Here is a 56,413-nt window from a genome sequence, read left to right as displayed (position 1 = left end):
TGTATATATTCAGATAATAATAATTTTATTATACGATAACAAATTTGTCGATCGAGGCAAATCATTATGTCCTCGACCCCAACGACATGTATCTGCAAACGAAGTGGCTCACAGTGTAACATGTAGTACTACATTTCAACCAATTGTTCAGTATTTCGCTTTCTACCTTGAAATTTTAAGAAATGAAATCAGATCGAAATTTGATATGTCATATATGATCTATACATCATATAACTTTATATCATGAATTACTTGTGCATTATTGTACATGTATTTTCAACGAGTGACCTATCGATTGTAGCCGCCATATGTTTTGCCGGTATCAACATCTTGAAGAGGTATAATGGGTTTACTGACGGAATTATTTTGTTAATTCCTAGAGTGACATCAGAAAAGACGCATTATTTGCCTTTTTTTTCTTCTTTTTAATCTGCAGTTCTGATCGACGAAACGTGAAAGATTCGTCATTATACTTTAGCACAAATATTAAACCGCTGCATCTGATATTGTATTTTCCCACGGGGTTATAAAACCACAACCAGAATTCGTAAGCAATCTGTTTAACTTCACTGTGTGAATGAAGTGCTACAACTTTATACTGCTGCTGACTTATTGTTTTATGTGCTTGTTTATTCATTTTCGACAGTCTCATGCACTGTAGTGAGAAAAGTAGGAGAATCTTTATATACAAGAGGAGTATCACCTTTCCAGCGTTTGCTCAGAGACAAAAATTATACAGATTTATCGTCGTCAGTAAAGCTTGGCATGATGTACGCAATTACATTGAAGCGTCAAAGAAGAGATAATGATAAGAAAAGAGGCGTATCTTGTTAATTCTTCAATATTGATGCTACGACATGTCAAAGTTGATTTATGTTAAATGCGAACACACAGATAGCTATACTGCACACCAACACCGAAAGAAGTACTCATTGCTTATCACTTGGCTTGTTTGCCATCTGTATCAGAATATGCATTCAAAGTGTGTGAATATTGATATTCAGTACCAACTTATCTTTGGACGTGACACGCAACACCGAGGTCACGATAAGAACTCAAGGGGAAAATGATTGCGTTCCTAATGCGAATGAGTTTTACTTAACCGATAAAGGAAGCAGACCAATCAAAGTTCTCTTTCTTAGTTTAAACTGTCCTGATACTGTATAACGGGGAAATAAGATTATGATTTAACAGACCTGCGTGTTTGTAAGAATAAAGATGTGTATGTTTGAATTTGCATCAGAAAGAACAGTATTTACACTGTTCTTCTGCACTACCGACAAAGGGCCATCATTATCTCATTATAGTTCTTATTATCATTTCATTTTCATTTCGTTTCATTTCATTTTATATCCAACAAAAGTATAAAGTACAAAAATACATTTGCATATTATACAATCGAAAAAATTGCAGCTTATTTTTTTTACAATAAAACAAACCATTCCTTTCGACGTATCATAAATCATAACAAGAATGAATAATGTCGCTCTTATTATATTTGCTGTTCCCATGAACGTAAAAATTGCGACTATACCAGTTACCATTAGGATGTGCTTCAAAACATTAGAATGGTGAAAATGATCACCATCATCTTCATCACATTCATCTTTTCTTTACAGAACTACGTCTTGTTTTCACCTTGGGGAACATCTAGATGTTTGAAAGCTGTTTCTTTGTTTGTTTATTTGTTTTTGGTTGCTCTACTGAATAATTCATATAATGTATGTTCTAAGCGCTTTGGGGGAAAAATGATCAGCGTGTTAATGTAAACAAGATATCTGACAGATATTGCTAATCAACTATCGAGTCAGGTAACGTAATGATCTATTTTTGTACCAAAAGGACAGACTTTGGGACTAATTTTACACGAGCTTGGGGGGGGGGGGGAGGCAGTACACTCCTTCGACGAACTGATGAACGCTTACAATTTCTATTAGCATGGAGACTATATACGAGATCAGCTACTGTCGTACAGAGAGTCGCTCCAAGATGTTGGTGTTTTTTTTTCTGTTATTTTTCATTTCATTTTTGTTTTTGCTTTTTTTTTCTGAATGAGGATATGGGCCAGCGTGGAACGTAAATCAAAGCCTAGTCGACGGCCATTTAGTGACCCTGGAAACCTTCGTTCCACGATTCCAGTTAACGAGGACGGAAACAATTCTGAACATTTTTCTCCCTCGTTTATGTGATACAACGGCCGGAAATGGTCAGTTGCCGCGTTTTATTCAGTCGGATCATCAAGGACAGAGCAGTCAAACCGATAGTCAGGGGGAATGAGGCAACGTTTTGCCAGGATTTCTTTTCTCTGTATACTTGTCGTATCACCTACTGTAGCTTTAAAGGGATGGGTATAGTACTGCAGCTTTAAAGGGATGGGTATAGTTTTGTCTGAGATAGGGATTGTGATGCAAACTTTTTAGGAGATAATTAGAAACGAATTATATGAATTATTAACGAGCATACAATTCTAATATGAAATCGAAGTTTTTTGATAAAAATTGGTTTTGAAATGGCTGAAATATCTACAAGCAATGAGGTCATAATAAAAGGTGGGACCCACCTTTTATTAGGACCATTTTGTTTTACTTTGTTTTTGGATATCTCAGCCATTTCAAAACGGGTTTTTTATCATGTAAAGTTTTAATTCCTCTCAGGATTTGTATGCTCATTAAAAGTGTTTTCTGATTTTTTTCTTTTTTATCTCGCAAGAAGTGAAAAACAGAATCCCCATCTCCAACAAAACTATAGGCCTACCATCCCTTTAAAGCTTCTACGATAAATTTGAAAACTACCTTTTTCTTTTACAGCGCCGCTGATGGGAAAGTGAAAGATCAAAATATTAAAGTAATTTAGAATTAATGCACGTCTAAAAACAAACGATATGCTTCTTCGATCGAGTCATTCTCTAGTTATCTATCATCTTTGAATTAATCTGGAATCAATTTTTTAAAAAAAAAATGGAATGGAATTACAAACTTTGTAAACACATTTTTGGGGTGGGGGTTGGAGATGGCAATGAAATAAATGTAACCTTAAATTTGTTTCAGCAATATACTGCACTGCCATTACTGACATTGCCAACGACGAGGTCGCTGCAAATTTTTGCTGAGCGCCTGACTGGTTTTGAAAATCGCCTAAATGGCTACATTTAGCAATACCTCAGGGGCTAGTAAAACATTATAGTTCCGAGTTTCTCACCAGAAGTCATGACCGTCTCAAATTTGATTATGCCAACTGAAGTTCTGTTGAACCAGCATTTTTGCGCTGAACCCTCAATATTTTGGATGCACACAACAGCGGTCTCTGGAGATGGTAAATGAAGGTTATCATCCTCGGGCATATTTCGCGATGTCGTGGATTTATATTACGTTATATGATTAATCTCTTGTTTTGTAATGGGTGCAATATGCTGAAGGGAATTTGGGGCTCAATCACCAAACAGAACAAATATGTGATACAAAATACGTGGAAGGTAAATACACTGAAATGCCCACGGTATGGTATTGTGACGCTGTCACAACATCCAGGACTTATTTTTTTTTTCCATCTTGAAGTTTTGACGTTTGCATTCATGCTGGTTTGAGCCCGTTTCAGACAAAAAAAAAAAAACGGCACTTACATTACTAGTATACAACATTGCAGGCCCTTCTCTGAGGAAGGAACTCTTTGGAAATGGGTGTATTGACAGCCACTGAGACATACCACAATTTTTTTCCACACTTAAATGATTGTATACCGGTGTACTTAAAGGGATAGTACAGTTTTGGTTGAGATGAGAAATAGGCTTTCGAATTTTTGCAAGATACCAAGAAAACACTTATGATATAGCACAGAGCATACCATTTTAAGAGGAATTCAAAGTTTATTTGATGAAAATCGGGTTTGGAATAACTGAAACATCCAAAAACAAAGTAAAACAAAGCGATGGTTACAAAGTGTGGGTCCCACACTTTACTAGAATCGTTCTTTTTTGGATATCTCAGCCATTTCAAAACCAATTTTTATCAAATAAACGTTGAATTCCTCATAAAATTGCATGCTCTTTCATATTTCATATGAGATTTCTCATTATCTCACCTAAAAATGTTAGAAACCTGAAATTAGGTCTCAACCAGAACTGTACGATCCCTTTAACGATAAACATGATACCAAATGTTGTTCCAAAAAGATGGGTTCCCATGAATAGCCACGTACAAGGTAGCTGTTTTGGCTGCGAGAATGTATTATAGTCGCTTCCGACATAACCGATTGTTTTGTTCACTAAAAATTCAAACATATAGGTGCCCATGTATATAATTATGGTATAGGCCCCCTATAAGATTAGGCCCTATAAATGCATATCTAAATGCATTTGTGTAGGCCTATGTATATTCAAACCGAGAATACCCTTCTTTTCTAAAATGTTATCGAGTGCTTCTTTATTTTACTAATTATCTTAAAAGTTGAGATTTTGGCAAATATTCATCTCCATACTGTATACAAACACTTTCATGAAATCAAAACAATTGCATGATTCACTGCTATCGTCTTATCCTCATCTATTGAGTATTGATAATTATGTTTGACACATGTCATGATCGTTTCCTGTCTGTTTGTCAGTCCGTCTGCTGCAACAAATTGAAGTATGTTCTCGTGGGATGATACAGTGATTAATTGTGTTCATAGATGACTACATTCAACTTTGTGAATCAGTTTAAACACTTTCGTTCATTTTCTGCGGATTTTATTCCAGATGAGCGAGGGGTAGGACAGACGGACTTCTGGAATCCCAAGTGTTTGTACACGCCGATGAGACTAGTCGCCCACTTGAATAGGTCTTCAAGAAAACTATTACTGACGGCAATACAGGTGATATGATTTGTTGGTATTGGGGCGAGGCCTTGTGATACACACAGAGAGGGTCGGCGGCGAAGTGATGTATCCCTACGGCGAGTTGTCTACAGATGGGTATTCGCTGTCATTAGGGGACTCTAATGGACACTCCTGCACTTACACTGCTCTGCAGTACCACAATCGCGGCGAGCACGACATTGAGCGATCCGACGCCATGATGCTGGCGACAAACAACGGCAACGCAGGTTTGGAGAACGGCTACCACCACCACCCCCACCACCATCATCACCGCCACCGTCACTCGCACGTCCTCGCGCCCGTGTCGGGAGCCGAGCACGGTGAGCGCCGCTGCCTGCTCTGGGCCTGCTCGGCGTGCAAAAAGAAAAAGAAGTCGAGCCTGGTCGACAAGCGGCGCGCTGCTACGCAGAGGGAGAGGCGGAGACTGTGCAAAGTCAATGCCGCTTTCGAGGTGCTGAAGCAACGAACGTGCTCGAACCCGGAGCAGCGGATGCCGAAAGTGACAATATTGAGGAACGCTATTCAGTACATCGAAAGACTCCAGCTCATGCTGCATGAGGCCGACGATCAGGAGGCTTATCTCAGCTCGTACGGCGGCCTCGATTGTCGGGATATCGACATGTGCGACGAGGTAAGACACGGGGAGAGGTTTTCACAACTTTCACACTGTCCCTGCCGTGTCCGTTATGAAACGTCAGTTACTGAATTTGTTCGCATATCTGTACAGCTGCTGTGATGCGAATCACAGACAGTGAGTGATTCCTTACATAAGAAGACAAGTATCTCATAACTTTGTTGACTTTTGAGAGTGAAGTTCAGTAAAGTGCTTGTCTACTTTCAATGGACGTCATTGTGTGAGGAGTTAGTGGAATACGCTGCATGTGTCAAAGGCAAGCCAGGTCTTTTTCTGTGCTCCTGCCTTTATAGTGAAGCTATACCAAAATCTCAGGTCTTATGTTCACAGGCTCTTCATCAAATAATGGTGATTGAAGATAATGTATCGTGTGTGTGTGTCAGCTGTGTGAAGAGAAGCAGAGAGATTGAGCATGTTGAGAGTTTCGGGGAGTGGGGGAATCGAGTAGAATGAACATAATATGATAATTGCTACAACACTATACTCATCTTTCAATGATGGCTAGTGGATATTGGACGAAAACGCAACAAGATGGCATTATGCTAATCACTGCAAGTGCAACCAATACCTTTCACTTACGACTCAAGTCAGTTCGATCGAGCACGTTATTATAACTAGATGCAACTTTTCATCAATGCCAGTATCATAACTTTACTGTCGTCATTACTGATGTTGTTATTATTGTTATCAACATTGATATACCAATTGTATGGCTGTCATTATCTTTATTTGTAATATATCACGTCCATCACCGGTGACAATAGCGACTATAGTACTGATAGTCATTTACTAAATCAACATTATCATTTTCGGTGGGGCTGGAGAGTTGTTTGGTTAATTTTCATTACCACAATCTTCTCAACTCAAATACATCTTATAGAACCATAACAATGCGAGAAATAGTCAAGTTCATGAAATAACGATCATTGATAATTTCTAACAGTACAACTGTAGTTAGCAAAGCCAACAAGTTGCGCAATAACAATTTTGTGAGTGCTACTAATAGGTGGAATATGGCGAAATTTCTCCTTGTTGGCAGTAACAACCATTCACTGCTACTTGTGCGGTAGTCCATCATATCTAAGCCGTGAACTAACTACTAGTATCCTGCCACTTGTATTTCACTGCAGGCCAGCAATGGAATGATTAGAATTGGCATTATAAGACTTATTGCACAAAGTTAATGATTATTCGCAGGAAAACGATGTAAGCTGGGATGTCAAATCATCAAGATAATTGTTTTGGTTGTCAATTTGGAACTTCCTGAAAATAATTGCAATCCCTTGCGACACAACCAAACGATAGGGCCTACATGTTGTTCTTTTAATGTCATACTTACCCCTCCCCCTCCTTTCCCCCCCCCCCCCCAAAAAAAAAAAACCAACAACAACAACAACAACAAGGAAACAAATGTAAAGATTAAGTTTTGGCAGTCTGAGAATTATGAGTCCATGACGTCACCATTCTCATCTAATTTGCATAGGCGTATATACTTGCTGCAGATATCCCTGTTGTTTCTTTTATTTGAAAATGTATGTGAAACTGAAAAAAAAAGACACCAACTTTGTATCCGATTCTGATATGAAGTCTTCGGTCTATTAGTTTGATTTTGCACTCCATTTCTTAAAGCCATATTGAATATGGTGATAAATTTCAATGAAAGGAAGTTGAACACTAATGTAACAATATAGACCTACCTTGATATAATCGCTAAAGGAGAACTCTAAATCTAACACTAAGTCATATTATGATTGTGATTGCTCGAAGAAACAGATGGTGTAAATTGTAATTGAAAAGGTGCCATCTTTTTTCTTTTGACTTGAACATTACGTATCAGTCAGTATCAGAAGTGTGCTTGTAACAGCCAATATAGGCAGAATGCAAACTGAGTTACTTGAATCAATGTGATTACAATGGATATATTTCCAACGCAGCAACGCAACAAGCAGGTGTGGATGATGACCACATAATAGGGATGGACAAGGTCAGTTACCATGGTTACTGGCAGCACTGATCAATACATAGTCTTCTCAGTGTCAGATTTGAGTAACGTGGTGGAGAGATGCGAGAGACAGAGATGGAGAACGAACGCTTGACTGTTGAGAAGAGTGACAGATGAGATCTTGGACCCCGAGTCAACTGGACAGACAGGTGTCAAAGTCACACACCCGATACCTGTGACCAGTTCGGATGATGTTTTCTTCGAATTGTTGGAATTTGTAGGGTGAGAGATATGTAATACCATAGCAAGCGATATCTCTCCATCCCCTCTCCAACCCCCCACACCCATAAACCCCGCATCCCCAAGGTCTGCAACCCTAGGTAGTGAACTTCTGTACCGCTCGCCCTCCACAGACTCACTACACAGACGATGAGATAACACTCCCCATTACTGAAATATGAATGATATTACCGCCATGCTTTCGTACGCGGCGGCATTTCCCGTCCGTCGCTCGAGAATCTGTCCCATAGTTCTTTTTAGTGAGTCTAGACCACCATGTGCATTAAAGATTGCATCACTTATATAGGCCTATATGTGGGAAGATGTAATTAATCACTTCTATTCATTTCATACGAAGCACGGGATGCTTGTTCGTGAATCTTGAAAGCAATAAAGATAACCACATCGAGCGTCAATGTTGAATGATGTGTATCTTACATTCCAGCGCAATGATTGCAAACATGTTACTAGACTACTGATTAGATTTAACATATTTGATCATCTGCGCCAAAACATTCAAGAACCTTGGATTAGAGGAATTGATTCATTTACATTTTTAATACCAAAGATTACCAAAGCCTAAAATTAGCAGACCTCTCATTTCCCTTCTTTTGAGTGTTACGGTTGAAACACTAGAGAATCATTTCCCGTGTCACCGCTGTAGGCAGTGTAGAAACTGCTCGTAAAATAATTGCTTACATAACTCTTCCCCTTGCAGCAAAGCAAAGAATTAGATCTTCATCAAATATACAAGCAATAGTGACCTTCATATTGAATTTCCTCTGTCGGACACTTTTTCGGCCCCGCCGACCAGCATTGCCGTTGACCGCTGTCGAGGATGCAACGCTATACCATCAAGGTGTTACCCGGGCGAGCTGTTTGTTTATCTCGACCCTACCCAGAGCACTTTCAAGTACTCAGATGAACCGGGGGATTATGATCTTCATGTTCGACTTCCAGAGAAAAGTACAGGTGATCCCCGACTCTTAAAGGGGATCATCAGAACTTGCAGGAACCGGCGACCCAGCGAGGGTAGGCTTTCGGGCATGGGAGTCCAAAACGTAGGTGGCTTCACAAGATGATGTAAGGAACCTTTAAGGTTCAACAAACTGCATCCAGACCCCACTGCTTTTCAAGGTCTAAAAACATGGAATATATTTTCAGAGCCCAACAGCTATCGTATAGCTACGTGGGAACACGACAGCTAAACCAATTTTCGATATGACTTAATTTCATAATGGTATTTTTTTTCTTGAAATGAAATTACGGATGGGTAGGTTGTCAAATCCGTATATCTGCAGATGTACAGACACTCCAGGTCGTCGTCGATCTCCGGTTTTTTTTCTTCTAAAGTCCTCCTTTTTGCTGAGATTGTTAGATTGCTAGATTGCCAGATTGCTGGATTGCGCCAAGAGATTACATCGTAGAAACGGATGAGTAGCAGATTGACATGCAACGGACGGGACACAGAGCCATGCATGATTGTTGTGTTTGGTGTGGTTGTTTCCATCTTTTGTCAGACAATTAAGGCAACGGGGCGTTTTGAAAATAATTTTACAAATCTTTATTCTCTATGAAAAGCACATTCGTCAGACCTGTACTTCATTTTATTTGATTTCCGACGAAAGTATACAATATGACATTTGCATATAAACAAAGTAAAGTACAATGTGACTTTTGCATATGCATTATTGATATTTATTACTAATTTGAATGTCATGAAAATCATAATTTTGGTAAAATTCTTCTATTCTTTTAAATTGTTCTACTTTTGTGACATCACATAATGTTGTAAAGTTCCCTGTTGCTCAGATGTAATGATTTGATTCTCGATGATGAATTATAATGGAATCTTGTATGATCATTCAACAACCATCAACGCTTTTATTGTGCACCTTTTCTTCTCAATTCAAAATCTTTATAGGGAGCCAGAGGATGTGGTACTATCTTTATGAATCTTATTTGATTCCTTAAGTATTGCAAATTATGATTTATGTTTTTGCATCATGTTCTCTAAAAACCAAACATGACATTGCTTACAAAGTATTGTCTAGGAAGTATTGCTAAGGAAGCATCTAAATGTGATAAGATATCATACCGTCAATTGGTGCGATAGTTCTTACAGATATCAATACCGTATACAATTTCCATTCATTTTTTTTTTGTTCTTGAAAATCAAATGTTTTGAAAAGGTTTAAAAAACTTTCATGAAATTAGATATGGTGGCAAAGTTTTGTATCTGTCGATTTTCACTTGCCAAATAATTATGATAATTCAATTCATGCCGACTTTCATTCTGAAAAAAAAAGTGTAGAAATCTTTTGGTAATACATCAAAATAGCCATGATATACATCTCCAGTGAAATTTAGTTAACATCGAGAGAATTTGAATGCAAACACAGACAAAAGCGGAAAGAGGACGGGATATTGGAAGACGTGGCTTTGTGATCAGTTTCACGAAAATCATTTGTAGCTCAGACTGCTTGTCACTGTTAGGGAAAGTAATGGACATTCTTATTCAAAATCAATAGTGGCACTATGAGATGCATGTCTTTTGCCACATCGCTCAGATTACATCGTATCTATTTATTGCAATGAGAGCGCTAGAACAAAAGAAAAACAAATAATTATCTCCAACTCTAAGTGAGTTTTCATCAGCTATATACTTTAATGACGTGTAATACAAAGACTTTGTCCAGATGTTCTAAAGTAAATGATTTTACTGTGTAATTACACGGACGTCATTGAACTGGTGAATTCCGTTTTGCCGAGAAAAGAGGAATTGATAGCAAAGTAAATAGGCCTAAATCATTCTGATTGGTCGAACCTCTCCATCAGTCATGATTGGTTCATTCCAGTGAATGCCTTTTACCTCTTTCTTCCACTCGTGTGGATGAATCCGGATGAGTACGTTGAGTGACTACTCGTAACCAATCAATCACTCGACATCCAAAACGTTAGTAGTGAAAAATATGTAACGACATGGATTATTGTAGGCCTACTTGAGTAATAAATTAAGATATAATAAGATGGATAGATAAAAGATAGGACAGACAATCATGTGGCAAAAATGAAAGAAAGAGAAACATAGGCCTAAGACACAAACACACACACACACACGCACACATGCACACACACACACACACACACACACACACACACACACACACACACACTCAGTGACAATTACTTTGTTCGAAAGTTTCCAAAATCCTGTCCTTTGCGTCATTGCGTCAAAAGAAAGATAAATTGACTTGCTTTGACTTTGTTTGTTTCTGACAAAGATGAGTCATATAATAATAAAGGCATACTAAGACAGGTGAAGTTGACATTATGAGAGCCCCCTCTCCCACCCACCCCACCCCACCCCCCTAAAATATAGAAAAAATAAACAACAACAAGAAACCCATCTATGGCATTGGCGTAGAGCCGAAAAAGTGATTGCAATATGTCGTTCCGTAACTTCAAAGTAGAAAATTCATACCTTAGCCCTCAGGTGCGCCCGTAAAGTCCTGGACTTACCGGAGTGGAGGGCCCGTTAGCTCCCCCTCGGTGTTAACTCCCCGCTGATCGGCTAGATCAAGGAACGGCTGGAATTTCACTGTTAATCTGCTATCGATAATCTGCGAGGAAATGGCGGGTATAAGCCGCCGGGAGCACTCAAACAGCGGACGACGAACGCCGCTTGCATGTTTGTCCCTTACCTCCAATTGCGATGTTGCAATTTTATCATACCTAATTAAAAGTGGGATGGGGGTTAGTAAATTTTAGCAGTTGGTCAATGGGCATCAAAGAACACCAGAGTCATTGCGGTGCGAGAAAAGTTTGAATAGATGAAGAACTGACGAATGACCGGAAAATCTTTAGGACTAGCTTTAGAAACAATAACATCTATTATGCTAACAGGAGACTATGTTTAGAAAAAAAAACATCCAAAACAGACACAATAGAAATACTCGGGGCATATTAACCCTTTGTATGCTGTGAGTGCCGATTGTCAAAGATAAGCTCTATGGCGTTGTACACACCGTCCCAAGTCCTTGGCACAGGAAGGGTTAACCGGTAGCACTGATTACGTTGTCATGATCTGCGTAGACAGAGGACAAAAAAAAAAAATCAAATGTTGATGTGATCATTACCTCACATTGCTCAATGAAAGCAAGCAAAAACCTACATTAACTGGTTTGTCATATTTTTTCATCTGCAAAAGAGTAAAATGGTCAAAACAGTCGGACAGCCAACAAGCAGGGACCAAAATTTCACCTGCACGCGTTCAAGGCCGCAGCATACCACCGCAGTGTTCAAGTCTTAGCGGCTTGAAGAGAGCCTACCGGAGGTGTGAAGGAAAAAGACCCGCTTTATCCTAGCGAAGACTGACACGAGAATTCTTCTCAACAACCGGCGTCATATTGTCAAAAGTATAGAAAGAGATAAACAAAAAAAAAGGGGGAGCGATACGGAAGACAAAAGAAGAGAAGGGTGTAGGAGAGACGAGATGTGAAGAAGAGGAAGAAGAAGAAGAAGAAGAAGAAGAAGAAAGAATAGAGAAAAGAAAAGAAGAGAAGAGAAGAAAGAAGGAGGGGGGAAAGGAGAGTGGGAAAGAAGAGAGAAGAATATGGAATACAAAGCGGGAGAGAGATGGAGGAAAATTGAAACGTTATCTCTTGAGTTGCATCCAAAGTTCCATTCTGGTTGACCTTCGTCAGTTCCCCATTCATTCTGACGAGAGGGTCCGACAGATGCTCTAACCACATCTGAGTCATGTGGTGCCTATGTTATGATGGATTTTTGAACTCTTTTAGCAGCACTTTGATGTTTTAAGAGGTTGTTATTCTTAAGATTCTGTTTCATTTTCCCGTCATTTGAAGTTACTGAGGTCATATCAAGAAAACATCCGAACAGCTTGATTTACAATGTACCAGTTTTATACAAGGAACCGGTTGTGCAACCAACTGACCATATACTTCCGCTTTCTCTCCCTACAGCATCGGTTAGATTGGTAAACAAGATGTTGTGGTAGAAAGAATGATAACGAATTCAGAAATAATAACAACAATGTCGATGGTAATATTGAGACAATTATATCAAACTGCATAATGATAATGGTGTCACTACAAGCGATAAAAACAATTACATTTTGTAGGACTATAATCATCACAATCGCGGTGAAGCATCTTATCAAATTTACACATTATGTTTTACCATCTCATTTACCTGTTGAATATAGATTCAAAATAGGCCTTTAATATGAATATGACGAAAGTAAACGATTGAATACTAACCTTGGTACATGTACATACCAATAATTATCAATTTCTGCATATGCCGAAAACATACGTCATACCGATACTAGTAAGGCGATAAGTTTAGTACAGTGTTCAATATACCAACATAGAGTACTTGTACATTAAAGTCAATAAACTAAACAACTGAAATTTGTGTTAGTAACATTCAATACAGTGACGACACCTTAAAGTCAGCACTCATTTCTCGATAATATTGTGATAAATTAAACTGACCAAAATACACTTAATTCTATAGCATTTACCCTTAAAGCTGAACTAGGAAGCACTGCAAATTGTCCTCGACAACTCCAAATGGTATAGGCCCCTATGTATTCGTATGATGTAACGGCCAATTATTGCACGGACTTATGCGATTCACTTTCAGCATTTTCTTATCAGGGCAACTAAAAGACAAATCTTGCACCAAATAGAAATAAAGATGCAAGACGTATGCCTATGTTTGTTGATATAGAGTCGACAAAAGGCTTATGTTAAGGGAAAAGAGACAAAGAGACGAACAAACAAATAAACTTAAACTTATAAATATATTATACCACCATCATACATCACAAATTGGCCTCGAAATCTCGTATCCGTATAATGGCAAATGGGCTGTTACCCTCAAGAAAGTATTGTTCAACACTTACTTTGTCGTTGTTATTTTCTTCTTTTTTTCATTCAGATGAGACTCAGCGGAACCATTCTAAATGGAGGAAACCATTCAGGCATCACTCACGACACTGCCTGTAGAAGAGGTAGGCATAATATTCGTCGTAGAGTAAACTAAGCCTATACTTTGATTGGATCTGCCAACCGACATTAGTTCATGAAAATAATGAGCAACTCGATTCACACCACGTCCAATTTGGCTTTAAAGGGGAAGGCTAGTAACTGATCAGTGGGAATCAGTGGAAATGCTGGGAGATGATTGTTCCCATCCTTATGGGATTTATTCAAGAGTACATTGTATATCTATTGTTGTGTGAAAATGATTTGCTTCAGAACGGTCTCATATTCAAGTAATGTGCAGATTAATGCTCCGTCACTGACCAGGGACGCTAACCTGGAAGCATTAAACTGCACATTACTTGAATATGAGACCATTCTGAAGCAAATCATTTTCACACAACAATAGATATACAATTAACTCTTGAATAAATCCCATAAGGATGGGAACAATCATCTCCCAGCATTTCCACTGATTCCCACTGATCAGTTACTAGCCTTCCCCTTTAAATGAATAATTTATAAAAGAAATATTTTTGGTCCAAATCAGGGATTTAATTTCTGTTTTGACCGTGTTGATTACATTCAATGGTAGGACATGTAGGGCCTATGCTTATTGCTCTATAAAAATCTGCATAGTAAATATGCAGTGTACGAGTACATCCGAGTAAGTAATGAGAATGATTGACATTACTATCCTACCGTAAATGTTTACTTGAAAACAAAACTACGCTTTCAATATAAGGCGAGAATCTTCAAAATATACAAACACACAGAACGAACCATGGTCAGAGCACACACACACACACACACACACACACACACACACACACACACACACACACACACACACACACATACCAACAAACAAGCAAGCCAACCAGTCTTTTGAATTCTCACAAAAATGTGGTTGACCTCGGGTATGCCGATAATATGATAAGCGGAACCCTGTTCGGGATGAAACATTGCGCAAAAAATTGCTCTGTTTAAAGGCCTGCACCATCTATTCTTTTACCGCAACAAGGAAAGACACAGAAGATATGGAATTCAGAGCTCGAAGAATTCCCCCTCAAAAAAAGAAAAGAAAAGAGAAAGTTCTATCAATTCATCATGAGTTTTATCTATAATAAGGGTGACGTACATCGAGGAAGCAGAGTCCCCAGAAGTTCTTCCATCATAGCCATCATCACTGTAATCGAACATGAGTTAGTGTTTTATCGAGTCTTCCAAATGCTTCCAAACGTCTCTTTGAAAAAACATTACAAAATGAAATACAATTTTGTTGAAATTTTGAAGGCCTGTCGGCCGAACGCCGTTCGTCTCTGGGGACGAGGTTGTTGTCATTTTCGTCCGCCACGGCTCGTGAATCAAGCTGGGCGGCGTGCGCGTGTAGAGCAAGGTTGATATACGACAACGTACCGGAGTAGACTCCGGGACGCCACGGATAGCTGGCGTGCTAGCGTGCCGCTGCGCTCCCCAAGGCTCGGTGTGCCGTTAATTTTGTCCTTAGAATTGCGTCGGTGACACTCATCGTCAGGCTCAGTGCGTTGACGGTTGCGTGAGAGAATCAAATTATTTCCGCACGGAAAGGCAAACTGGTAAACATGTTGCATGCGGTAGTCCTTCATATCGCTTTTGAAAGCTCGCAGAACCTTGATAAAAAATAGTAATAAACGTTTCATATCAGTATATTCTCAAAAAATATTCTCTGACGAAATTATTCAAAATGATAAGCTGTCTCTTTTACAATCGCATATCCCATACCTACAAATTCTACTGGCACACAGTTTAATATGAGTATGAAAACAGTAATGATATTCGGTCTCCTTTAAGATGTATCTACAGTATGTATGCCAATGAAAGCATCGACAAACACAAGAGTATTGTTTCCATTTTGACACTACGCGCACATTACGTATGGAAAAAGTGACTTTGATTCATTAATATGTTCCATAATTTTCTTAATACACATACACAGAATTAGGTCGAAAGTCGAAAAACATAATAGTTTAGTCGAAGTAAAATCACAACAATCATAAAATAAATATAATTTAAAGAAATACGTAGGGAAAAGTTTCAACTCATTAAGACTTAGTTGAAACTTTCGTACTATATTTGCCAACCTTCAGAAAAATTGAACCCTCTTTTTTTCCAAGGAAAATTCACCTTAAAAATGTTCATTTGATTTTACTATAAAAAAATGTATTTGTGCAAGATAAAATAGAACAAAAGCAATATGTCTCACCATGCACGACGGTGTACATGATCTTTGGTTGTCAATGGTACTTATATAGAAATAAAATGAAATATAAAGCTGAGAATGCTTGTCCACGTGTGAGCAGATGTGGAAGATATCAAAGAAGAAACTATAATTGTTTGTAGGAATATCTAAAGAAAAACAAAATATGTATTGAAAGCTTTCCTACTATCACTCAAGTGGTTAACTAAACTCCTATTTTTCAAACGTTATTAATTGAATTCTGTTTCTAATTATGATAGTCTTTTGGCAAATTCCTCTAACAAAGCACTTAGTGCACCTTGCGTTATAATGTGTTGAGTTTTTAGACGAGTATTTCTATAGTATCTTGAAATAAATAATCTCACACATTGTATATTGTGTCATTGAGGTTATGTCCTTTCGCATTTTTTAGATATGACCTTCCAGCACAACTGTTTTTAGAAGTGGAAACGATATTATATGAAAGAGAAACAGTGGTTAAATGGATGGTATAGTAATGGTGGAGATGAGGATTTTAAGCTTTTGCGAGATACCCAAAAATCACTTATGAAATGATAGAGAGTAGGCCCTACTCCATTCCAAGATGAGTGTTAATTCTATTAGATGAAATCGGTTTTGGAATGGCTGAGACATCAAAAAACAAAGTATAATAAAGCGATCCCAATTAAAGGGGGGTCCCACCTTTTATTGATAAGGATTGCTCTGTTTTGGATATCTCAGCCAGTTCAAAACCAATTTTTCATCAAATGGAAGTTGAATCTCTCTTGGATTACATGCTCTTTCATATTTCAAAAGAGGTTTCTCATTTTCTCAACGAAAAATGTTGGAAACATAAAATTAGATCTGAAACTATACCATCGCTTTGAAATAAGCGGCAGTGTGTTCTCTAATACGTGACGGATGATTATGGTTTGCAGTTTTCATGCAGCTGTCAAATATAAAGATCTCATCCAGCTGTCAAATATGAAGATCTCATCAGAATATGTCTCTGCTCTGCATAATACGTAATTATATGAATTGCAATTTACAGGGGAGGGGGCACCGGAGCTTATCTTCTAGTTGCGTGTGTGTCTGTGTGTTTGTGTATCTGTGTGCGTGTAAAGTATTTCCTGCCATCTATATATTCAGGAGCTTCTGTAAGTTTCAAGTCAAATAGTTGACTACACATATAACATGTTGAATCAAAACTTGCCAAGGTTTCTTTTGGAGGTGTAAACTATTTTGAGGTGTCTCAATAATGATTCGAACGACCAACGACGGCTTTCGTTTAGGTTCGACATGATAGATATTTAAGTTTGGAAAAGCTAAAAACTGTGTGCTCCCCCTCCCCAAACAAAGGGGGAAAAACCCAGATGTTCTTTTGTTTCCTTCAACTTGATCTGTTTTGTCTCGTTTTACCGTTGTTTGATTTGGTTTGATTTGAGATGATTTGTTTTGTTTTTTTTTGCCGTGCTGACCTTCCGTGTGAGCAGCAAAAGTGCAAAGAACGAAGTCTATGAATGTTTCCCTTGAGGACATGCCGCCGCAGACTGCCCTCAGCCGCACAGAGAGGCTGAGGGACGGAGGGGGGGGGGGGGTTAGGGTGGGTGTCTGCGAGGACAAGTTGCATGGGTATACAGTAGTACATGTCGTCAAAAATCTACATCCGAAGTGGGGCAAACGGACCTTAATCCCAGAGCGCGCTCGAATATGAACACATGGAATTAATGCCAAATACCAAAGATAGTTTTTTTAAGCATTCTTAAATGTATACCCCATGAAACGGAATGATATTCATAAATTGCTACATCATTCTCATCTTTGCCTTCTTTTTGAGTTCCTAAATTTCTTCCTCATTTTTACCTGTATCCCTCTACTTGTTTTTGTTTTTATTTTTTCTTTCCCGATAATCCTATCATATAGGCCTATACTATCCTTATTTTCCCTGTACTACTGCAGTCTGACAGTATTGATATATTCCACCATGTCCATTCCCCCGTGTTATTTTTTTTCTCTTTTTGTCCGTACTGCGATTTCGAATCAATTCATTCCATCCTGCCAATTATCATGTATCTTCTTTCTCTCTTTCTCTATCCTCTCTTGATTAGGTTCATCCTGATTTTGGAAGATACTAAACACACTAACTTCGTGAATTTCTGGTCCTATCCTTTCTATAATAGGCCTACATAGTTCTAAAAGTAGGAATATTCACTTATTAAACGTGATGTTGGGACTTAACCGTAATTTTCTCTAGTCACTATTACATAAACTACATGTCAAGTGGAGTGATAGGCCTAATTTTATGGGTGAATGGCAGTATATGTATCAGCGGCAATATCATGAGTGTTTGAGTGGGAATACGGCATACTATAGTTATACATTATTACAGGAAAAAGAATAGGCACAACAAGTTATATTGCAGCAGAGCAGTGGCAGTCACAGACAAATTGACAGTATATACTATGTTCACAAGGATGAGAGCAATAGCAGCAGAAGTCGAGATTTTTCGAAAGAGCATTCTATAGTTTCGGATGTAATTCAGAAAATTTCTGGTGTCACTGTGCTGTAACTGTATAGTTGGACTGGTGTGGAGAGCGTTGACGAATGACTGTTGCGGTTTCTATACCGCTTCACTGTTACCATGGGTCCATGCTGTTACCAAGGAGATTCTAGATACTAGTACCACCAATTCAAATTCAAATCCATCTATTGTAAAGAATGGTGTACGATTACTGATCAACAGGATGCATCTTTCAGACCGTTTACGTTAAAATGCATGTTTCGCGTTACAGGTAGGCCCTACATCAAATGAATTACCCGCACTAGGCACTGATGAGCTATTGATCTCGAGCCGAATTTTCTTCTTGGTAACCTTCGTCATCGAAGTTCTCAAACAATGACAACCCAATATAGCTTTCATAAATTGTCCAGAAAGGAAATTGACCTTTTCTTTCCTCCCAAGCATGGTCTATGAACATAATATTTCCACCGACGCTTGAGAGCGGAAACAGCATCCTTCTCAAGAGCTTATTACGGGGCGTGTGTCAAGAATTGTTTCGGTTTTTCTTTATAGCTCGCCAACAGCTGAGAACCATTCGGCACGAAGGTCGTGCTCGTGCACAAGTTCGCATAGTTGGCCATTTTCTGCCAGTGTTATACTGTTGTAAGCTGTCATCAGGTAGGTAGGAGACCAGTCTATGGAGATACCTCCTTGGTTTGTCCAGGAAGGGTGACGAGCTGGTTCGTCAACGCTGTGGTGCACGAAGACTTCTAATGCGTTTGATCTGAATAACTTCACGGAATGGTTGCATTTCATAGTTAGTGTACCTGACTGATTTATATCATGAGATACGCAGGGAAGAAAAATAAACACACATTCTTAATTACACGATTGTCTTAAGTCATTCTTATTGATTATTTCTGCTCCATCATTTATAGGGGTCCGTGATAGAGAATGATTCTGATCTGTACTGAAACGCATTTACTCATCAGTCTATTTTATGTTGCGCAATATTATGCTGTTGCTTTTGAGGAGCCAAGATATCAATGTTTATCATGTATCTTTGATTTTACGCGCACACACGCACACCCACACACGCACACACACATAAATGAATAAGCCCGTCTGAGATAATTAGGCCTATAAATCGTCAAGACTCCTAACAGCATGGCCGCGTGCTCGTGAACTTTCCTGATATCAAAATTACAAGTTCAAATTTTCTATGAAAGTCCCGATAACTTGAACAAGTGCAAGAGAGTAGGATAAACGGCGAAACAGAGAGAGAGAGGGAGAGAGAGAGAGAGGGAGAAAGAGGAGAGAGAGAGAGGGAGAGAAAAGGAGGGAGAGGAAGAGAGGCTAGCGTCTTGCCAACATTACGACTGGTCGTTAGAGCCGAGTTGGGATTTTACATTGGTAAGCGCGTTGGGGGAAGCTGTTTACCGTGTGCTACGCCTCAAGGGCGGCCCGACTCGCGGGGCAGAGGGTGAGCAGAGATCTGCGGCTAGGCTTGCCAGCGGCTGCTGCATTCGACCCCTGTGAAAGGGCGAAGCCGAAACGACTCTCCCGGGAAGGTGCGGGGGTAAATGTGTTTTGATGGTGCTGGCTGCACGAATTGGGCTCAATCGGAGTTTACCTCCCCATCTTTATTCTAACAAGTTGTGATCTAGTTTACAAATTTCAAATGGCTGACTTCTTTAGTAGACGATCTGATGATCAGAAAAGCATAATTCACGCTTACCAGCTTGATTGACTGTGCACTAGCTCAAAATGCATCACCAAAAAGGTTGTCCATGGCATTCAAATTGGACCTCTTGAAGAGAACTTAACAAGATACGAGGCTTGCAAAGCGAGTCTCAGTAAAAATTATGATGTTATCACGTAGAGTCGCAACCTTACATAAGTATATGTTTATAAAATACTATTTCTAAATCATTGTAATTCGTGAACGATTAATTTTAAATTACTAGCTGACTTCATGAGCAAAGCCTGGAGAGAATCACGGAGTTATAGAAAAAATAAGCTTTCTTTCTATTTCCATGAAAGAGTCGCATCAGCACTTTCCTACACCATGCCAGAAGCAAAGTAGGCCATATTAGTCAAGCCATTACAACCTTTTTAGCCCACATTGGCTTTTAATGTTTTTACACTCCTTAATATAAACACAACTGCATGAATTTAACCAATATAGGTCCTATATATATATATATATATATATATATATATATATATATATATATATCTTTGCAGTGTTCATTTTAAAACAACATTTACCCATTTCGGATTTGATTAGTTTTGACAAAGCTAGCTCAGAGAGAATATTTATTGGCTGGGTGATGATATGATATAGATTATATGTATTGATGTATCCGGTAACTCTGTTAATAAAGATAAACATTAAAAGGTTTTTCGTCATCCAACATTAGAAAGAGTCATGAGGGGACTTTGAGAAGCAAACTCATATCTAACAGACGACAGCCCATGCAACTTCTTCGTTGTCCTGCATTTGATCTAATTTTGGTATAATACCAGAAGCTGTAGGGAAGAACATAACAAGGCAATACAAAAAGAACCCAGCGAGACCCCAGAAAAAAATCCAGACAATATGATACCTCTCCAAATGGACAGCCATATGGGACGGCAAGAACAGGGCAAGATGAGGCATCATTTATGACTGACCTTCCCTTATCTCAACACCACGCATGAGCAGCGAAATGTTAGTGACTCTGGTGTCATCGAGATGGGAAAGGCTACCAGATGACTTCCACCATTAAACTCTTTTAGATTAATTCTTTACCTCCCTCGGGGTCTTCCCCACATCTTTTATGATCGTGTACTTGGATAGTATTGCGTCGTGAGAATCATAAATGCTAACTATAAGAGGACAAACATCGGAAAAGGAGCAGGCGGAAGGAAGGGGGAAAAGATGACGAGATTGGCGGCGGTTCTTCTCTTCCAGAAGACTGTGAGAGATGCAACCCATTTCCTCATATCTGCTTGGTAGTCAGGCATCAGTGGACAAAGAGATAAAACAGAGAAGGCAGATTGACAAACATTTGATTGTTTAGCCACATGAGGATCTAGCCATCTTAACTAAATGCATTGTGGTTCACAGTAAATGGTACAGTTATTGTGATGGATCACTGGGGGTCCATTTCCTCTGTATTGGTGATGAAAGAGGCGAGCTTTGGTTGCGTCATTAGAATTCATTTCATATTTATGTCATACAGATACTACAAAATTCATGTACTGTTGCGCTAAAAAAGTTTAAAGTGGGGTCAGATTTGAAACAGATTACTCATGTGTGAAACTGCTGCTGTAAGTGAATGATGTTATAGGCCTCTAAGGCTCACATTTTTGAGATATCAATGTTCACACATTTTATGTGTACTCAATATGGTATATAGTTGTATATTTATTTATTTATCTATTTTTGATATAATTTGGGTTCATATATCTATTTCATTCAAGCATGAAACCTATATTATATAGGGTCATGGATAATGACTGCATGGAACGCAGTATCAAACAGGACATCTGAAGTGTAAGTAAAAATTATGTAAATCGTAGTGGGTGCTGTTCGGAACGCATAGAATTGGTATTGGCGTGAAAAATTGTGAGTGAAGATGTATTTCCACAGACTTAAAAACTGATTTGTCTTTTAGGGACTAACAGCAAAGTTGACCATTTATACCACACAGGGCCCTAGAAAAAAAATACCATTGAAGTAAAGCATTGTCTTTTCGTCCGTTTATATATATATATATATATATGTACAAGAGGAGAGGAGGGGTATAATCATTCTCACATTTATTTGATGGTTTCGGTAGCGCAGGGATTTCACTTGAATGTTGTTTTCCAAATTATGCCACTGACGTTCACGTATTGTCGGCTTTGTTGTACATTGCATCCGTTTGACATTCCGCTAGTTTTGACGTCTCACCGTAAACACGTAGGCCTATACAAACTTTCTGCATTTCACCTGATGTAGTCCTACAATTTAGGAATGAGCCCCTCGCGACGATGGAGATTTCGGTCGACCTCTTTGAATGCGTTTTGAGGGAGCGATATCATAGGGGGACAAACCCGGGCCACGAACCGAGGTTCTCGTCTGTTCTCCTATGCGGGAAGACCAAATCCTTCCAATTTAGGCAAAGAAAACAAAGAGGTGTGAAGCTGAGCCTTGGGTAGGCTTCACTGCGCAGTCTCGTCTGGGAATCGATGTCCCTGTGTATGTCGTCCCCTAAAACTTCACTCGTCCTGTATACTTTCAAGGCTTCACGAAGATGTTAAATATTTAGTATTTAGTTGAATACTTAATAGTATCACCGTGATCTGATTTTACTATGAATCAATGCATCTACATATTATTTGATTGATTGAGCAAGTTGATAATGGTTCATTCGGCAGCAATACAGTGCCGCCTCGAATTGGAATTGAGAACTGTTTTACACCATGAACATTGAAAGTAAAGTTTAAAAATGCATAGTAAACAATAATAAACCTACCAATCTTAATTCCCCCGTTCAATAATCAATTCCTCTTTATTTTATGCATTATTAATCAATGTATATTCGTCATTAGCCTAAAATGCAAGCAGGAGTGGGGCCTAAAGGAAATTACCTCAAAATAAATCGGTGAAAGCTGCAATGTAGTAGAACAAACACAAACACAATTTCAAGTGTTTTCATCTCGTTAAAAAAAAAAAACCGGGCATTTCTCTTGTTCCTCACATCATACATCAATCATGACATTTGAACGTTTCGCACGTTGTTGGTAGAGAGACAAGTAAACTGCTAGGACAGTTTTTGCCAGCACTTCACATGAAGTCCCACTTAGCGACGGGGGCATACTGAAAATCCTTTCTTAACGGCATCCTTTAGAAAACCAATCTTGATTCGGAGGAAAGAGGGTGGAAGGTTGACTAAGCTATTCCCTGAACCGAGAAGAGTTTGTGTGTTTTGTGGTTTTGAGTTTAAAAATCTGAGTTTTGGGTCACATACCTGACACAACAGTAAGTTATACTGCAATGTTTGTACAGGAGTTACACAGAATCTATACAGTATCGTTGACTTCATAAGAATGCAATCAAATATAGCGAAAATTGTGCCTATAGGTTGAATAGATCTGATTCCACGTTTTGTAATTGCACAGTGAAATAAACAAGAAAAAAAAAACACGGCATATCATGGAAATAATGCGGAATTCACACTGTATCATCTTTAAATGGCAAATATAATGAAGTAGATAAAAGCATGATGACAAAAGTGGTTCAACCTAGAGAAGATAGTACAAGATTGAAAGTTCTTCAGAAAAGACCATTTTATTTATTGTTAGGATGAAATGATACAGAACTCAGGTGATTCGGTAAAACAAATAATACATCTCGGTAGGATGTCAAAATTTAGCGTTTTCACTAGACATTCAATTACTACACTCTTGGAAGAGTCTGCGCATCTGAATGCTTTATAAAACAGATGTATGGCGCCATACAAATGCTGTAAAGAACCATCATCATCATCATCGTCGTCATCATCATCATCATCATGTCAGGTTATCAGTTTCGTTTTTGACTTCATTCTCGAAAATGAAAAGCGCGAGTATTGTCTATACTCATGAGAATGCGGTGATCGTGCAGCAAACCCCTATGTCCACTTGCACAATAAAATTTGTGGGTAACTTAATTGCAATTAGTAGAGTTTCATGATATTATGTATTTTCATCAATCGAATCTCTGCAGCATTTTCATTTTGTCCCACTCAAATGTGTATTACGTTTCGTGGATGCAAGCATCAGTGAAACCCCTTGCATTATTTGAATTATTCACCATGTTTTTAAAACAGGTATCGGATTTCCTATACTCACACAAAATGTTACTATGACAACGAAAATTGTAGTTTCAACGTTTTTGTTTTTATTTCTTCTTCAAGCTGTTGAATTTTCAACTACAGTTTGTATAGTTTCGGATTATATTCCTACTCTCTTCCACTCCTCAGAACAGAGAAATTGAATTTAGATCAAATTGGAACTGAACCCCCCCCCCCCCCCAAAAAAAAGACCAAACCAACAAACGATTTGGAGGTATAAGTTTTCTTTTTTTTTTTTGATTTACAAAATTTTAGCAGTACTGGTTGCACCACATAATTCAAATCAAATAAGGCTATGAACAATCTAATCTTTCAATCCTCCTACAAGTTTGAACGCGCGCGCGCATACACAGCACACACATACACACACCACTTTACAAAATACAATGTAATGTTTGGAGTGTTGAGTCAGCAACTGCATGCCTCCTCGCTAGCATTCTATCATTTTAATGTTTTAGCAACTCTACGATGATTCTCTCTCTCTCTCTCTCTCTCTCTCTCTCTCTCTCTAAAGTGCACCATTTTCTTTATTGTTTTATCGGGTTATTAATTCATTTATGTTTATCCATCTTCAAAAGGCCGGTCTCTTTACAGCCATACTGACTTTCTTTTGTAAGGAAGCCCCGGGCCAGATGCATACTCGACTTAATTTCAAAAACAAATTCGCACAATACAGTGTATAGTAAAGTTTTATAGGGAGACAAGGGAAGTCTTTGAAGACATCATAATTTAATCAAATCTGCATATCATTATGTGGTTGCGGCCAGCATTATTGTTCGGTGAAAACAATGTGAAGTTTGAAATTCCAGAACTTTCTTACTTTCTATCCGATTTCAATTAAACTTTTAGGGATTCCTTTGCGTGTTTCTACTCTGTCTATAAGAGGCATCTTTGACATGGAGTGGAATCGCACTTACACAATTATGATTGACTTTATACGTACCTTTAAGGTTACGGGCTCGCCATTACATTTTGTTCCTGCTTCTACGGGTCGTCATACCTCCCTTGCTCGTGTGTGTTCTAGCTTGGGGCTAAGTACGGCGTTGGCGATGACATGCGCTATTTAGTCAATGTCGATGGACGGATAAGACGCCATGGTCTAGAAATATCAAAAGGGGGAAAGAAGACTATTGCCCTCTGAGAAAGTACTTTTCCAGAGAAACCTTCACTACTTTCGTCTTACCCCGCACTCGTCCTCCCTCTCTCTCTCATTGTTGTCCCAAGTATTTTGCTAAGGTCAGAGGGATCTGTGTATACGTTGTGATGGAATGAATCACGAATTAAGATATAAAACGTCTTCTTCTTCTTCTTCTTCTTCTTCTTCTTTTTTCATATCATTTTGCAAATACATGTATAGCAGTACAATGACTTTATGATAGACTAGAGGGCGTCCGAGGAAAATCTAGTGTAGATTCCTGCTCGCCATTTTGTCGCTCTTCCTCTCTTTATCTCTCTCCCTCTCTCTCCCCCTCTCTCTCTCTCTCTCCATTTCTTTGCCCGACTCACCTTTTCCCAATTTTATCTCTATTCCCTCTTGTGTGTTTCAGATAAACGGAAAAAAATAAGTTTATTTGTTAATGTCCAATTCTGCAACGGCTTTAATCCTGCGATGTTTTGCTTGGCCAACATTTACGCGTGGCAATGCATTTTCCATTTTAATTATGACTGTAACATTTCTCATTTTCTTCTTTTTCCCTACAGTTAAAATTGAGGAACGAGTGTCAAGCTTGGATCACCTTTCGCTGATGGTGGAAAATATCAACACGCCGTGCACTTTTCCAGGGGCGAGAGAGACCAGCGAAAAGTCCAAGGGCGAAACATAAAGGGACAACACCGTGTTTCTTTCTTTTTTTATGCCTCCGCCCGAAGGGTGCCGGAAGCATTATTTTTCATCTCTCTTTTGTTGATTTCGTGTTTATCAAATTGGCAACGCAGGCAAACTATCACAAATTTGAAGATTCAGAGAAAGTCCTATGAGTAGATTTGACATCATCGCTTATGTGTGCCTGTTGGAGATGGAGCGTTGCCAACAGCCCCACCGGGATAATAACATCCGGGACCTTCGTGCAGACAAGACCGAGTAGTGTGATGGGTATGATGGCGCTTTTTCTCTGCAAGCGGACACGGACATCTAACAATCGCGCATCCGTATTCTGAAACTGCTGTGTGCACTGTACATTGCGGTCGAAACAGATGAACTGAGATGAAACAGCAAAGCAAACAAGTTTTTTTTTTTAATCTATTCTTAAAAAGAAATCGGCACCAATGAGCAGTGTTTGATTTTTGTTTTGTGTATTTTTTTTTCTGTGCGTGTGTGTGCATGCTCTTCGAAACTACAACAATGTCCTGTTGACGGCGGAAACAAAACAGATGACCACAAAATAGGTCAAAGATGACAAGGTATAAAAAACCAGGTATAGGCCTAAGTCAAATCAACTGTGTGGCCCATAAAACAGCTTTTCGTCATCTAAACATCGTCGCTTAGCTGTAGTTTTCACGGCTTCACGGCTCATATCATCATCAATGGTAGCTACCGGCTATGTTTATTTTTTTTTCTCAATATTCTGCATTAACATGCACTGATAGGCAAACTAAAAGGTGTCGCTCGTTACTCGAACAAGAAGTGTATGATATGAATCTTATCACTCATGTGCACGACATGCACAGACCATGGAGCTACAACACGGTGACTAGGGGAAAACGGTGTGGATTTGTGTTTCATTCGTGCAGTGTCTTATTCGTATTCTCGTTCCTATTCGAAATGAAAATAAGTTGCAAGGCAAATTCTAAAGACTTGATAACCTTATACTCCACTAACTCCGCAAGGGAGGATTTGAAAATACATTGTAGATGGAAGCAGTCCAGAGGCTGATTTCACTTTCCTTCTCATACTTACCAAAAGTGTAAACAGTACTTTAAGATGGAATCGTAGTTTGGGCTTCCAAAAAATTGTCCTCGTGTGAAACGGTTTTTCTGTTCTGTTTTGTTTGTCTTTATTTTTATTGTCTGCTACACAGATTCGGGAATATAAAAATGTGAAAAAAATACCCACCTATGTGAGATTTGCTTTGATTCACATACAATCCGTTGACAGTCCGCTAATTTACGAAACTTGTGATATCAATTCATCCATGTCACGTAAAGTTGACCCAAACTTTCAATCCAGCGTCCTGATTAAATTTAACATGTCTATGAACTTCAGCAGATCAAAAGCAATTTTTTTACAATGATTTTTATTACAAGAGTCTATTCGAAAAAAAAAATTATGCGTGCTTGCTCAGAAAATCACAGATACAAAAAGAATGAATTCTTTTTTAAAAGATATGATGTGTTAGGATATCACATTTGATCTCAGTGGAACATTATGAATCGAAATGTGGAAATCCTACACAGTGAGTTTGCTTTTTTGTTTTGTTTTGTTATTTTGTCAGATCGGTTCTGTGAGGTTAGCTGTATTTAGGATTTTTTTTTTCCTCCATAAAAGATGGTTTCTCGTTTGGCATGCATCAATCTATGTAGGCCTACTTTCCTTCAATTTACATGTGTTAAACTTATTTGTTTGATAACAGAACGCATTCCCAAAATATGAATGCGTTCTTTAGATGTCTGTCACATTTAACACCTGAAAGTAATAGTTGTTATGGAAGCAACTATAACACAGTAAGAGGTTTGTCTTATGATGTGTTTTTGTTTTGCTTTTATTTGTTTGAGATATTTTAGTGTTCAGCTTTGTTGCATAAAAAACAATAACAAACGAACAAACAAATAAAAAAACAACCTCACGTGGACTCCACTATAACTGTTTCTGACAGGATGACATGGACATTGACGGAGTAAAGGACTGTGTCACCACGCCCTCACGCGGATGTTCCTTGTTTTTATTTTTTTTAACAAAATAAAAGTGTGTGTCATCCCTGAAAAAAAGGGGGCAAATGTTAGCGCGAGAACATTCAGAATGTGTCACTTTTTGTCCAGGCATGGAGCCAGATGACTTCTTATTTGTTTTGATTTTCTTCCATCTAACCATCATCTTTAATTGCATGTGACAGCAATGATGAAGTGCGACGTGCCAAGCGATTCGAAACAAACAGGAGTAACATTTTAATTTCTTCTTTTCACTTTCGTAGAAAAGGGAAATCTGGGGACAGGTTATCGAGACTGATGATCTCCTCGTGAAAATCTCGACTTTTGGGAGAAATATATCATGGCATTTCCTCTGAATTTTAAAAATATGTCAAATAATGACTGAAATGTCAATTATGAATATCATTTTACAATCATTACTAAAAGCAAGGCAGGTATTGAAAGCAATATTCACATTTGTACTCGTTGTCTTATGACACTCAATCCACGATTTGCAAAGTCTATGCCAAAAATAAACAACCCAATTGTGGATTGGTACATATGACAACGGTGTATTCCAATAGTATATGTAAATTTTGTTGTAGACACTTTAAGCAAAGTAAAAGTGTCAAACACAACCATGTGATATACTTCTTCTCTGTTGGAGAGCTGGGCGGTGTATCTTAAGCTCGTCCAAAGTTATTAGTTTATATATTAATTCTATATTTTCATTCAACGAACAAAAAAAGAGAAGCGTAATAGGAAGCACAATTTCTGGGACAATAAGATACAAATTACCTAAAGAAAATCATCACTGTGACATTCTGTAATTGACGATAATTGAGTTGATGTTTATGTAACAATTTTTTCGATTCGGACCAACATGTATTTGAATGACAGTACAATGTAATAAATATCTATTAATTGTTATACCTAATTTACGATGCAAGGAAATGCAATATGACGCCTTTACAAAGAACTATGCAATTAACTGGGAGTTATTTCGTGTGTTTAATTTGTCGTTTGTTTCTGTCTGTATGTTCACTGACGTGTGCGTGTATGTGTGTGTGTATATATGTGTGTGTGCGTGTGTGTATGTATGTGTGAGTGCGTGTGTGTATGTGTGTATTGGCTAGTTTGAAAATTAGTCTCTGAAGTCTTGACACATGCGTAATGACAAATTGGTAAAATGGGCACAAGTTGTAAAGTTATTTACGTATTTTAAGAAACCATTCATACAACCATTCAAGTTTTTGTTTTTTGTTTGGAAGTAACAATAATATGTTATATCATATCACGGATAATATTCGTAATACGTAATATGAATATGATACAGTTGTATATTGTATCATATTCATATTCGTAATACGAAAAACGGTTGATTGATTTCTTATGGTTCATCTCTTTATCCACTGCTTTCAATGAAAGAGAGAAAACATAAAATATTTACCATATTTTTTATTTAATTTAATTTGATTAGATTTAGTAATTGACATTTAAAATGGTCTTTCTTAACTCCTAAAATGTTCTAATGGCTGGTTCTTAGCATTCTCGTGATTTTTTTTTCACTGAAGATTATAATACTTAGTAGTCATATATTTAATCACAATACGAAATCGAAAGAATGGTTTATCATGAATTAAATGAACCGCCCTTAGAATCATGAAAAAAGGGGGGTTGTTTTATTCGTTTCATGTGATTTATGGCAGGTCTGAAGCTAGGTTTACATAGTCGTTCGCATTTTGGCTTTCCTAACCAGGATGGTGCCTGTGACACAATTTTTGTGTTGGGGTCAAACAAAGGAGGTCCATCGCATTTAACAGATGTAAAGTTTTTAATAGCATCATACTTTCGTTCTACCTTGTTGGCCGTGACCGTCGGCTGGGGTGTCACCGAACCACACTCACGAAAAAGTGCCGTGAACTTTTTTGCTCAGGGGGGAAAGCGTTCTCAGACCAATTTACGAAGCGGATCTCCTAAGATAAAAAGTGGTGAAAACCCTTCTTTAAAACTCTCTCGCTGGCCGCAGAAACAACAAAGAATCCTTCCGAATTTTAAGAGTGCTGCTCGGAAAGGGGGGACCCTGTTAGGGAAGAGCGGTGGAAAACAAGTTCTCGAAAGTGTTTGTGTAAAAGTCCAAAATAAACAGACGGGCGGAAAAGGGGATCAAGACTCGAAATGGAAAGGGGGCAAGAACCGTTCTGGTGTTGGACAGACGCTACCAATAGATGGCGTTGTGTAGGGTACCACTAATTTTTTTTTACAAGTGGAATCGTGAGATCAGTGTATTGAAAGCATTTATTATACCCTTCAGGACTCTTTTCATGTAGGAACTTCATCAGAGATGCTCCAATGTGATTGATAACACCGAAATGAAATTGAAATGGAAGTGGTGGTTTGAAAACAAGTTATGGTTGATGAGGGGTCCATTTCTAAAATTCATTCCTTTAGAATCGAAGGAACTAGCGTAGTCAGGTGTGTTTTTCTGTGGAATCACGTAGTGTGTACGAGATATAGAAATATCTTAAAGCAGACATGATTTCAGACTTCTACATATGAACAACAATAAATTGCCAACACTGGGTAAAGAGTTTCAGAATTTATAATGATTGGGGTGAGGAATAAGAATGTTTTCAAAATTCATAACAAATCACAATGAACAAGGATGATGACATGGCAGCCTCATTAAAAGAATGAATGAGTAGGGGCTCAAGGAAGAAGAAAAAAAGAAGAAAGCATGCACAGATTTCCCACAGGTGAACTTGTTTAGTATGTGGTATTGTAATGGAATTACATTGCTACATTTCTGAAATAATTATGTGAGACTCCTATATGTCATCATATTTTTTTCAAAGTAATTTGTTTTGGATTTTTCAAAGTATTGATTTCTCTGCTCAAGAACCACAATAAATTCCACAAATCTGCACATAAGCTGTTGATTTATGTACTCCATGATGTGAAATTATGAAAATCGTCTGGAATTCCCCTTTAAATTCAGGTCTAATTTGTTCGACCGGATTCACAGAGGGACACAATGTAAGATGTCATTAGATTCTTCAACCAATGCATATCATTGGTAACATAATTGCCTGAGATGTTATGAAATGATTAAGATTCCCTTGTTTCCGGGATTTGGGTCATTCTGCATACAGTCGCAACTACAAGCATGTCTGACGTTGTAAAAAAAAATAGTTTTGAAAAGATTAAAGTACGTACTGTTTGAATAGTTAAAGAGATAGACACATAATATGAGGACAACAGTGACACTATAGTTACGGGAGATCACGAGTTGTGAATGTATTCCACTGGACAGATCTCATTTTGTTTTGGGGGAAAAAACACTTGAAAGGGACCTTACATAATTACCAAACACGTATCGTGTGCAACGTGTGGCATACAGCCGCATTCAGAATCAGAGGTAATCTGAGGTAATGGGCAAATACACAGACAAGGAACAATTGTGTTCGGAAAGGTTCTTTTATTGTAAGAGAAGGCAAGCAGTGGTAAGCTAACTTCACACCACGTGTCTGATAACCACATACTACCCGCACAGTATTACTCAAGATATGTCAGCAAGTTAATCCCCAGATAATCTGTTGTACATAGAATTATGCTCTATTGCCCCGACCAGCCTCGATGTTTCTGGGGTGAGGTGAGCGACGGTTGTTTCTGACGAGACGTTCCGTGCGGGCTGCTTGCCTGGGCAACAGCTGTGTGGCCCTAACTATTGTGTTATACAAAACTCTGCGGCGTAAAGATTGCCCTCAACGTGATCTTTCACCTGTCCTTGCGAGACACGTGGCTAACTGACATGACGACTTCCACGCGAACCCCCGTGACAAGTGGGTGGGGTGGGACGGGGAGGGAGTGTACAAAGAGGTAGGGATTTCTCCGCCAACGATTATCACAGTTGTGAAAGGAACTCAACAATCTTATGATATCATAAACAGGTCGGGGTATTAGGGGGTTCTAACCAAGGGGAAAGGAAGTACATGTACATACTCCAAGTGTGAGATGGAGAGAACAATTTGGAAGTTTTTCTTCACCGTCGCTTCCTTAAAACAGAGACTTAAAGGGATGATAGTTTTGGTTGAGATGGGGCTTCAGCTAGATTTCCAACTTGTTTGTGAGATAATTAGAAAGCTTTTATGACATGTGAAAGAGCATGCAATTCTAAGATGAATTCAACGTTTATTTGATGAAATTTAAAATATTGGTTTTAAAAAGGTTGAGATATCCAAAAACAAAGAGATCCTAATAATAGGTAGGACTGGAGGTGGGACCCACTTTTAATTAGGACCACTTTCTTTTACTTTGTTTTTGGATATCTCAGCCATTTCAAAACCAATTCTCATCAAATAATCGTTTAATTCCTCTTAGAATAATATGCTATTTTATATTTTATAAGCGGTTTCTAATTGTCTCGCGAAAGTTGAAATCTGAATCCCATCTCAACCAAAATTATACACCCCTTAAAGACTGTACGATTGTCATACTGCTCTACTGCTCTATTTACCCTTCCGCTTGCCATCAGCGATAGCTGAAATCTTGGTACATGGCACAATGATCTTTTCTCATCAACACATCACTGTAGAAAATGAATAGTAGATGAAACTAGTTTTTTATCCAGTCACCAGAATACTTCGTTAAGAGGTGACAAACAGTCATGTCACAATCACAGGAAATGTGTGTTCGAATCCATTGCAGGTAACAGTTAGTACCCCCAGAGTTCCATCATTAAGGTAATCAAACATGCTTAGACTACCTGTATATTGTCATTTTGTCCCGCTCTGTTCGATGGGAGGGGTGGGGGTTAGGTCAATACTATTCTTTATCACAATCTTGTACGCAGACGCCTGATTTCTAACCATTCATCTTTTGTAGGATATTGTATCAATGCTTCTCAACTGTCTGCCTATTACGCAGAGATTGATTTGTTTTTTGTTTTTGTCCGTTTGCCAATATCGGGCAAGCTTGCGCAATCTGCATCCACTTGTACAGAGCTGCAATACAGTGGCAACAGTGAAATGTGACCGACAAGGCTCAAGAAGTAGCCGACATGTGCGACGAATTGTCATCAGATCCTGATAATGGTTTGTCGAAATCACTATTCTCTCAGTGGTCGTGACGAGCCCGGATCAACGAGGGCTCGCCAAAGATCAATAGCGCCATCTACGCCGCTTCCACGGTTTCGCTGGACGATGTGCCAAAGTACTCGTGGAACTCCCCGGTCTGACTCAACCTTTGATGATTCAACACGTGCAGGCCAAGGTTATCACATTGACTTTGCCCTCCTCGTCAAGATGCATAGAAATAAAGTGAGACAAACAGTCATAGAGACCACAAGAAAGACAACCGGATTGACAGACAGAACACAGAAAATACAGAGCATACTTAAACTTGTGTATGGCTTTTTATAATGTATACGCTTGTAAAAGTGTGTGTGTGTGTGTGTGTGTTTGGTTTTTTTTTTTAAGGCTAAGCGCCATTTTTTACAAACATTTTAAAGTAAGTCCATCATCACATTTAGAGATATTTGACCTTTCCAGTAGTACCTGATTTGTTACATTACAAAGTATATTCTTGGAGCTATGATTAAGACTATCTGGTATTTTCTTATTAGTTTCTTTGTTTTTTTTAGCAGCCTTAAACGCAAATAGCTCAATTCAACAAGAATGGATTTAGCTCTTTTTGCGATAAAACTCTTCACATGTATGTATAAATATGTGCGTGCGTGTGAGAGTGCTTGAATTATTCAAACAAAATATTAATTCGATAAAGATATGGTGAGGTGAATAGCATTTTTACACAACAAACAAACACTGGTTCCGTCTTTTAAAGAAATATCTGCCAAGAAGGAGGTTGAAATTTTAAGATTCTCGACACACGAGTTAAAAACTGTAAATTTGTGCTGTTTCCTCTGTCGCTGAATCTCCTTTTAATCAAAAATTGTAAGATTTATGCTATTTGATATTCTATCGTTATTCCATGTAACAATGTCCTGTCACTTTGTTTGGATCGAAGTGATTTTCGTTCCTTTTTTAAAGTTTTATGTGAATACTAAGGCTATATCAAATATTTTATTTGACTTGAAAATTGATTTGTCTATTTCTGTCCTGTGTTCCTTCCATCCATTGGTGCGAATAGAGTAAATTGTAACCAGATTCTATATCCTCACTTTCCACAATAAGATTAGCCAATCGCTCATGTGTGGCAATCTGATTTGGAACTACAAAAGAAGCAAACTTCACCGATATCTTCCAGCATGAGATTTCATGTGATATTCAGGGTCTATTTTGTCGATTGGGGAAAAAAGGTGGAAATCTAATTTAGCTTTGTCGGAAATCCCACTGGTTGTGACTCGATTTCTTTCGTATAGGGATTCATCATGATTTTGTACGTTGTCATCGCAGGCGCTTACTAGCTGATTTGTCGCGATTGGATAAATTTGTGAGGACACCGTTGCCAATTTGCTGCGCTGTCACCTTTCGTTTCGGCGGAGGCACGTCCGAAGGAACTCTTCACTTGATCGATGTGGCGGTAGGCGACTATCGTCTAAATCAAATTTCCGAGTGCAATACGGGGGTCCGGTGTGGACAGGGCCATTATTACGTCACTGACGCACCCCTCCCCTCTCTTACTTTCCTATCTTTACTGTTATGGTAATGTTTTTCAAACGATACTTTGAGATGACTCATACATGCGCCATGATCAGTAGTCTCTTCGTCAATCACAGGCTTGCAAACACGGAAAAAATACAAAATACAAAAAGCTAAAACAAAATCATTTTTGTGTCATCAAAGACTCAAACTGTGATGCAATCTTGTCGTCATCTCGTACAGAAAACGTTGTTAAGTATTGTTACAGTTTAACATGATGTGTGGTCAAACTTGTCATGATGAATACTCATTACAATAAAAAGGATTTTCTATCGGTGCATATAGGAGAACACCACACCCTTAGACACGCCCTTGGACACACCCTTAGACCATGTAGGTCCATGCTTAGACACACCCTCACCCCGTAACATTTCTTCTACATGTAATGGTAGCCAAAAACAACAACAACAACAGATTGGTTATGCTGCCAAAAGCAGAAAACGATAGACGTCATATTAAAAGTTATTAGCTATGTTTGATAGCTCTAACAAATTCTTCTTCTTTTTTTTTCATGAGCGCAAATGTGATATTGTCCTTTTGCGGCAGCCGCTGATAAGAATAGTTACTGTCTTACATATCAGTCAACTACTACTATTAGTTAGCTACCCGTTAAACTTTGTATCATTGTCAATGTATTATTGGTGTTCTTTCATTCTGTCAGTCGTTTTTTTTTTCATGAGCATGATATTACTATAATGAAACAACATAACCCTCCCCTCTCCCTAAACCTTTCTTTGTCAAATACTTGCTTGTTTGTTGTTCCAAAAGGAAGTAAAACATGATAACTGAAAACGTAAATCGAAACAAAAATGATTACGAAAAACTTTCAAATATAACATGAAGTCACATTTCTTCACATTAGCATATGGCTAGATGATGTATTTGTTTCTCTTTTTTATGTTTGTTTGTCTGTTGTTTGTTTTTGTAATTTTCGCTACACTGCACTGCGCTTATTTGAGCACCTAGAGTGTGTAAAATAGGTACAGTACTTTTCAAATATTCATGTCATTATTCATTAGTAGCATCAACCAACAAGGTTTGGGCGAGAAGTTGCATTTTGGATCGTTCTGTGTGCCGGGCCGTTAAAAACATTTTTTTTAAAACTTTTTGTTATGGACGAACAGATATTATGATGCGTAAAGAACACGTGCTCTGTGGTATTTGCAATGACACCCCCTTTTGTTCTCTTAATGGGACATATTCACTACCTCTTATCGGTATAGTTCCATCTTTTGATGTTTGTGTTGTTTGAGGAAAAAAAATTCGTCACATTATCCATCCACATGTTTATCTGATACATATTTTGTAGTCTTTCTTTCAGGTTATTCCTAAAATGGAAAAATCACGGAAAAAAAGCAGAGGCTGTATTTTGGGAATGTTGCGGTCGTTGCGGAGCCTGATATAAGGTACAATGTGCTGATGTCCATGAACCTCCAGTTTCTACTCGCACATACAAGCAATGTCATCTTCCTTTTGAAATACAGTGTATCGAGTAAACTTTGCAATATGACTGAAAGATCATCCATATTGCACACTATCACGTGACCATGCACCTGTTGGCATGTTTACGCTTGCAGTCTCTTTTTTGTTGTGTGCATGTTTTGTTTGTTTGTTAGTTAGTTAGTTAGTTAGTTAGTTTGTTTGTTTGTTTGTTTGTTTGTAAGCAAGCCACCAAACTGGTAGTCTTTCTGTTTTGTTGTTCACTTCTTTCTCAAGTATCCCCGTCAAGCTACTGCTTAAACACCGATGGCGGTTTTCGGTCTCTTCATTTTAGCTCTGAACACCTTTCTTAGTTAGATTACGACAAGAGAACAAAGTCAAAGTATTATAATGGTTTAGAATTAAAGAAAAATGTCCCCTACATATTTCATTTGATTTCAATAAAAAAAGTGAAATGAAACAATTGAATGGTGGAAATGTCATCAGAATCTCACTAAGAATATAAAAATTGTAATACTAAAAGTTTCACGTGTTTTCACGAAGAAGTACTATTGGACGCGGCCACTGAATATAAAAGACATTATTCATTGAACAATGCGAAATCAAAATAAATCGCCACATTCACTGGGTATTGTTTGTCACTAAAGCTAAAATTGGGCCAATATATTCTACAATGACACCATAACAGTTTCAAAATACACGTAATGTCAACAAGTTTGTGCCCTTACTTACTTCAACGCGTTAATCTAGAGTAGGTCAACTAGCTTTCGAGGTATTGATTTTGTGAACGTAAAAAATAAATAAAAGTATCCTTCTTTGTCCAAACATTCAGTTCAGTTAAGTTTGATTTTATTTCTGCATTTTTCTAAAGGAAATCATACATGAAAATGGCAATACGTGTATCTGACAACAAAATAGGAAAAAAACAGTGCTACATTCATAGTATAATAAATCACAACAGTCTTTATAAAGTTTAAACATAACGACAATGAGACGAAATGAATATATGATACACTATTTCCAGGTAAAGAGGAAGAAAAACTGCAGGTGCCTGCAATCATAATTAATTTACACCTCTTCCATCTCCTCCCACACACCAGCATTCATACTGATCAAGTCATCCCAATGGAATTCAGTGAGATAGCTTTAACCATCATCAAACTGAATCATGAGCTTTTTATATAAACTGAAAATATTTCATCCCTCTCCCCTACCCCAACCCCTCTTTCTACAGACATCATAGTTACATTTGACTTATCCCCTCACAGCTGTTTATAGAAAGAATCTTGTCAACGTATTCCTACAATTTGATACGAAATGTACATTTTTAATGTCGACTGAATGTCAGAAAACGGGAGGGGAGAAAAGATGCAAACAATAATCTTTCAAGTCATGCGAACTCAAACGTCGCGACCTTCTCAAAATTGGGTCATGCATAGCCTCGGCAGTAGATGGCGCTAGACGAGAAAGTCTCTTTCGACCTGTCAAACCTGATTTGGTATGGTCCTCGTTACGCGCTCGCACGGCAGCCCAGGAAATCAGCCATTAGTCCCACTTATAGAAAATCCCGTTACCATCCACCCTCCGCATAGCAGCATCCCGTAATACGCTCTGACGTGTGAACACCTATCCTGCCAGGTCCTGTTAGCCAGACCTCGTCCAAACGAGAGGGCTAGGAGCATGACTCGGTGAAAACTCTATCTCCAAAAAGCGAAAAAGGGAAAACTCTAAGCATTATTTCCATGACAAAACCAGCAACTGTCGGGGTAATAATGCATTCTTGGAGCCATGAGGTGATTGTACTTTCCTATTGTCACGCGATTTGCTGTATCATCCTAAGAAGTGATAATCTTCGGTATGTGAGGGAAGAGAAGGGAGATGATGTATGGAAGAAGTAAAATCTATCATTTCTTGTCGATGAGGGGCAGTATTGTCTTTGGCGTATGTCTGGATTTACACGCCTTCATGTTACCATGTTTGCCTAAAGCGAAACTAAGAGGTCATTAGAACGCACACGCATTTCCGCGCACACGCACACGCACACGCACACGCACACACACACACAATATATATATATATATATATATATATATATATATATATATATGTATATATATACATATATATTGTGGAAGATTTTGAAGTACGGTCTCTGTCATAAAGTACAAGATAATACCTTTTAAATGATATATTGGTCACGACATATAAAGGTACATTTTTAAAGTTATGGTCAAAAGAAGCAAACATTTTCTTATTATTCTCTTCATTTTTCTTGACCTTTAATCGCAAATATCTCCATTTGGCAAATATGGACTTATCGGTTTTTGGGAATAAACTCTTCATATCTATTCATTGTCAGTGGTTCTTATTCTTATTAAGGAGTCACAATGATTTACTGTTGATTTTGCATTTCTTTCTCTTCTTTTAACAAAAGGATTAAGAAGCATGGCAAAGAGACAAAAACTTTTTTCCCAAGTTGGTTCTCTGTTTCCCCGAACTCATACCAGAACCCATAGTATAACCCATGGTAATTGTGAGTCTGTTCGTGCCATCAAGGATTCGTGTGAATACACACTCTTCTGTCCCTGGATGAGTGTCAAGTTAATGATAATATGATTATAAATGTCATTAGTGCCTCAAAAAGAAATTACAGCCACGTGTATTACACAATTTCTGCTTGTGTTGCTTTGCGGTTGATGAAATGCACTGCGCTTCACTTGTGCTGAAGCCAAAATTACATGGCGCCACTCGCTCCCTGGTTTGTGGGACTGAGTGATAGTACATTCACCTATTTGTGGAAACTGCATTTTCCTTTCAGGAAAAATCTTCGTCAGCACTGCACTCACTGCTCTTGGTGAAGATTAAAAAGAAACCCGAACAGGATATCAAATACGTGCTCTCAAAATTGATTGCATAGCTGATTGCCTCTGTTTTTATTAACTCCAAGTGCTAATATTCTTTTCCTCGATCTTTCTTTCATACAGCACTAACCTTTGGGAAACCATGCCTGTGAGATTCACACTCATACGACGATTGATATAGGTGAACTGAAATAGACGAGACACGTTTTTTTTATGTTAGTTTGAAAAGATATCATTATCAAAGACTTTTGTTTTCAATGCACAATAATAAAACTGAGGACCTTTTTTCACGTATGATAGAAAAAGACATTTTTTCGATGATGACTAAAAATAAGGTTATAATTGACAGGAGAAATAAATAATTATCAACTATACAAAATAACATCACATTTTGAAATACCAGTGCTCTTTTTTTTTTTTGCATTCATACAAATCATACGATGCTTTAACCCAGATTTAAATCGTCAATACCATGCACCATTACATCTATTAGCACTAAGAACGATGGGTATCACCATATCACTAAAATCAATGAGCAGAACGCATTACATGAACCTGACAACTGCCTGCAAATCGAGGTTCTTTTGAGAGAAAAAACAGAAAAAATGAAGAGGGACATAAACTATTGTTCCAAGCGTAAGAACCCAAGTTCAAGCCGACCCAAGTCATCCAAATTATGCTACATTTTACACATCAAAGAATCAATGTCATAATGCTGCTTAGACAAATTTAGAGTTTAACGAGACAATTTCAATTTGAAACAAATAAATGCGTTAATGCCAGCGATAGTAATCGGCAATAATTATGAGATTTAGTGGTGGAGGATAGTGCACACCAGACAATAACTATTGATTTCCTCCTGAAATTAAAAAAAAAAAAAAAAACGAGTGAAGGCCAGCTCATCGAAAGAATAAATCGAGCTCTTATGCTGGGTAGGTACTAGGTATCATGGAAGGGTGTAACAAAAACAAAACAAATCAATGAATTCAATCACAACTAATGATGTATACATACACGTGTCTGTGAGGATTGGGTGTGTATTATGTATTCATACTGCCAGGGGGGTACTCAAAAGTCATTTTCAGCAGAGCTATCAATTTGTCTTTTATATTTCATTCACACGTCAGAGAACACAACAGCGTGTTATCAAACTCATGATGAAAATCAAGAAAACATAAGTGCACATTTTGTTGAACAACATTTTCTACAACCTAGGATAAACAAGATCACGCATGCTTTCAGTTTTCCTGTGATTGTTATAAGATTGCTTTCATCTTGTGTCTAAAGTCGGCAGTTTAATATGATTAGTTCAAAATAAGTTTTAAATTTCTGTATAGGGCTAGAACTAGAAAGAGCATTCTATATGAGAGCGTGCGGTCCAGCACGGGTCCCGAGCGACAAGGAGAGGGTCTGTTTCATGCAAAAACGCCGCCGTTTCCTGGTTCAGCACTGCGTCACTATACTTGCGTAGGATGTAGGCTACATGCTTTCGTGGGCCTGTTTGTGCCCCAAAGTTCATTTGATTCCAAAGCCCAACTGTTGGTAGCAGGTGTCGGATTTTTGTATGTTTTTCACAAGTACTCTTCCCCATCTTATCCCAGGTCTTCATGTTTGTCTATACAGTTGACGACATCGTTAAAGTTTCGCGCCCACGTGACTAATAGCTGCCTGTCATCCTGGCGCTAAGTAAACGCAGACGATACAGGAAGAAAGCAAAAAGTGGCGGACAACTTTTGATGTCCCGAGGTTCATGTTTTCAGCGACGATGTTGCAATCCGGTGGAAGGTGGAATCCGACCTTACTATAGATTGCGCAGAAAAAAAAAACACTGAAAAGGCGAGTAGTATGAGTGGAAGTAAAGCATAATTAGGACCAAGAGTATTTGCAGCCGGCAGGAAAAGAGTAGTTGCAATTAATGTTGTAAAAGTAGCCACAGTAGCATAGTCGCATTAGTAGCATTGGTAGTTGGGAGTAGTGGCAGTAGGCGTGGTAGTAAAGGTAGAAAATCTTTCAATAGCATAATTTTATGACAGTAGCGATGATGGAAGTGGCCCCAACTTGTGTTCGATGCAACAGTGGTAATAACAGAAGTCCTACAAATCAAATTAAATATCAGTTATCGTTTAAGGGTAACAGCAACAGAAGTAATTGAATCTACAGCAAAAACAAACAGACAAACGGAACCAAACAGAACAAATATTTATTAATGATGTAGTAGTAGTAGTAGTAGTAGTAGTAGTAGTAGTAGTAGTAGTAGTGGTAGTAGTAGTAGTAGTAGTAGTAGTACAGTAGTAGTAGCAGCAGCAGTAGCAGCAGTATCGTAGCAGTAGTAGTTGTAGTAGGAGGAGGAGGAGGAGTAGCAGTGGCGGCGGTGGAGATGGTGGTGGTGGTGGTGGTGGTAGAATCAGGATCCCTAAAATGATGCTAGTTGATGATACAAACATGCGGCATTCATACGGAATGAGAATGACAAAGATACAATTTGGAAACTGAAGGAATGAGAGACAGCAAGGAAGGAAGAAAATACGACTGTAATTGTCAAAGAAAGAGAGAGGGGTGATGGGTGGGAACGACTTACAGAAATATAAAAAATACGATACAACAAACTAGAGACTAGCAGACTGGAGAAAAATTTCAATGTGCAGTGCAGCCTCCGTTCAGTTCAGTAATTACTTTGTTAGTGATATTATTCATGTACTTCAAAAGGAACGCCTTCCATCAAATTTGCCCCCCCCCCCAAAAAAAAAAGGCTTCCTTTCAAAACTTTGCCATCTTAAAGGAGCAGAAGCAAGCGCGCGCACAAGAAAGAGAGAAAAAGGAGGAAAATTCCAAGACCTTGTCATGGCATGTCTCAATAATCAGCGCTGGATCTAGAAGGGATTCGGAAATGCTGTGGAAACTTTTCTCCGAAGGATTTCGAGCGCGGCAGGGTTAAGCTTGGATTCAACAGGTGGGGGACCGTGACGTTGCGCACCTGCTTCGGAGGGGCGCAGCTGCCCACCGCAGACGGCGCAGCGGGGGTCTGGTGGCACACGCCTCCAAGGAGGCTCTCCTCCTCCAGTTCTTGACTTTGAGGAGGACGCAGGAAGAGATACGTGGTTGCCGTTCAAGTTCGGTCCCTGTCTCAGATGATTATAAAGCATGACACTAACGACATACTCTTGAAAGCTGCCCTCTTGAATTAAATGCCAAGGCGTTTTTGCTTTACTCTGTCACTCGACACAATGTCTCTACAAATAGCAAGCCATGCAACCGTACGTGTACAGCTAATAACTTCAGATGTAATCCCAACTCTTCCTTCTTCTTGCTTTTTCCTACGCCGCACGCACACTGGAATTCCTGTATCCATATTCCAGAGATATTTCAGCCTGTATATTAACACAGGTGGAAATCCAAGAGCGACAGCCGCCAGGTAGGCCGGCCCGGGAAACGATGCTGACGAAGAACGTTGGGAGATGTTGGATAGTAAAGTGTGCATTTGCTTGCCAAGCTTGCTTTCAGAATAGTTTTAACGAGTTAAAGCACTTCAAACATATCTCTACTTTTGTTAAGAGTTACTTTTGATAGGGGGCCAAATACACCTTACATCATAAAACAGTCATCAGGTAAGAAAATAAAGTCGAACATAAGCTTTTCTTTTACTTTCATTTTAAGATGTCGACCAAAAAAAAAAATCTATTTTGTTTGTATGGCTATACCACGCAAACCGTTGAATACACCAATATAAATATGGTAGAACTGGTGCACTTGAACAAAAATAAAATCATAAAATTTGTTAATAAAAAACACGGTATCTAGTAAAATTGTATTTACTGTGAAACAAATCGGCTAGGCAGGTCAGTTATTCATCTGTTGGGGTTTTCCAAATATTATAGGTATTTAAAGAGACTAAATTAGTTTGTTTTTCATGAGGCATTGCCTGTTGCGTCAACTTTTGAGAATGTCCCGTTTCAGAGAATAGAGTGTCATGTCCTATTATGGGTATACGTCTTCCAGGTACATTTTTTTTTCAACAGTTCGGATATCGGGTATCGCGAAACTAAAATTATGCTAATCAGCATTTCCAGCCTGAAATGAACGTAATTTGCACTTAGGGCTATGTTTGTTGGATAGTCGAGAAGTAGCTTCTCCTATTCGGCAAAGTCTCTTATTCGGCAAAGTAACGATGTAAATCAGAAAGACAGTTTATTTAGGTTAATTTCGATGGAGCCTTCCCTCTTCATAGGTTGGTATTTTTACCCCTACAACCAACCCCAAGCACAATGAAGAAGAGTTACCACAAAATAGCGGCGGTGTAGCATAGTCATCAGAGTAACTTAATTTATCGATAAGATCATTTCGGCTGGGGACACGAGTGGGTACATGGATACATTGTACTCTTTTCAGTTGCCTCTGCTGCATGCAGGATGAATAATGAAATCAGACCAAAATACATGCGAGTGGGATAAATTTAGTCGGCTATTACTCTGTCGCTGCAAGCTTGATCTGATGAACATTCGCCCGGCGAGTTGCCGCTATGGTGCACCCTGTTTGCACCCTGGCGTGCCTTTACGACAGCCACTTGTACATCATGAAATGCGGTTAAGATCGCGAGCAACCTGTATAATTCGCACGCGACACCATAGTGAAGGGGTTTGAATGAAAGATGGGATGAAAAGTAGGGCTGGAACCTGAAGAAGAAGGGTCGCTCCTCGGAAAAGTGGAAACATTACATTGCAAACAGGGAAACAAACTGACCACGCGCTTGACGATCATTATAATGAGAATATGTAGCTTGGAAATGTGTCCAATGTTAATACGACATCATCAAAGACATCAGGAATTAAAACCTTTTAAAGAGAAAAAAGTAAATCTTTGTATAAATGTATATAATACGTTTTTTAACGCATATTTTTATTATATATATATATATATATATATATATATATTCACTTAGCGTAATATATATATATATATATATATATATATATATATATTCACTTAGCGGTGACCCAGTGCTCACCAGAATTAGATGTATACTTATGGCCAAAATTATCTGAGAAATTTATGTTTTTGAAGCCCAATCGGACCCCAACAATTTTTGAGTATGCACAATGTCTTCAAGTGTTTTTCTCATTAAGAATAGGGGAGAATAACTCGCAGCTCATTGCTTACAAGACTGCCGCTAGTTTTCAAACTGATTCTATTTCACTGCAAAAATAGATCAAATTATCTTATAATAAATTCATGACTATGTGGTGTTATGGAAGTCATATTGATGCCTCAATTTGATAGCATGAGAGTGAACATAGTCTCAGTACTTTTTACATATCTGTCCAATTTCACATATCTTAATTATAATCATTTTGTTGTTCTATTTAATTATCTGAAATTTCAAAGTGTTTTATTTTTCTTCAATACTTCTTATTTACAGTAAGTGGTATTTAGAACCTTTTATCATACCTGCCCATTTTCACATATTTATCGTGGCTTGTAATCACTTTGATGTTTTATTTCATTGTTTCATTTTTAACTTTGTTGCCTTACTTCTTAGTCATAGTACGTGGTATTTGCAGCACTTTCTCATACCTGCCAAATTTTACATAATTTCATTGTTTATTGTATTTTTCATGTTTAATTAAACTTTTCATTTTTAGTTTTTTCTTCATTTTTCAAGCCACCAACTTTCATCGTCTGGCCAAAAAAAAAAAAAAAAAATGAAATTTGATAATTTTGGTGTCCCGATCGATCACCACTACCACCACCACAAATAATGATAATGAAAATAATCTCAACCTTTGATACATATATATATATATATATATATATATATATATATATATACGAATGTGTTGATAACACGTCATATAACGAACAATTTGTATCCGCCTGATGTGTTTTCTGCTAATCCCCGCAAAGATCTGGAGAAGTGTTTTGCCAGCAAGTTTAGCAACTTGTTGAGTATCTAATAGCGTATACAGTCATCATTTGTGACAACAGATAGTGAATTATTCGAACACTGGTCGAAAAAAATATATCAAAGCACATCGAAAATCTTTGTCGTATGGGGTTCTCGATAAAGACAAAATATCCACCTTGAACCAATTCTTGTCATCTATGTGAGTATTAACTGCGTTTATTGATACAATAGAAATGATTTGCACTCATATTTCTGCCGTGTCAAAATTTCAACTCTGAATCCGAGTCAAAAATTTTTCACTCCGATCCGTGTAAATTTAACACCAACCGTGTACTTCTGACTCAATTCCGAGTTATCATTCTGGTTATCGGACTTTTTACACCTGCGCAGAGTCACATCAGAAATACCCAGCGCGGTGTACATGACATACGCGCGCTACAATTGGACAAAACATGTCATGTGTCCCATGTGACGTAGTACCCCCGCGAAAAAAAAGCGTCATTTCTCGACGATCCGCTGCGGCAGCGAGATGTCTTGCAACTTTTTGTCTTCAAGATGGACAATTTTGTGTGCACTTTTCTAGAGGAAAGCGGAATGGAGGAATACATATGAGCTTTTATCGGTAAGTACCCACCTCATTCACAACACTCATATAAATAATTGCCTGAAACATGGTCTAAACAGTCAGTTTTATTTAGGGCAAAATGAACTTTCGACACGGACACATTAGCTGGTAATGGCGTAGCCGTAGGCGGCCGTACGGTAGCTCGTACCTTTTGTACGTAGCCCTGGGCTATATGCTATACGTTAGAACCAATCTACAATAGATGTGAACCTACCTAGCTACACCTCCACTGTACCTGCATAAAATACACATACGATCTTGCTAATTCGAGCTACCGTACGGCCGCCTACGGCTACGTCATTACCAGTCAATGTGTCCGTGTCGAAAGTTCATTTTGCCCTAAATAAGACTGACTGTTTAGACCATGTTTCAGGCAATTATTTATATGAGTGTTGTGAATGAGATGGATACTCACTGATGAAAACTCCTATCTATTCCTCAATTCCGCATTCCTCTAGAAACGTGCACACCAAATCCGAGTCATTACTACACCAAAATGAGTTACTTACAATGCGGGAAACGACACCGTATCAGAGTGAAATTGTGATCATTTGATTCGGAAATTCGTGTCATTTTGCTGGAATAGATTGCACCTAACTGACCCCATTTCCGAGTCAAAGTTGACACTTTCCGACTTCATTTTACTCCACAGAAATGACTCGGAAAGTGACTCGGAATCCGAGTGAAATCATTTGACTAGGAAGCCCGAGTAGCTTTCACTCGGAAGGAGTTGACTCCCAGCTGGCGCCATTCATTTCCGAGTCACATTTCACACTTTCCTAGTTATTTTTGACGCCGCAGAAATAAGAGTGTGTTTGATTTATTTGTTGATTGATATGAACTTCGCAACAACTGGCTATAATCCAAGAGAGTACTTTATGAAGTTGTTTTTTTAATTTGTTGCTGTTGTTTTCTTGTTCCGGAATGAGGGATGCCAAACAGAGAATTAAAAGTGTGTTGCAAGTTTTTGTTTATTTGTTTGTTATTTGTTTTTGTTTTTTATTGAATTTCTTTTCATCTTTTTTTCTTTGAAACGGAATAAGTAAAAACACGAACATTTCAACTTACAGTTTAGAGTTTCATGCCCGACATGCCCGAGTTTAACGAAACTTTTACTGGTTCATGTAAAGTCAGCCTTAACACGGAGTGGATTTTCGCTTTTAGTGTCCAAGTCGTAGCATTTAATATGCCTATAAGAAAGTGTCTCGTACGTCTCCTCTAAAACAAAATAAAACAAAACAAAACAAAGCAAAGCAACAACAACAACAACCGTGTTTACAACAGCAATCATATCGATTTAAGTTTAGTCTTTTTAATATGTTTACACCAAAGATATTCAGCTAATTGCTATTAGTGCACTTCCAACTTGAGCCGTCTGAGGTTAAACTGATAGTCGCGTTTGCTTTTTTTTTAACGTTGAAAGAGTCGTGGACCATTGTGACGCAATGCTGTAAGCGAGGAAAAAAAAAGCAACCTACAACAACAACAACAACAACGACAACAACAACAACAACAAACGTTCAGCTGACCCACGAGGTACTGGAGATTCATGCTTCATCAGTGCACGCTGCTATGAGTCGAGAACCGGGTTACAAACCGCGTGCACGCCATGAATGTAGTCGCAAAAGAAGCACGACCATGTCGTCGACATCAGCCTTAATTAATGGTAAATGTGCTTACACAGAGACATTTATTTTCCCCCTTACTGATTCTATTGTGACCATAACGAACCCACAAAAACCGTCCACCACCACTTTAAGTCTGTCGAATACCTCCTTGAAATCTCCCTTTCCGGTAAGCCCTTGTTACATTTTATTGATAAGACGGTATCTCTCGCACGCACACTTTCGTCAACGCCAAAAAAGTTGAGTCCTTGAACCTTGGATTTGTGGGTGCGTATGTAGGGTAAAAGCAGTGTAAAAAGGGTGTGAATTTGATCTTGATGATCTTTTGGATGATCTCATCCTTATTGTCACCATCGACAGAAAAAAAGGTGAGTTGGATTGCAGGTAACGATTTCTTGTAAAGCGCCACAGTCTTGCAGTAGATTGCCAGGAATATAAAAAGCAGCTGGCGTTGCAAGACTCGCACAAGGAACATACAAGTTTCGAGAATTTCAAAATCAGTAAATGAACCTTCAAGGCTATCGAAAAGTTTATTTAGTTCTTTATTATTTATTGCCAATTCTATATATTCGTTAACCCGTTTTGTCAGAATGTAGTTTGATAAGGTCTTGTTTTAAGGCAAGAAAAGTCTTCCGCCACCATTTTTTTTTTACAAACAGCTGACAAAGTTACTCTGAAGTCACGATCTTGTTCGTGTAGTCAACGCATGAAGATTTCAATACGACATCATTAAGCAACAAATTTCTCGCGATTCCGCCCATTTGCAAACACCACCACCATAACAGCAAGAGAAAGGAACATACATGTATTAAACTGTGGGGATCGCTATAGAGCGTCCAGTCCAGTGCGATTCGATCTTTAAGATTCTTTAAGAATAATGCCTCAGAGTGAAAGGCCAGTGTCGTGAAACAGAGGAAAAAGAAGGAGGAGAGCGTAAGGCCCCTTTAACGCTTTCATGGATCGCGTCAGGGATTACCCCGGATCGTCGCTCCCGGATCATCCGTGTTGTCTCCGGGGATCCTTGGGATAACAGCGTTGATATTTCACTCCTGAAATTTTGAATGTAAAACAATTGATAAGCCACCCATCAGCATTCAAAGGGTATCCAGGTGTAGACAACCCCACACGTCCGTGTAACGACAATAAAAGGACCCAGTGGTTTCCGTGCTCTTCCTTGAAATTTGTGTTAATTCCGGTGTTGTCCTCGTTGTTACCTTGTTTGTCGTTGTATACACTCAGTTCAGCGGGTGTCACTCTGTCCCGAAATTGAGCAAAGATGGATACACGATAAAGGACAGTTTTTATTCAAATTCGGCTCTGATCTTATAAACATCCTGTCTGACCGCTAATGGAGATTCTCAGGCTCTGGAACAACTTTGGCAAAAAAAAAACCACCTAAACAACAACAACCCAAAACAACAACAAACAAAAACAAAAACAATACAAAAACAAAACAAAAACAACAAATCAACAAACAAACAGAAAACGAAGATCGTGTTTACTATCATTTTACAATAAAGATTCACATCTTTGTGTAGTCATCAGTTTGAGTGTTATCGTCTTGTTCCGTCCTGTCTTTGCAAACAAATATGTTCACATGAATCCTTTGAGTGGTTCACAATTTACAAGCATGCTTTTCAGTGGACTTTTCAATTCTTTTTTTTTCTTCTCCAAACATAACTTTGTATTTTGCCGGTATGCATGTATAATTTTTTGAATTTGTTAACCATTATCTATCATGTAAAGTCGAATACATGCCTATGTTATACCGTCTGATTCATTTCGTGTTATGATTGCTGAAAAAAACCACAATGATATAAATGAAATGAAATGATGATCGCATAACCTTCTGTAGGCATCGTATTTGCTTCGGTTCTTCGGTTCTTGATTGGCTTTTAACCATGTTCGGCACTGTTCGGGGCCAATTGAAAATTCCATATACAGTATTCGTTTAGACATCTTGTTCCCACCCTTCAGAGCGTATATTGCAGGGAAATTGCAGTGTTGCACGCCGGATCACCATGGATTTCGATCCGGGATGATCCGTGGTAAGCCCATCACTCATTGATTAAATACTAAAAAAAAAAAGAAGAAATCCCATCAAGGTATAAAAGGCGCAAAACCACCACCATGACCACCACCACCACCACCACAACAACAACAACAACAAAAACAAAACACACACACACACACACACACACACACACACACACACACACACACACTCAACACACCCTTTTCCCCTCATGACATCTACAGGACTGGATTTGTGGAAAGTTTACTGTAAAATTGATCGTCAAAACAATTACCATACGAACACCAATGCTTGCCGTAAACTGATTAATTTTGTCCTTGCTGCATTTCTGTTTAAAAAGAAACAACAAGAACACGATGATGATAAATGGTGACTAAAAACGGTGAAAGTGGGAAGTTCTCTAAAAATTTAAAATGGCCATAATACTACCTCTCAATGCCATTCTCTTTGTCCTTGCTGCATTTCCATTATATGCATGTGCATTATACGTCCATTATATATTAGTACGAAGCTTTCACAATGCTTAAGATGAAGGACGATTTTGACCTATTATTCATAGTGCTGAGACTAAAACGGCTAGTATGGTGATTTAGGAAAAACATAAAAAACATCATCACTCGATGAGATGATGTGAATAATATTGTATCATTCATGATTAATGCCTTTGGCACCAGCTAACTTCAGGCCCCTGGACTGCCTTGATTGATGGCCACTGTTGTCTTTAGCAATGGACGTGAAGACGGAGCGTTTTATACAACAGGAACAGGAACTATCCCTCCCCTTTCCACTTTCCTCATCCATCCCAACCCCCATCCCCCTCCCATAATGGTACTTCTCCTCTCTGCCATCGTCTGCGCGCAGTTCTGTTTGCGGGATTGTTAAACCGCGAAACATACGAAAATTTCGTCGTACTGATTTCCCCCCTTTCCTCTCTCTCTCTCTATGACATAAAACCTTGACTGTCTGACAGAAGCTATTTACCTGCCAAATCCTGTTTTCATTTTCTACCTGATGTGAAGACGACACACCCTGATCATGTTCATCACGCAAACAATGTTTAAAAGAAAAAATGACTTTGATCTAGGCCTCGGTGAGGAATGACGTGCTATGAGAGGGAAGAGAGAAGACAATAAAGAGTAAATGTCATTTGAGGTTTGATGTCTCTTTTCCTTGGTGAATAGGACGCAATTTGTCGATTAGATTAATCCAGCAACATTATCCAGAGCAGCTCAAGGTTTCGACGTTTAATTGAATCATACTCTTAGGCCTTTTCGAACTGTGGAAATACTTTCTATTACGTCGTCGTCGAATAATTAATTTTGGAGGGAGCGCAGGATAAGCCGCCAGCCTGTTGAGTGATTTATCTGCAAACAACCAACTTTTGAGTAGAGTCGAAAGACTTTTTGTCAAAAATAATGTTCACGTTGTTTGTTTGATTTGCGGTGCAGTTACTTTTTTTTTTACATTTTGCAAAAGCCGAGTGAAATTAATCTTGCGGCCTGTAAAACGAGCAAAATCTCGGAAAATGCTCGTCTATTTTTTTTTAAGGTCCCTTTCCACATCCACATCTAATTTGGATGTAGATTTATTAAACCGTTCCTTGAATTCCAGTTGCAGAGGCATAATTATTATTCTGTTCCTTATCCATCTATTCGGTATTCTCTCCCCCCCCCTCTCTCGCTCTCTCTTTATATATATATATATATATATATATATATATATACACACATATATATATAAATAATATATATATATATATATATATATATATATATATAATTTTTGTCTGATTTTCATCAAATATTTACTGGTAGAGTAAATTGATAAGAACAGAAGAAGACAGAAAAATTGATTAAACTTGGCTTAGAATTACGGACTTTTCGAAATTAAAATGTCTTGATTGGTCCACATGAATATGCGAATGAGTAAGTTGCCCAAAGTCTCAATTCCTAATGATATCTGCCTCATCATTATTTTTAGCTTATTCAGCCAGAAATAACATCATGTTTTACACTTTTATTGGAGAAAAATTGAATTTTCGTCAACATTATGGACACAATCAACCATAAAAATGGGTGGTGATGTCACCATCAGCTAATTAATTTGCAAATATGATATTAACGGTTCGAGAACTGTTTCTCAAAAGTTTCTAGAATTTCACAAATTCGTAACTTTCTTGATTTTTGTCAGATTTTCATCAATTTTTTTTTCACTCTTTCTTTTCAGACTAATATCAAATTGGTCTGGAATTCCCCTTTAAAAGGAAATTTAGTCCTTGATCGGTGGCATGACAATACCTAATCCTTGACTGATTGCATACAACTATGATTATTTCCTTTCAAGGTGACATTCTATGTATCATTCCTAGGGTACTTTGTTTACATTGTTCTCCGGCGGGGGGCCTACGTCAGTGCCTGGTCCAGGTCAAGGACGGGTAACCTATTTCATCGGGCTCATTTTTTATAGGCACAACTGAATCACCGTGCCATCATAACATATAGTGTATACGCCTGTGTGTGTGCGTGCGTGTGTGTGTGTGTGTGTGTGTGTGTTTTGAAAGATTAATACAAATGCACACAACACACACACACACTCGCTCACACACAAATACACACAAACACACTTCTGGGCCCTGTTTTATGAAGAGTTAAAATTGATAATGATTTCAACTGTAAGTCTATGGCAGCCTGTGTGGTGAGGAAATTTAAAATCGATTTTATCTTTTGATAAAACGGCCTGCACTCTTATACTTTCTCGCACTGGCCGTCGTATCGACCTGAGAATGTCACCCATGCGCATAATCAAAATCCTAATTTGATACACTAACCAGGGTATTTTCAAGCTCTTTCATTATTGCTTCTTACTGCACAGTTTTGTTTTTCTCTCTCTCTCTTTCTGTATACTCTTGCTCAGTTTTTGAGATTCGCTATTGTGTAGACATGGTTGAAAAGGACATCATTATAATAATCTAATTCTTTAAAAAAAATAAAAAAATAAGCAAAAAGAAATCGTACATGGCCGGAAGTACGCACCTATAAAAGGACATGAATATAATGGCAAAACATCAAATGAACCATAAACAGACACTAGTTTCACTTTGGACTCGGATCAACACACTCTTGGACCTGGACATACATACTAGTTGACAATTAATAAAAGATGCTATAGAGAGATTATAAGTCGCCTGACATCGAAGTCTCAAAAAGCGAGATTATTCCAACTTCATTATATTCTCTTTTCTGGCCACATTATTATGTTTAGAAAATGATTATGGTCCTTCATAACATTCACAGGCAAATCGTACTGATCTATATAATTCTACACACAAACAGAAATACAACTTCTTACAATTATATTTCTGTGGTTTTGTTTGCTGAGTTTAGCCATTTTCATTTTAGTACTTGATATATGTTTCCATAGCAAGTGACGTCATCATTATCCATACATTGTGAAGTACAGAATTTGTACCTTTGAAACAAAACATTGAAATCTTCGCAGAGACTAGATCACAGAATCTATTTATTATTTTAATCTATTGGTATAGATTATCCATCATACCTTACAGTGCTTCTCGCATGCAATGAAGGAGTTACAATAGGAGTAATTTCTGTAGATTTCCTAAGCCTTGGAAGGTGGCGCACTTGCGTTTCCGTGGATGACGTCATTCATAGAGTATGGCTTTAATTTCCCTGTCATCCTCCTTTATTATACTTATTATCATATTTGTTATTTGTTAATATCTAATTTGCTATATATTTTTTTTTCTTTTTTTTTTTTTGCAAACTGATACTCTGGGTTTAGGCTTTGTTTTAAGTCAATCTTAGTTATAAGGTGTTACACAGCATTAATGCAAAAATCAAATTGAATGCACTCTCAGGGTCCTGTGACACTGTAACATTATCTAAGGGATTTTCTTTTTTTAAGGGGGGGGGGGGCTTTCTGATTTGAGATCCAACAGAACTTTATAATGTGTGGAACTTTTCGGCTTCCAAATGTCTATCCTATGTCTAATTCTGATTTGACCGGCACGTTCATTTATACGTCTTGTTCTGGGCAACGCATTGAGGTAATGATTTTGTTATTTCTATTGTAGTTGTTCCTTTGAGAAATACGGTCTCCTAAGGTACAGATATACTATAGCCTGCTTTTCTTGCGTTTATCTTTTCCAATGAAAGATAAATGGTTTCAAAAAAGTACAATCAAAGTCAAATTAATCTTGCTCATAAATTAAGTAAAGAGAATTGAATTTTACAAATTTGCCATATCAAATAGTACATATGAGGACTAAGAAAAAAAGAGAACTAGAAAATAAAGCCTCAAAGCCTTGGTACGAAATAGGTTATATTAGGTAGTATGAGTGCTTATAGAGGCACACTGAATATCATACAATTTCATGCATTAAAAAAGGCCCATACAAATGTGAGAATTATACTATAAAAACATGCATGAAGAAGATACCTTTTTGAGAGATCTTTGAAGCATCATAAAATATCTTTTTAATGTGTATTACTTGGTAAGGATTCCAAACAACAGGAAGATTGAAACAGACGGGTTTTTCCCTTTTTTTTTGAGGAAAAGTTGTTATAACTTTAGAACTATATGAAAAAGGTTGCTATTACGAAAATATGGAAAACAATTTTTGCTGTATGATATACAAATAAATCATGGAAATTAAATATTTTTAACTTTTTAAACACAGGGCCTGAATGAGCGATAATATAATCACTATATACCAGTGCAAGTACGTACTTCTTTTTTTTCTTTAATTTCACCAGTAAATCTACTTTAGACTGGTCACAATTTCTACGAACAGATACACAATATCTTCGATGAGGTAATATCAACGAATTGTAAAAAATAATAACAACAGGTAATGTTAGATAACACTTTACTTTGTGCAATATATTGACACACCTTATGATTTTGCTATGATCTATGTCAGTTGTAGATACCTACAACTAACAAATTTAATACTATCTAATTTTATCTGTTAGAATCAATTGAACTTGTAATATTTTCAATAAATCAGTAACCTTACTAGAGATCTATCATAAAACATTGCAAAATTAATCTTATTACAATTAACAACAAGACTTATTTCTTTTAAACCATTAGATGATACTAACTTTTCTTTTCAAATTCTAACTTCAATAAATTCTTCTTTCAGATTCCCAGTACCAGGTTGGGTGTAAAATAAAGTGTAGAATTGATAACAATAATTAATATGTATCCAAAATAAAATGTAAGGGACCTAAAATACAACCTAGATGGACACCGTGATTGATAGGAGTTAAAGATGAAGAACAATTTCCAAAACTTTTGTGTTGGAAGCGGTTAGTTAGATAATCGGAAAGACACATTGAAGGGGTCGCATAAATACCCTAATAATGTGATTTGTACAATGGTATTTTGGGACTTACAATATCAAAGGCCTTAGAAAGGTCCGTAACAATTCAAAATCCAAAATTATTCATATTTAAGGCTTTAACAAATGGATCTTGGAGTTTTATTAAAGCATGTTCACTGCCAAGATTTTTTTTTTCTAGAACCATCAACTGAATGTTACAAAGTATATTAGAGGACGCTGTTGAATAGGCATTATTCTAATCATTTTTGAAAAAAATTGTAATATAGCTGTGGAACGGTAGTTATTCAATAAGAATTTTCTTCTTTTTTTGTCATTGGGTACTACTTTTGCAATGTTCAGTTTTAAGGGAACTGTACCAGTTTGTAAAGATAAATTAAATGTATAAAGCAAAGATTTCAAAACTAACTTAATAATTTGTTTCATTAAAATACACATTTGAATAATCAACATCATATGACAAACTGTTTAAATGATTCACAATGCTTTTCAGGACAGTGTTAAAATTATTGTAGGTCGGGATCCCAACTGCATGCTATGACCCTAGGAGCTTGCTTCGAGCGTCATAGCGTGGTCTCCTACCGTTCTTTGATAGTCTTTTACCATTTCACCATAGTCTTCTACCGTTTTAGAAAAGCCTTCTACCATTCCATTTGTTTTACCGGCCTTCGTTCGATTTAAATCAGATTTGAGCATTGAGTGACGTTTCACTACAAGGAGGACTGCATTGGCATCACGTGCGTACCAGGTACTTGGCAAGTGTCTGTAAACCCACAGCGTTCATGGCTACCCACGCGCGTGACGTATAGACCGGGAGACAATAACAGCTGTAGCATATGTCACTTATACACCTCTGTCTGTTAACGCTGTGGTTCTGTCCTCACCCCCATCTTTTCTAATCCATTTTCCCGCTCAATATCTCCTCTAAAGATTAAAAGTAATTTGCTCAATGTGACAACAACAACACTTACACCGTTGCTCGAACGAACGAGCTCATTTGCAAAGATCACGTTTTCTCCTGAATTGATGTACCTCAGAAGCGCTTAAAAGGATCAAGCATAATCAGATACACCCTGAAAACTAGTCCAATAAATATGGCTCTTGGAAACGAAGAAAAGTCAAGTAGGGTCATTCGATGTGTGACCTAGCAGTACAAGTTAACCTGACATACAGTTTATTATTTTTCCAACCTGCTCTTGGATTTTCTGACGTCATGAATATATCACTTTTATTCTACCATGAAAGTATGAGTATGCGGTTTGTGCCTAAGCGAGTAAAGTTTAATCTCCCTTAAATGTCATTGACATGACAGACAACGATATATATATATGCTAATAAAGTAAAATAGAGAAGTTAACAGAACATTAACCTAGTCTTCCCATTATCTTATTCTAAATCAAAGGTTCTGTTTGATGTGACGACGAAACCACTCACCGCCTGAAATCGGAAAATGTTAAAACTGAACGAGTAAATCATGATGGCCTGTAGACACTGGTCACAGTACGATCCTTTTGTGAGCAACATGCGGAAATTGTTGTCGAGCAGTCCCCAATTTATATTTTTGAGTGAATTTGTGCACTTTTGGTAACATTTGGACATCGATCTGTAATACTATCTATCATACTACGAAGTAATTCACTGCCTTCGTGGAACAGCATCCTCACAATAAAAGTATCTATTACGAAACGATCTATACTAATCGTTTCGGGAGCTTATAAATGCCTATTGTCATCAACATCGTCCGTCTATTAAACATGTTAAA

At 38.0% G+C, this 56,413-nt stretch overlaps 1 protein-coding gene across 1 annotated transcript; it reads left to right on the top strand.

Moving 5' to 3' along the window:
• The first annotated feature begins 4,915 nt into the window (after positions 1-4,915).
• On the top strand, positions 4,916-26,122 carry LOC139708758 (transcription factor SUM-1-like). Its single transcript, XM_071620697.1, has 3 exons — positions 4,916-5,499; positions 13,685-13,746; positions 26,001-26,122. The coding sequence occupies exons 1-3, from the start codon at positions 4,916-4,918 to the stop codon at positions 26,120-26,122; spliced, it is 768 nt and encodes a 255-aa protein (XP_071476798.1).
• The last annotated feature ends 30,291 nt before the right edge of the window (positions 26,123-56,413 follow it).

Source organism: Diadema antillarum, unplaced genomic scaffold (assembly GCF_040938485.1).
Source record: "Diadema antillarum isolate AM-2024a unplaced genomic scaffold, OU_Dant_1.0 scf00000037, whole genome shotgun sequence".
In the NCBI taxonomy this organism is placed as follows: Eukaryota; Metazoa; Echinodermata; class Echinoidea; order Diadematoida; family Diadematidae; genus Diadema; species Diadema antillarum.
The sequence above is the reverse complement of the archived record's forward strand: the minus strand, read 5'-3'. Positions and strand labels throughout refer to the sequence as shown.

Bases quoted from the DNA above. Each gene is read 5' to 3' on its own strand.
- LOC139708758 (XM_071620697.1), top strand. From the start codon at position 4,916: ATGTATCCCTACGGCGAGTTGTCTACAGATGGGTATTCGCTGTCATTA. The intron at 5,500-13,684 runs GTTTTCACAACT...GATGAGACTCAG, and splicing joins GAGGTAAGACACGGGGAGAG to CGGAACCATTCTAAATGGAG. The intron at 13,747-26,000 runs GTAGGCATAATA...TTTTCCCTACAG, and splicing joins CGACACTGCCTGTAGAAGAG to TTAAAATTGAGGAACGAGTG.